Consider the following 72,089-nt stretch of genomic DNA (forward strand, 5'->3'; position numbering starts at 1 on the left):
GCAATGTGGAAATTTTAACGTTCATTCTAACACGCCAAGCGAATAACCTACATACATGTGGAGTAAAATTTTTCTCGGGTTATTCTGCAATAAACCACTCGCGTGCAATGACGTCATCCAATCCAGGTGCGTAGTACGGTCGTAAAATGTAGTTACCATTTTTCTTACACTGTTGATAACTAGTATGTCGTTTTAGAATGGAAATAACAACGTCCCAAGTATGATTTATCATAGAATTACCCTAGTTTTTCGTTCAAATGCCTACGACTTTTGTGATATATTCTTACGCATAAGAACTCAAAAACCCGGGTTATTCTACGATAAACAAAACTTGGGAACTAATTATTTCTTAAATTGACCTTAGTTTCAGACTAACACGTATTTTCGTGGAATTTGTAACGTTCAATAAAACTTATCTTTAGATTAACACGTATTTTCATGGAATTTCTAAAGTTTAATAGACCTTACCTTCAGATTAATACGTATTTTCATGGAATGTCTAACGTACAATAAACCTTACGTTCAGATTAACACGTATTTTCATGGAATGTCTAACGTACAAAAGACCTTACTTTCAGATTATCACGTATTTTCATGGAATGTCAAATGTTCATAAGCCTTACCTTCAGATTAACACGTATTTTCTTGTATCGTGTTAACGTTGCCACAGTGCCTTTACGGCCGCCATCAAAGCCATAGTTTCGGTATTGGTCAACTGAAATGTATCGTTTACAAGCAAAACTACCATAACTACTACAAATTACAAACTTTATTAGTATATGACTGCTTATTTTTTGTTGTTGTAGTCTTCTTTTATGTTTGTTCTTGGTTTACACTTTTTTTATGAATATGCTTTTTTCCCTGAGGCAAAACATTGTTTACTGACCTTGTTTTTAGACATCATTTTGTATTTACTATAACATTTTACTTTAATCCAGAATATTGTATTGAATTCTGTATTAATTATTGATAAACAGTGTATGACAGTTCTTTTAGAAAAGACTGATTTTCCAGAATGTTCTTTTAATTCTTGTTGTTACATAAAATGCCATGATAGTTTATTACAATAAATAAGTTGCTGTCTGATATTAGAACTTAGAACCTAAGAAGCTAGATTATAGATAATAGATATTGATAAATCTTTATTGTATTTCTTAATAGCAAATTATTACAAGTTTGAATATTAAATACTTTGAAGGATTAATTGAAGGATTATATTAAAAGTTTCTGGATATAAGAAGTTATCTTTGAAGAGAGGAATTATAAATTTTGGATGATACTTTTGAACTGTGTGAAACATCGTGGAATTTATTAATGACTGGATTTAAATTTGTTCTGTACAGGGTTTGGAATATTTTTCTATGAGATTTAAATTTACTGCTCTTTGTTAATTTTAAAGTTATTTGTAACTTTTTAGTAATACTTAAATTCGTAAATAAAATTTTGTTATTGTTAATAGTTGCTGATTTGTATTTGTGTTAGTTTTTTTTACTGTAACAAGAAATTATTACCGTAAACGTAATAACTTCCATACATGTTACTACTAGCCATTTTACACACCTACTTGCTTCGTTAGATTTTTCTGTATATGTTTCTTATTGCTCTATTAGCACTTCATTCAATGTTAATATTTCCTCTGTTAAATACTTCAATACATGCTTCTCCTTCCGCTATTAAAACTTCCATACATGTTAACGTCTGGCCGCGTCATACCAAAGACGTACAAAATGGTACTAGTAGCTTCCTCGCTTGGCGCTCAGCATTAAGAGGTTAGTACTAGGACTGGTTAGCCCGGTGTCAGTATAATGTGACTGGGTGGGGTATCATGTCATGTGTCTATGGCGTGATATTCCGGTGAGGCGGCAATGTAAAATTGTGCATTGTGCTCACTGCTACAAGTAGACACCGTCGTTCATATGACTGAAAAATTGTTGAGAAAGACGTTAAATCCGAACACACACACGCACGCACGCACGCACGCACGCACACACACACGTTAACGTTTGCTCTGTTATACACTTCCATACATGTTACCTCTTGCTCTATTAGCACTTACGACAAGAGTTGGACCAGTCATATTAATATCTGCTCCGATAGACATTTCTACACGTGAAGCACTTACTTTCAAAGATGTAACACACTTCAAAATATTTGACTTCTTTGTGTAATATATTTCGTTACAAAACACTAATTGATAACAGAATCGCACAAAATGTTACCTGATACGTATTCAGACGGTGACAATGTTGACATTCCTGAACAAAATATTTTGACTTTATGTCCTCCAAGAACATCAGGAAACAGCCAGTATTCTCCATCAGTGTAAGACGCGTTACACTCTTTTACATCAGAACAGTCTTTTATTACTAAACAGAAGATATTAAGGTAGTGGATTCGTAAAAACAATCGGAAAATTACGTATTCTCCGTAGACAACTTCGGCATTTTTCGTTTTTTCACGGAAAGTTATGGGCGCGTTAAGATACTTTAGATTCGGATAACGCTGAACTGCTGAGCGAAAATTCGAAATTACATGGCGTCGATGCGCCCTTGAAGTACACTACCTTAAGGAGAAAATACAAATCTGAAAAAATGTAATGATCTTTTCAGGTTCTAAAATTGTTACGTAATTTCAGTCAGTCTTTTACTTTTGTAGCACTCGGTATCATAACTGGGATATGGCTATCATCCTAGAATCAATATTACATTTTAACAAAGTTAGATTTAAACTCGTTTTTATTAAGACCAAAGTCTTAGTTTACAAAGAAGTTGGCATATAACACAAACTGGTACCTTTTTTGCAGTTGGCGCTTATATTCCATGTACCGTCTTCTTGACAGATACCAGTCTTTAGTCTCGACATGTCCCTGTATCCATTCTTACATTTGTACCGTACAGTGCTCCTTCTGGTATTGACATTTCCAAGAACCACGCCGTTGTTTATATCCATGCTTAAGCATTCTGAGTTCAAAACAAAAATGCTTTAAACGGAAATTTTCAAACAGTCTGTATAATAACCAAGCACTGCGTCTACATGTAAGTTAAGAAAATGTTTTTACAGTTTATTTCTATTACATTAAATTTGAAAATGCACATATATGTAATCTACAAACTTTTCAAAGGTTTGTGTATTTACATTTCACAATATACTATTTTGATATATACATTTTAAGGCAAATTCTGTTCAAGATGTAGACAGGTAATCAATAATAAAAAGAAAATAATCGAATAGAAATGTTATAAATGCAAAGTGTATATGCCACTGTGGGGAACAAAATGTCTTAATCATCACAGCAGGAAAACTGGAGCATGTTAAAAGCAGAAAAGCATTTTAACTAGGGTAGCCAACCAACGTGGCATTTTGGTATCGTATACATTGGAAATATCGCCCGATTCATGTAACTTTTTGATTTGAAATTTCGTGTTTACTTGATAGATTTTAACAAAATAATACAAGGCAGATACAAAAGGCAGTAAAATGGTTTCAAAGACTTCGTCAAAATTAAAATCGATGTTTCTACGTGGAGATGAGAAGAAAATGTTTACTCTATAAATCAAAATTCTGTTGTCTTTTTTCAGCGTTGTCATATGTCATCTCTTTTCTTTCATGTAATGCTGCCACTGTTGATAATATGACCAAAAAAATATTAATTTTTGTACTCTCGTTTTGTCGCATAGTGTCCCGTAGCTCGAGAACATTAAAGTTGGCACTGACATGACAAAAAATTGTCATTTTTTTTGTCCTTTTTCCGGTTATTATTGACAAAATAAGTGGCGTATAATTATTATACTATGAAAAAAAAAAACGTTTTTTTTCAGGAGAACAACATTTTTTATCTTCTGTCGGAAGTTATTCAATAAATGTGGATTCATATTATTTCATATTATTCTCTTCAAACTCAATATTGGCATGACATTAAGTAGCGGGATGTTTGCTTTGTTCAGATCTGCTATTTCTTCTCTTAATTCTAGTAAGACAATATGGGTTTTTTTTTCATATCATTGGGTTTTCAAAGTTGATATATAAAATTCTGCAGAATAATGCTTTGTGACAGACCTGTAATAAATTCGACGATTTTTGTTTTCTTCATTTACTCCGATCTATTTTGACTTAAAAAAATATGCAAGAATCATTTTGACTTTTTGAAATTGTAAATATATTAAAAATACTTTTTCATAAAGTAAAAAAACATACCAACAAATGTTCTAAAAAATTATCATTTTCGAGAAAATATAATTATTTTTTTCGTCTACAGTTAGGTAAATTCACAATTTAGTGATTTTGAAGCAAACAGATATTCAGCAATTTTATTTTTTTACATCTAATTAAAAAAGTGAAATTGATTTATTCTGCCATTCCAGCTAAAGTTATCAAGACTAAAAGGAATATTTGAAATAAGCAATTACAAATACGTTCTCTCAAAAATCTTTAGCTCAAAGTTAGAATTCGGGAAAATTATTTGTTTTCAACAGGGCAATCTACTGGGGGTATTCTAGATCAATTCTACTATTGTGATCAAATAAAAACATTTAAAAAAATGTTGAAGAAAGCTATAGCTATGAATAAACTATCCCCTTTATCAATGTTTTCACAACTTCCTCCTTGACAGTGTATCAAACAATCTAAAGGTACTGTTAATGAATTTGAATAAAATGTTTCTGCATATCTGAGACCCTTACATTAATATGAAGACATGTTTAAAACATTTGTGAAACGGTTATCTGAGAAAGAGAATATTGTATTTAATACAATGCCTTACACATTTTCTAACTTAAAAGATAAAACATGCTTCATGTTGGCAAGTTCTCTCAGGCACGAAGTACTACATAAATTGCAGCAAAACTTCGTGAAACTGTATAATGCACTAGAACTGTGTGCCCAGACCCTTAATCATTGGCCAGAATGTGATGATAGGTACAACTTTGTATTCTCTTAACTGAATTCATTATCTTGTAGTATAAAGAAATATGTTCAGTTTGACTTTTACCTATGGAATGATTTGTAAGAACTATCAGAAATAAAAATGGTTTTATATACTCCTGAGAAACATTCAAAAAGTTCATCGAATAAAACGTCTTAAAGTGTTATACGCCACTTTAACCATACGAATATAAATTGCTTTCTCAATTAAATATATTTACCATCATAACCTATAGTCTTTTTACAAAACTTTATATACATTTACATAATTCCATCTTACCTTTTAAAACGCAGACTTTAGAATTCATGTCACAATATTTCCCATGAGAACAAATCCCACACGGTGTCTAGAAGTGAAAGTGAAATTGTGAATGTTCAAGATCTGTAAAGCTATTTTCGGAAAAATATGTCTTCTGTTCTCTTTTCATCCACAAAAATAAAGTAATTTGTATGGTTTAACCTTTTCCCTGCTAAATTTCTATAAAGAAATGTTTGGCAATACCATTTATCATTCCAAGGGATGCTTACTAAAAAAATTAACTGACTGAATAGCGAACAATGCAGATCATGATCAGCCTGCACGGGTGGCACGGTTATTATGGTCTGCACTGGTCGAAAGGCAGAATCACTTGCCGCCAACAGGTTAAAGGTTTAACCGGGATCTTTATACAAAAACATGAAATGTAATTCAAGTATCTATAGATCCTTTTCTACAAAAGCTATCGGTTGCTAAGCTATTTCCCGGATGGTTTAATTTCAACGCGCATGCGATCTTTACGTGTTGCAAACGAACGCTCAACAATTAGAAAACCTACACAAAATTATCATCATATTGCGATTTTTTGCCAGTATAAGGGTGATTTCAATTTAACTTACTGTAGGCTTTGATGTAAGGCATGTATGTTATTAATCATATCTTACCTGAAAAGCCGGTTTTTTTACTTATACTTACACTTATACTACGATAATGACATATACTACAAAAATGACATGTATTTAGTTAATGGCATATACAACGATAATGACATATACTACAAAAATGACATGTATTTAGTTAATGGCATATACAACGATAATGACATATACTACAAAAATGACATGTATTTAGTTAATGGCATATACAACGATAATGACATATACTTGGATTTTAAACTATACTGAGGTAATAGCATATACTTAGAAAACAAAATATACAAAGATAATGAAGAAGTAAGGTATTAACATATACTAAGGTGATGGCGTATACAAAGATAATGACTAATACTAAAGTAATATACAGTGTCGTTTTGCTTCAGGAAATTTTGAAATGGAAACATGTATTTGTCCAATATAATCACTATGGTGTTCCATTAGGACCAACATCTGATCCCTGTGAACGCAAAGCAAAAAAGTACAACAGTACGAGGCGAAGCGAAGCCTTAAGGTGGTGAAACTACGATGGTGAAGCGTAACAGTATGACGGTGAAGCGCGGGAGCACAACGGCGAAGAGTGACAGTACGACGAACTGTCATTATCAAACTGTCGCTCTTTTTAACGTTGAAACAAATTCTTTTTTTATGATTCGCTTTTTGACAGGTGTAATTCAATCATAATAACTCATTGAGATCTAGTACTATAAACGTGTATTACGACTGAAGTAAAACCAAAAGTTCGTAGCTCAAATTAGCTTAAAGTTAATACATATGCGCATTCATTATCAAAATTTAAACAAAATTCCTCTACTTTTAAAAATGTTGTACTCGAAATACGGACAATTTTCCGGTAAAACTCTATCTTACGCTTTATGTAAGTCTGACATTTTAATATGTCATAATTTTAACGTAGCTCTTAGATCATTCACGAAATTTATATTGCTGGAACAGAGATCTTTAATTTTTTAACAATATATTAATTTCATACGTGTTCGCTTCAAACTAAAACCGGTATATGCTGAAAACCTTGGAGATACATTGAAAATGACGCCGAAAAATGACGTCCAAACGTGCCGCTTCTGGCCAAGTCTGGCAGCGGACCAAACAAATGTGGATTTGATTAGAGCCAATCTAAAAACGGGAATAAATGAAAAATATACTCAATCTTCCTCCCTTTTTATAGAAGCATTATAATTTATTTCAAAGGTCGCACTTCTCCTTAATTCAGTTTTTTTTTTTAATTTCTTTTTTTTCCAAAACTCTGTAACAAGCATAAAGAATGTCGTATAATAAATTAAGACTATATATGTACTACCTTTTCCGTCTTTATATCAGATTTTGCGATAAAGATGCAGTCGCCGTTACTAAGGTTCCCTCCGTGTCTTGTCGTAAATAGATCACAACTTTGCAACTTTCTTCTATAGCACAGGACTTCACAATGCGATCGTAACCCACACTCTCTCACACAGTTGGATAGTCCTGCTCCTAAAATCCGACGAAACATATCTTTTTCCGTCCGACATGTTGACATACGCGTTACATTAAATGAAATATTGACGTCTCTTTCTTTAGTATAAAAAGCAACATAACTTTTTTGAAACGTTATAAAAACTATCCAAAGTAAAGTCTCTTTCATTTTACCACTGATGCAGTTCCAAGCACAGCTGAAAAAACAATCAGTTGTTTAGAAACCTGCCGTTGTATTATAGGCTTAACGACGCAACGATATCCACTTCTGTTGCGCATGTCAGAAAAAAAGAATACGGCTATGACATACTCGGTAACAATTTGTATGCATTTCTGTTCTGAAATAAACTTCTGTCAGTATATAGTAGTACAGTGTGTGTAGCAGTTCCGAATCACCCAACAGAAAACGTTCAATATATCAATCAGAATTGTGTCCTTTGGGGTTTAGTGTTCATATGACAAGATGTAAAAATAAAAGGTATGATTTTATTTCTATGATTTCTAGTTTGGCCACGGGGTACATACTGATTTTCATAGAAAATTTGCAATTAAAGGTCAGTCAGAAGAAAAAAATGCAGAATTATGAAAAATATATAATAAACATTTCAAAACATAGTCATGACCGTTAATTTCAATCTGCAAAAAAAGAATTTTTGAAAATAAGAATGTCTTTAATTTTTATGAGGTCATTTCCAAACATAGTCATTCAAGTAGTTCAGAATCACTTTTTTCAACATTTATTTCCCTTGGAAGAACAACATGACACTCAACTCCTAAAAACTTTGTGAAATTATTGCTTTAACTAAGGGACGTTCTAGGGACAAAACATTTATTTTTATTCGCAACATGTGAAGAATAAAATTGAAGTGATCTGGAACTGCTCATGATTCATAACTGCTACATACACTGTAGTAGGTCCTTTAATACAATTTTCAGTTATTTTTATGATATATTCATTTTCTTCCTACGAAGCCAACTCAATATGGCCAACCAACGTAAGGACTGATTCGTTAAAAACACTGGAGCGGAATTTTTGTTTTAAACACATTCTCTTTCTATTGGAGCGAATTACCCATTGCATGAATAATATTGCGTACGTTTAAACCTTTGTAAAGTGGTAATAACTGCTTGTAGAAGAACATTATCACAGTTATTAATGGCCAATAACTTGATGTAAATCATCTCTCCTGTTTTGATAACGTTTCGGAGATGGGTAAATAGCAGCAAATATTTTATTTGTGCGAACTATAAACATTGGGGTAGCCTGTGGATATAGAGATGTTACACAATCAAGTATAAAATGAACATTCATTTGTTATTCTCTGAAGGAGACGTTTCAAAAATCAATCACCTGACTTATGAAATTTAGGTGCAATGATTTTTTTTTAAATACAAAAGTTAAATCGTCGACTAGTAATTCAACCGTGATATTTTTGCAGAAATATGTCAATTTCATTACCAGTTCATGTTTTTGTTCATATCGTTCCTTATATAGAGACCGATAATACTTTAACAGTATTATAAAGGAGAGGAAGCACTGAGCACAGAAAAGTATGGTCAGAGCCATGCATTGCAAAGTAGGCCCGCATTTAATAGAAAAGGATGATTTATCTTATATGAAACAAAAGCCGTTATATATACCGTATATTTGTAATTTGCCTGCACAGACTAAATTTTTAATATGACAATTTGTAAGAAATATGCGTGTTACAGTTGCCGAACTTATGACACGGTTGAATTAACGAACATTTTCCGATGCTAAATTTTCTTGAAGTTTCTTGGAAGCGGAATTGACAATTACGTTTGCAATATATTTTTGTTTCTTTTTTTTAATTATGAAATAATGTAAATGAAAACCGATTTGAGTGTATCAAAACTCATTTTTTTCTATACGTTTTGCTTCAGGTTTTGCTATACGCTTTATTCGTGTCTAATATGCTCTTGATATAAGAAAGAAGTCAGCCTCCACACCCCTCTCCCTAGCATATATATGACCTGTCAGGTGGGGGAAGAAATTGACCGGTCAGTTCTTTCCCCACTAGCCAGTATTGACCTGTCAGGTTAGAGAAGATATTTGCCAGACAGTTCTTTCCCCCCTAGCCAGTACTTGAACTGTCAGGTGGGTGTGGCGGTCGGGGGGGGGGGGGGGGGGGGCAGAAATTGACTAGCAAGTTCTTTCCTCCTAGCATATACTTGACCTATGAGGTGGGGGAAGAAATTACCAGTCAGTTCTTTCCCCCAAGCCAGCATTTGACCTATGAGGTGGGGGAACAAATTGACCAGTCAGTTCTTTCCCCCTAGCATATACTTGACCTGTCAGGTAGTGGAAGACATTTGCCGGTCAGTTCTTTACCCCAAGGCCAATACTTGACGTGTCAGGTAGGAAAAGAAATTGACCGGTTAGTACTTTCCCTACTAGCATGTACTTGACCTATCAAGTGGGGGAAGAAATTGGCTAGTCAGTTCTTTCCCCCAGCCAGTACTTGACCTGTCGGGTAGGGAGAAGAAATTGACCAGTCAGTTCTTCGCCTCCTAGCCAGTACCTGCTCTTTTAGGTGTGGGAAGAAAATGATCAGTCAGTCCCCCCCTCCCCCAACCGGCCTGTACTTGCTATGTTAGGTGGGGGAAGAAACTGACCGGCCAGTTCTTCCCCTCTACGCCCCTAGCCAGTCCTTGCTCTGTCAAGAGGGCGAAGAAATTGACCGGTCAGTTCTATCCCCCAAGCCAGTACTTGAAATGTCGGGTGGGGAAATGAAATTGACCATTCAGTTTTTTTCCCCTAGCCAGTACCCTGGCTAGGGGTGGAGGAAAGAACTGACCGGTCAATTTCTTCCCCAACCTAACAGAGCAAGTACTGGCTAGGGGAGAAAGAATAGACCAGTCAATTTCTTCCCACCACCTAACAGAGCAAGTACTCGCTGGGGAAGGGGGGGGGGGGGGGGGGGGGGGGACTGACTGGTCAATTTCATTTCCTTACTTAAAAACTGACTGGTCGTATTTTCCCCCTCTTGATAGTTCAAGGATTGGCTGGGGGCGGGAATTCATTTCCCCACCCGACAGGTCAAGTTCTGGCTAGAGTGGGGAAAGAACTGGCTGGTTAATTTCTTCCCCAACCTGACATGTCAAATACTGGCTGGCGGGGGGGGGGGGAATAACTGACAAGTCAATTTCTTCCCTCCACCTGACAGGTCAAGTATATGCTAGAGGAGAAGGAACTGACTGGTCAATTTCTTTCCCCACCTGACAGGTCAAGTATATGCTGGGGGGGGGGGGGGGGAAGAACTGACCGGTTAATTTCTTCTCCCCACCTAACATTTCAAGTACTGGCTAGAGGGAAGTAATTGACCGGTCAGTTTCTTCCCCCACTTTACAGAGCAAGGACTGGCTGTGGGGGAGAACTTACCGATCTGTTTCTTCCCCCACCTGACCGGTCAAGTCCTAGGGGGGTGGGGGGGGTGGGGGGGAAGAACTGTCTGGTCAATTTCTTCCCCATCCTGACAGAGTAAGTACTTGCTAGGGGGAAAGAACTAACCAGTCAATTTCTTTCCCCACCTGACAGGTCAAGTGTATGCTAGTGAGGGAAAGAACTGACACGTAAATTTCTTCTCCCTACCCGAAAGGTCAAGTACTGACTAGTGGGGAAAAAACGGACCAGTCAATTTCTTCCCCAACCTTACAGAGCAATTACTGGCTAGAGGGGAAAGGACTGACAAGTGTTCCCTTACCTGACAGGTCAAGTATATGTTTAAAGAACTGACCGGTCAATTTCTTCTCCCCACCAGACAGGTCAAGCTCTGGCTAGGAGCGAAAGAATTGACCAATCAATTTATTCCCTTACCTGACAGGTCAAGTACTGGCTGAACGGGAAAGAACTGAGTGGTCAAATTCATTTCCCCACCCGGCAGGTCAAGTACTGGCTAGGGGGGAAAGAACTGACTGGTCAATTTCTTCTTCACATCCGACAGGTCAAGTACTGGCTAGGCGGGAAGAACTGACCAGTCATTTTACTTCCCCCACCTTACTGGTCAAGTAATGGCTAGGGGGAAAGAACTGACCAGTCAATTTACTTCCCCAACCTTACTGGTCAAGTACTGGCTAGGTGGGAAAAGAACTGAGCAGTCAATTTACTTCCCCACCTCACTGGTCAAGTACTGGCTAGGGGGAAAGAACTGACCAGTCAATTTATTTCCCCCACCTTACTGTTCAAGTACTGGCTAGGTGGGAAAAGAACTGAGCAGCAGTAATTTCCTTACCTTAGAAGAAATTGAAACAGGAACAAGAGTGCCATGTGAAATGGTTTAATAAGATAAAAAGCTTAGTAAAACTTTCCTATCATTGATTTAAAAATTAGATTAAGATGGCGTCTTTTTCATTATATGCTTTAATTGTTACTTTTATGTTTTAGAACTTATAGACTCTTATGTTTCTATTAGGAATGTTTTCATTTTTGTTATATAAATTTGGATATAAATATACTTCAATTAAATCACTGTATTGTAATGTATTGTATTTTAATGTTTTGCAATGCGTTACCTTTTTTCTCGGAAGGTCTTCAGTTCTAAAAAAGTTACATTATGTGCATCTTACTGCACATAGCGTGTTTCTGGAGAATGTTTTATACAATTGTAAGCAATTTTCTATTACCAGACATTTAAATGTGTTAATTCAACGATTATGTCGCTTTAACATTTAAGTTTTTGCTTTAGAAATAAAGAAATCGGACTGATAAAATAGAAGTTCTTTTCTTCAGTCTTCTAGGGACTGATTTCCCTTTCAGTTAGAGATTTATGAAAGTAAAGGGAAGAAACTCCTATGTGCAGTCTGACTTATCTTAAAGAGATTGTCCTAATCCAGATAAGAAATGCCATATTTGGAAACTTATTGTATCGTACTAGTAACAGTGAGAGTCTGATATATTGGGTTAAAAGCCATAATTTCTTCCAATGTTTCTACACACCATCTATTAAAGCTGGTTTTACTGGGGGCATAATGCCACTTTAATATATATATGTTCTCATATCATTATATGTTAAAAATCAATCTTATTAATATGTTATGATTCGATCGCGTAGCCTAATACTAGAACGCCCGCATCCGGTCATGGAGGCTGTTAATTCACTCCGTGGCTAGCACCAAATGGTACTATTATAGAAGCGTCCTGTTTAGATGCTCAGCATTAAGAGGATAAGGACTGGTCAGTCCGGTGTCAGTATAATATGACTGTTGGTCATTGTGCTCATTGCATAATGTAAACGTCGATGTTTTTGTCTGAAAAAACGCTAAACGCGCACGCACGACTGCTAATCATACACTTTCAATGAGTATGTTCAAGTTTTTCTACACAACTTTGGGATTAACATCATGTAAAATGTATCAGTATACACAAATCAGTTTCTTTACCTTACCTTTTAGAATGCTCATTAATAGTTTACTTAAAAAAGCAAAATGAAATTCCAGTCTAAATATTTATATTTCATAACGTAGCATACAACACGTTGTCACACTGGTGCCAGACAAGAAAGAAAATGCCTCTGTACATGTTATACCCTATCCCTAGGTAATCTATAAGAACCATGGTCATGAAGGGTAAAATATACTAACCCGTTTCAATCGCGCATTTCATATCTAAAACACGAAGTTCGGTAAATGTGTATTATGGATATCAAACAAGTGGTAATTTATCTTCCATTGTGTACCGGTCACATTTCTTCAATGCATCTTATCTTAGAAAAACAACGCGTAGTTTATAGTTATTTCAACGTTACACAAAAAACTTGCTTGAACTTCCCTGGTGAAGTTCCGTTCTAGATTACAAAACCATTCTGATTGGCTGTTGTGAAAATGTATGTCAATCGTCAATACGTGTTCGCTAAAATGTGAAAATGCGACATAAATGTGCAAAATGAATAAATTAAACAGAACAGATGTAGACCAATGTACGATTTCAAATTAAAGATCATATACAAGATGAATTTCATTAATCATTTCGAGTTTTAGTGTAGAATTGTGATTAATATTTTTCTTTTTTTTTTAATTCTGTTTTTTGTTTGTTTACATTTCAAACATGTGCACACTGCCGTGACCTCTAGACCGGATGTTCATTAGGAAGTTCAAGAAAGTTATTTTTCTGTCGAAAGCATTGTCGAAAGCATAAAATATGTTAATGATCTCAGCAATATGGAATCATGAGACAATGTGACTGGTGCACGATGGAAGATAAATTATCACTTGTTCAATATATTAGGTACCAATTCACCGAACTGCGCTTTTAAGTTGAGAAATGTACGATTGAAACGGGTTAGTATATTTTCCCCTTCATGACCATGGTTCTTATAGAATACCTAGGGGATTTGTATAATATGTACAGAGGCATTTTCTTTCTGTTCTGGTGCCAGTGCGTTCACACTGCATTAAATACTATTTGAAAGTAATTTCGATAGCAATTTAAGCTGTTTTCATTTCTAAGTTTAAAAATCAATTTACAAATACAATAGTAACGAGAAGGGCACGTTTCAGTTTTAAAACAGTCAGTAATTTTATCTATCGATGGGTTTTCAGTTTTAGCTGTCGTTTATACGATTTTACAATAGTTTCAATAAATAAATAAAATAGTTTAAAAAATGTTAAACCAGCCGACCCTAGGGCTTTTTGTTTCATTTTTCACGACTCTGCGGGTATGATTACGAACAGATTTGATTAATTAAGTGTCTAAGCTTCAAAATGATACCACAAGAAAACATTCATTTTTTTTATAACTAGCAGGTGCTCTAATTTAAGCCCATGTTGCGCTTTTGTAAGCCCCCGTCATTTTGAAAATTTTCAAAACTATAAGCTTAACGTCTCCAGATTTGAACCTCCTTAAACTTGATCTTATACATCAACCGTATGCTTTTTTCTATTTCCTTTATCATAAACCACTCTAAAATGTATTTCAGCTACGGCTGATTTCAATAAAGGAATTGCCAAAGCGCTGTAGATGAAAACCAGATTCCACGGACGGTCTTAACTGACATACGAAAAATTGTTAAAAGATATCGTCAGTATCATAAACATGACTCACTGTTTCCCTTCAAATGCAGTAAGTAAGTAGCTGATTTAAGTTATTGTTGTATTTTGTTTTTAATAAATCAGAGTTTTTAAACAATGCACGCTTAATTGTTTAATATCAGTACTCGCGTCTTGGAAAGGACCTCGGTCAGATTCTGCTATTTGAAAGATAACATTAGATGGCAGTTTCATTAACACAGTTTAAAGCAATAAAAAAACAGGAATGTTTTTTTTTTAGTTTTATATATATATAAAAAAAAAAAAAAAAAAAAAAAAAAAAAAAAAAAAAAAAAAAAAGCCCTTCAATTTGATTTATTTATGCCTTTACGAAATAAGCTTTTGTTTTATAGTTTTCGTTTTGATATGTCAATATAAACTTGTAAGCGCGTTGGGGTCTGAACATTTAAATTTCGAAAGAAAAATAATTCAATTTCATATGATTAAACATTTCATGTCGCTCCTGGCTTTAAGGGCCTGTGGTCTATTACGTTTATATATTTTCAAAATCAAGTTGGCGTGTTGAGACATAGATTCACAATACACTAGATGTAACCATATTAATATTAGACATACATGTACACTAAATTTAAACTCGTCTTTTTCAAATATATTATATAAAATCCAAAGAGAAAATAATACGTTTCTCTAAATTATTCCGCTTTTCATTTTTCTGGAAGTTTTAGTAATTTCGGTGTATATCTGAAATCGAAAATAACAAAGGTTGGTAATGTATGTACTAAAGCCTTAATGATGTAATCAAGATAACACATAGCCTAAAATACCGCCAGTTACAAGTTTAAAGCAAAGGCGAATTGATACGTAACATGTAAATTTAAATATCAAGCTGCCGGCCGCAAGCGTTTAGTTTAGTTAAATGACCGGATGACTTACGAATGAGTTATGATAATATAGCCGAGGGAGGGAGTACATCCTCACATCAGGTCTGTACTGAACGTACGTATTGTGGGAACATAAAAGTACGTGTATTGCTATGTGACAGTTTAGCGACTGTTCCTGGCCAAATTTTAATCACAATTATATATTGCCGGGCAGTACTAACACATTCATTACTTGTTGATGAAAACATGGATAAAAATCAAACGCACAAATATGGAAAGTTCAAAACGAGTCTCTTCTATTTTGTATTTCTTTATCTCGGTGTAAATTATCTTCATACAAAACGAATAATAGTGTGTATTGAATGCTGTCTGAGGTGATCTCTTTATGGTGATTTGTACTACTTGATAATCATGGCTATTAAGCGATGCTAATTTAACATTTTTATAGATAACTAGATAGAGTTGTATTTGATATAAAACGCGTGTAGAATATTCCAGAATATTTGATACAATCAGTGGTCTTCAAGTTATAGGATTCATCTTCAATACGCTCTAAATGAAATGTTTACTCTAAAATTGCAGTGATGTCAACCCACGTCCAGTTTTATAGGCCCTTTGTTTTCTATTAGCAGTAGTATACATAGAATGCTACCAGCTAGTCTTGCTCATTTTCTTCCAGTGATCTTAAAGTACTTTTAATTGCATTGATAGAAATTGGTAATTCTAAAAACTTGAATGTGTAACAAAACTTGTTTAACGATCAAGACATTTGCTCAGTGTGTTTTAAAGGGCAAAAGCATTTCAAGAAATCTAGCAGGGGTGAAGAGGGGCGGGATGTGGCTGACCTACCAGTTTCTGTATGAAGGGCAGATATGAGATTATACTTTTTTAAAAATAGCACCATGATGGGCATATGATGCTTACTTTGACAGATTCATGAATGAATACTTTGATATCGTAACTCTCATATCCATATTAACATTCCCTATTCCCAAATGCTCATTTTCATTTTCTTATGCTATTTCATATCGTTCTGTAATATCGCTGACACAAAAGTCTTCTTGTAATCATCATCCAAACTGTGTCCCTAATTACACCCAAAGTCAACAATAACGAAAATTGTTACCCCTTTCTCATGTTACTTGATATTGTTTCCTTTTATCTTTCGTACACAAACCTACTGTCATACATCAATTCACTGCAACCATGACAGCTTTCAATCCAAACTATTTTTTCACTTTCGTGTTACTTCATTTTGTTTTGGTATAGCAATACATCTCCGAATGTCTTCAATCCATCTTCAGCCGCACCCTTACACCCTATACAAATCCACTTCTCTCAATACTTATGTTACTTCATATTTTGTCTTAGTATCTTTAAAACATACACCATCCCCTGTTCTCTTTTGTATATGTTGTCCGGGGCAAAACTTAAAAATCATTCAAGGTACGAACTTTTAACTTGGAATATAGGAAGGTGGTGATGAGATAATTTAAGGAGTGGATTTTCTTTGCTCTTAACTCTGAGCATACTTTAGCCTGCCACCACTCCCTAATCACCACCGCCTGAAAACATAAATAAGCGCACTGACACTACACAAATCCTACACCCCAACACCCACATTACATCCCCCTCCAAAACACACACTTTAAAGAATATTTTCTTTTAAATTTTACTTTGTTATATTGGTTCATATTGTTTCTTCCGATTTAAAACTTTGTTTGAGCTTATATTTTCCCGCTTTTAGGAGGTCTTGTTATTAGTTCATAAAATCTTCGATATAATTAAAAAATTCCTTATGCTTAGTTAGCAGAAGTCGATGGTACAATTTATCTTGATAGTTTTACTTCTTGATTACGTGTAAAATGATAAGCAAGATCATTTTTCTCAACAAATATAATATGCTTAAATGTACAGGTAAAGTTTTTTGTTTAATCGACGAAAGTCCCCATCTTGAATGAATGGAACAACTTATTTCCAGCCGAGCCTACGACTGGCGCCATATTTACATCCCAAGCATTCAGTCTAGGCCGATACTGCTTGAAACAGTACCAAATTAAGTATATCACCCAGCACTGAAACACTAGTCGGGATATCAGCCGCGACGGGACGCTGGCGTTGTAGTCCAATCTGCTAACCACTGCGCCACTGACTTGCTTCTTTACGACAACATTAATGTCACATTTAGACTATATGCATAATAAATGGAAATTGAAGAAGTACAGAAGTGACGAAAATGTCATTTATGTTTTTTGTAAAAGCCGTAAAAAAAGTTTTGTGATGTTACACAGAGTTTTTATAATGGAAAAACGCATTATGTTTGAGCAAAGTCATATATCATTTAAAATGTTTTGGAATAAGGTTAACTAATTAAATACGAGACTTCTAAAAAAACTGATGAACGTAAAATTGATGTTTCTCCATTTGAAAAGTATTTTTTCCACGGTTCATAATACATTTTCTGAAATAACTTTATTGAGGGCGATATGCATATAGATCAAACAGCTAACAGATAAACATTTTGATGATATAGTAATAAGTAGAACAATATTTTCCATGTCTAGAAATAATGCATCAGGATACAATTTAGTTAGTGCAGAATTTATGTAGATGCAAGTCGATTTGTAACATTATTTTGGGTTAGAATTTTCCACAAAATCTACCAACTGGAAGACAGAATATATCCAATTTCATGGACAAAGAGGATTATCAATCCAATTCACAGAAACGGGGACAAATCTGACCCTTCAAATTAGAAAAAGCTATACTACAACCCTGAAGTAGTATAAGGCGATTCCTTTATTAGAATGTGTTCACAGTTTAATCTGCTAGCTTATTCAATCGGACTCTTTTCATTATAGTTTCAATAGACTATATGAATAGTTATCTGACATTGTAAAAACTAAATACAGCAAGTACAATGCATACCGCTATTTTAATTCAGTATGTTATGGTTTGAAATATGCAGGAGTCATTTTTGAATAGATATTTGTATTGCTCTATCTGTTCATGTAAACTATTCATAAAATAAATCATGGACACAAAAAAAATAATTCAGTTATTCTGTGGTAGGTCTTTAACAGCGATGCATTTATGTTGTCCGATACTAGCATTTCAGCAAACATATTTGTTATGAAACAAGGCTGAAGTCGTTTCGTTATAAAAAAAAAACCTAGTAAACGGAAGTAACCGCACATGCCTTTAAGCAAGTCACTGTGTAGTTATTTTGTTTCTTACTAAAACCAAAAACATATGATTTATATTACAACGTAAGGTATTTGAAACCAAAACAAAGTATATGTATCATATATTTTATTACGAGGAAAGATATTTGAAGCCAAAACTTATGATTTGTATTACGAGATTTGATAACGGAAACTAAAAACACAGGTTTTTTTATATCACGAGGTAAGATAGGCAGAATCAAAACCAAATACAAAGGATTTATATCACGAGGTACGAAGCGGTAGCAAAGGACTTATATCAGGACATAAGATATCTGAAACCATAAACTTAAGCATTATGTCACGAGGTAAAATATTTGAAACCAAGAGCATAGATTTTATATCATAAAGGAATATATTTGAAAATAAAAGAGCTTAAGAGCTCCTCTAATGACTTTTAGTATACTTCCAGACTTTGAAAATTCATCAATTAGTTTACATAAGTAAGTGCATAAAGGAAATGATATAAATTCTATGTTTTCATCTGAAATTTAATGCTACATTCATAATTTCATTACATGGTAGTCAAGCGTTTATCAACTTTACGTCTGCATATTACATGATAACAGACAAATATTAGACCGTTGCAGTACCATATGTTGACAGTGCAAAGCATTAATTCAGTTCACTTTAATTTACATGTTTTTGCACACTTTAACTTCCCTTTTTACAAAACTGACAAATTATACAAAAACGTGTTTTTTTTTTTTATTATTATTATTTTCTAGCTCTTTGGCAAGCTAAATGTATTAAAAGGTCTACAAAATATCTTTTAGAGGCATGAATTTCGAGGGGTTAGAGCCAGGTCATAATTACATATAAATAAAAATACTTTTCACCGTCTGTCCATAACCCTTTGAATGTTATTTATCAGAACAACCCCTGTCTGCCATGATCTTTTACCTGATGAACTGAAAACATTGATTTTGTGTGGTGAAAAGGATTGTTCTCCTACGTTATTTTTTAGTTATCTTCCTTTTATCAAATATGATTTTGGTTTTGCAGTTTTAAACACTATCCGCATACTATAGACATGGTAGTGCCGGAAGTATGGATGACGCCAACACCTTTTAAAGAGTCGAGAATATGGAGATTTTTAAGCTGTGCCGTCTTACTTCTGATGTCCCTCTGCAGCAAACTTATCTTCGGTAAATCGAAAACAAAATGCTTTTTTCTGGATTTACACTGCGAGAGGTGTATTATGAAAATGTTCCGCGGGTCTGTCAGATTATGTCCTTGAAATGAGTGATATTTTAACTATTTTAGGTCTTAATAAACCTTGTGTGTACCGCAGAGAAGCTCTTTATAGATGTGTTGCCAAGCGACCAAAACGAAAGCCTCTGATAACTGTTAGCAATCATTACAGCATGATAGATGATTTTCTCCTGCCATGTAAGTATGAGTTTGTACATTAAAATACACATTAAATCTATCTTGTTCAATGTGATCCTCATTTTACACAAAAATTGACAAAACTACATTTAAAATCTTGGGAATACACCATTTTTAATTAATTTCAACCTTGAAAACATACAGGTGCACACAATTAGTTTTGATTTTTTATAGATATGTTACCATGGGAACAGATAAGAAATCGGCCATCAACACGTTGGGTTCCAGGAGCTAAGGACGTTTCTTGTCGTACCAAACAAACTGCATTGTTCTTTCAATTAGGTCGAGTGATTCCGGTTGTGCGGGGTGATGGCGTGTATCAACACGGAATGGACTTCTGTATCAGTAGGCTAAACAACGGGGACTGGGTGCACATGTACCCGGAGGGAATAGTGAACACTTCAAAGGATTTCATGAGACTTAAATGGGGCAAGTTAATATTTTGTGAAATAAAAATTCTCATAAATCTTTTGTTTTCAATCAATTAAGTATTTATCAAAGGATACATACCGAAGCTGTTTTAGATTTATTCTTACTTTCAGATAAGGGACTATTTTGTTGTATCTTATCTACAACCTTTGTCGTGTTTAACGCTAACAGATGCAATGTAGGTATTTGGCGGATGCGTTCTTTAAATGTGACCTTTTCTGTTGGATGTTTGTCTGATTTTTATAATAATATTTGTAAATCAAGGACAATATATTATTTATACATACTTTTATGTTATCCTCTTGACTATGTCATCATTATATTTAGACTGAATGAATATTTCAATATTTTCTAATTAATTCCAGGTGTAGGAAGACTTATTGCAGATAGCAATGTATCCCCTATTGTATTACCCTATTGGCATCTTGGGATGGAGAACATGTATCCAACAAAGAAACCGTATTATCCTAGAGTAGGAAAAGTAAATCTATATTGAATCTATATTGCTTTTAGAATAATATTACAATTTTATATCGCTTATTTCATAATTTGCAAATTTGAAGTTTGTGGCTAATGCGGAAAGTTAGTTTCTCGCTTGAACATTCAAAACCACAGTTTTCTCGAGGGTCAATTTGTATGTTCATTTTATATTTGTGAATATAACATTATTTGGTTTCCGTAATACATATACTTATTGTATCTTCTTTCAGAAAATAACAGTTGTTATAGGTGAACCTCTTGATTTTGAAGATCTCAGGCAGCTACGGGAACAAAGAAAGTCAGAGGTTGTATATGCATAATCTATTAATTAACGCTTAGCCTTACGTTTCGAGAAAAAAAATCAAACAACACAAAATCATAGAAAGTAAGAGTTGCTTCACATGATAATTAAACAGCATTTAAAACATGTATATTACTGTACGAAACAAGTGTCGGTATACTGATATAAACATCACATTCCGGAAAAGGACTGCATAAAGGAGCCAAACTTCCGGACAGTTAAACGCTTTTAAAAACTCACCATTTTCATAGAACTGGTACATATGTTCGTTTTGATGCATTTGCAGTAATGTACAAATGTTGAAATTTCACATAGCTAGGTGGAACGCAGTTTTCAGCAATTGTTTATTTTTATTTCTTTACAAATGGTATTCATTTTCAAAGGGGGGAAAGTTTTTCAGAATATTTTAAGTATCCGTCGTACGGGACAGTAAAGCAGAACATGTAATGGTCAGGTAAAATATTGGTAAAGATGTTGTTTTTTTTAGCAAATATTTCTGTGTTTTGATGATATGCTCCTAAACCTTAATATTTGTTATAATGAATAATCTTTTTTAATTGTTACGGATCTCGTGTTGTTTTTCAATAGCTTTCAATCGTTTCGCGTTGGTCAACTAAATTGTTCTGCCATTTTGATTGCTGTTCATTGTTTGGTGAACCGTTAAATGTGATTGTATACATGTAGTTCATTGATGCTAAACATTTTTATCAAGGAATAAGAAAAACTACTATCCATCTTTATATCTTAAAACTAGATAGAAGGGTTCTTTTTTCATGAATGTTGCACCATTTTGACTATTGGAAGAACTTTTAAACAACACGGGTAGTATGTAATTCCATACAGTTCATTGGAAATTTTTTATATGAAATAAGACAAGTATTTGTTTACTTATTTGATGTCGTTTTTCTTCTTAAAGGAAGAAGTAAGGAAGTGCATTACAGACAAAATTCAGAACGTTTTTGCATCGCTCAAGGCGGAGACAGAAATGAGACATAAAGAGCAGACAATGGACAAATGAAGCTCGCGAAGTGTTAAATGAATGTTCATAAGATCTGATCTTTGAACTGATGTCAATAATAAAGCTCCCCGAGCTTTAGAAGAAAACTATATGAACTAGAAACATGAAATGTGTGTATCAGCTTTAATAAACTTGTATACACATGCACTGATTCATCTCGGGTATTTATCTATTTGAACTATTTCCTGATAAAAGATTTATTTATTTGTAGGTCATACGGCGACTTTCCAGCTTTGATGGTGGAGGAAGACCCAAAGTGCCCCTCCGTGCATTATTTCATCACGAGCGGGCACCTGGGTAGAACCACTGACCTTCCGTAAGCCAGCTGGATGGCTCCTCACGTGAAGAATTTAATGCCAAGAGTGAGGCTCGAACCCACATCGATGAGGGGCAAGTGATTTGAAGTCATCGACATTAACCACTCGGCCATGGAGGCCCCCTCCTGATAAAAGAAGAGTTTGAATATTTAAACATCTGTGTATTGTTCATTCCAATATAAGCATTTAAAAGATCATGTGAGATTTCTGTGATTTCCAATGTTTGTGTATTGTTTGTAAATTGTCATGAGTTTTTCCTCACGTAATATATATTTATCAAATGACAATGGCGGGCTTGGAGTGGCATTTGGCACGACTGGACCTGTTTTTGCATTCTGACATACCCCTGAGCATTAATATTGGCTTAAGAGTAAAAAGAAACTTCAATACCGTTTAATAATTAGTTTATTATATAACTAGTTACCATAAAAATAACTATATTTTTTCAATCAATTAATTAAATGTCTTTATTTACGTTATTCTAACGACGATACGATGTAAAATAATGCTAAAATGACATTACACATCCTTAATGGCCAAAAAAGCGGTTATTGTCCCGCAATCTGCTATTGTACTTGCTTCCGGCTAGTGGTCTATGTTACAGGATTCTGTCGTATGCATTTTGTAAAATTTTATACTGAGGTAAACTTAAAGCTCTTCAGAAGTATGTGCAAAAGCTGAAGTATTTAAAGAATGCAAAAATAAAGAAAAAGCAAAACAAAAAATCCGACAGAAAAAATGCCAGATGACAGGTAATAAATTAGCTTATTTCCATGGGATTTAAGAACTACCTATCACAGAGGTACCCACCTCCCCACCCCCCCCAACCCTCCGCGACCCTCCCCCCCCCCCCCCCCACTCCGCCTTGTTCTGTCAGACACAATCAAAGAGGACATCGTAGTGTCCTTCACAATTCCACTATTCAATTCCAATCTGTTATAAATTACAACTATAAGTGTAGGCAATAATGTACTTCACTTTCTGATTACTGCAAATAATGTTGATTCCCCTAAAATATTCACTTGACTTATCTTAAAAAAGTAAACTTGCATGTATCTGAAGCAGCTAGGCACAAACCAATTTTGTTTCAATGGTTTTAGTGTACACTTTTGTACTCGATAACAGAACCAAAACTAGTTATATTCTGTTAATCAAGGGAGACGACGGTAAAAAGATAATTATAAAATCAAACACAAGTTATTTCTTTTCCCGTAGAATACGCACTGTTTCGTATAAACTGAAAGGTATACCTCCCGTAACATATTGTGAATATAACCAAAGCACAGAACTTCCACTGGAAAACATACACTTATATGATCTCGTTCAGTAAAAAACAATATCACGACAACAATATAATACATGTACTAGAAGTACTATCATCCATCAGAAACCTAAGTAAATAATATTTTTCCTTTATACATGTATATACCTGTAAATCTTATAGAGAAGCTAATATATAGCGCTAAGTCGCCCCCCCACCCCCACCCCCTGCTGTGACGGGAAACATACAACAAATGTTATCTACATCATATACATCATATTGCAATATATTACAACATTCAAAATATACAATGTACAGTAGTCTGATTTTGCTTCATAAAAACACATTTTTATACATCCCTTTAAAGATATATTTGTTTATTTAAAATAAGTTTCATAGTAATTTAAGGTAAATGTCATGTTTTCTCTATATCTCCAAAAATATTGCTTAAATGTTAAGAGTGGTCCAGTCGCTGCTTAACGTAGACTATTTACAATTCACATACCATCACATGATGCATGATTCATGCCAATTCGTAATTCCCGTGATCGAAATACAGGAACATATAAATTTATATTTATATATGTGTTCAAGTATCTGTAGCACATGTTCATGGTGTTTCTATATATAACCTAAGTGTAAAAGATCACCAGTCATATATTTCATATTCATTGTTTTTTTTGGGGGGGTGGGGGGCACAAATTTACTGGGTCATCTCCTTTGCCATGCAGTATTCATGTTAAAGTGAAAAAGCCCACATGTACACTCCAATTCGCACGTACAAATTAGACTAAATATCCTTAATTGAAATTTCACACGTTATCAATTAAATCAAAGTACAAAAATAACTGATGATGTCGCAATTCCATTAACAACCCGGTGTGTCCGATTAAATACATTCAGGGGTAGTTGCTTTGTCGTCTGCTACAACTGTAAAGAAAAAACATCGCGTTAAAATATAAGGCGAAAATTTATTTGTTTTATGAAAAGCATAATCTAAGAGTTAATCTAACACAAACCGGTTTGTTTTTCTATTACATGTAACGTCAAACGAAACCCACATTAAAGAGACAAATGTTTAGTTGATGAAGTCAAAGATGTACATAATAATCCTCGATTTCGAATATCTCAAACAGTGATATGCTGTTGAAGTATTATACTCTTGAATAAAATCGTAGTGCGTCGATTAGATGCGTATTATCATATCGCTCGGGCTGTGCCCTCTCCTTTGCATCTGAACTCCAAAGAATGATTTTAATCAACGACAAATCACTGTTTATAATATATTATTTCTCAAACAAAATTACTTGTACAACTTATTAATTAACACGTTCTTGTGTATTTCTTTTTTAAATAAACCATATTATTATACTATTATAAATGACAAAACAAAATTAATGCAAGTACAAAATTAAAATATTCGAAACCATTTTTGGTGTATTTAAAAAATCGTAACGGACATTTATTTTAAGAAATAAAGAGCATTTTTCTTAAAGCCATTCATGCACATTTATATGAATGTGACTGATTTTTCCTTATTAACCGGTCTGAAAGCCATAGATATATAGAAGTTATTGCATGTTTTCACGAATATTTCGTATTGTCACAGTGAAAACATATCAAATGTATTTCATACTCGTAAGAACTTAAAAATGGGCAAAAATCGGGCAATATGATATAAAAGAGATGTTTGACTAATTTAACAAAACAGGATGAAAATATGTTCCACTCGTTCAAAGAGTATCTTATGATATCATGTCCCACTCGTTAGAAATTTGACATCTGGCGCTGACTCGGTAAAACGATCTTTCGTTCTTATACTACAAACAAACAAATATGTTATATAGTTTTTAGTGATTTGAATTGTATATATAATGCATATAATTATAGCTTAAAGGCTGTGTATTTTAGGTCACTAGTTACAAACATTTTTGATTGGTCTAAAGCCATATGAACATCCGTTATATTTTTAAAAAACGATGACAAATACCTTTGTATTGTATAATTAATGCAATTTAAAACGTTGTGGTGATATCCCTTTAAGAACATGATTGTGGTATGCAACTTTATTTCGAAATACTTCGGGGGTATATTAATAAGTTAACGCAGCTGTACAATCAATAGCTCTGATCGTACATTTACAAATCTTACAATAAAACAACCTTTAGCTTTACTTACCATCTCGTTCATTATAATACACACGCAAGGGTCCGTCAGGAACACACCAGCCGCAGTGACCTCCGCATCTCGCAGAAATTATCGTGCTCTCCTCATTTCTCATGAAATCCGATATTCCCGCTTTATATCCAGTAGCTACCCAATTAACCTAATAAGGACATAACATGGTATAATAATGTTAATTATTAATAATTATAAAATCTAATTTAATGCCTTTATTTAAAACCTTTCTTAATGTTTCTTTAGAAGTATTAAATTCATCAATTTGCTAAATTCTTTTTTCACAACTTATTTATTGGCAATGCCTTCCGGGCGTGTCTTAGACAAGAGAATGGAACAAACACGCAAAATGAACAAATACAATGTAGTATGTCCAATAAATGACTATTTGTAAAATCAAAGTTTGTAGTTGTTCTATAAAAAGTGTTACGTACACAATTGTAAATGTTATATGTTTGTGCTTATGCATTAAATGTTATTAAAATGTATTATTCCGATATTGGTTATTGCAGCAAACCATATCGCTACTTCACTGATCAAATATCAAACCTTTTTCTATATTTTAGTCTGATACTGCACCTTCAGGAGTAATACATTTTGATACCGGATATAAAGGTATAGCCGTAGCCACTGTTGAGGTACTTGCTTCGGTCAATGTTTCTGCTCTAATGGTCTCGTTTTTTTTCTTTCTCAAAAACAACTTTAACAGTAAGTTTATGCAACGAAAAATCACCAGAATGCCTTATTTCTTGTTATATTCTAAATGTTTCTAATCAACCCTTACCGTCTGGATAGGGACACCCCAACCCAGGCTTACCGCTGTAAGTGCAAAGAGACGAAATGAATGCCCCTGGTTCTCAAATAACTCGAAAACAGCGCTAAACAATACCCTTTCTTATTTGCCTCGGTCAAATTTAATTCCTTGCTACAACTCCGAAAAGCCTAGATTTTACTTACTTCATGCAGAATTTCTAGATCCTTTTTCTGCAGGTTATATATCTCTAGACATTTTAAACGTTATGCAGATCTAGTGATGGATTTTTAGACAACAGCTATATCGATCTAATTGACACGTCTCTGTATTAAGAATAGTGTCAGATTTTATGTATTGTCTTAAACAAATATTATTTGAAATTCCACTTATGTATTATATTAAATTAGTCTTAACCTCACTCAAATTGCAATAATAGCACATGGAAAAGCCAGGCGGGACATATTAAAAGTACATTATGCATAATGAAAGATATAGCCAAGTATCAACTTTGTTGCCGTATTCGCAATGATACACCTAACGACCTCTGAGATTTTTTTTAATGAACTCGCTCGACTATGAGGTCCTGTTCGCAAAAGCGGAAAATTCTAGAGGTCGCAATTCTCGGGTATCTACTACCGTATTAATACTTCGTTTGATATATTTGCATTTCACGGCGTTTGAACATTCACTCTTTCAACAGCAACATTAGCAGACAAATTTTGTAGTTTCAGAGATAATTATTTTCAAAATGCGAACGATAAAACAAAATGAATGAAAGATTTTATTTGTTTAAATGTGTTTAGTTTAGCGCCGTTTTTCAACAGTATTTCCGATATGTAACAGAGGACTGTTAACTTAACCATTGTGCTCTGATTCTCAACCAGTGCTAACCTGTTCTCCTCAAGTAACTACCAACTTCTCTACATGAATCACATAGATATCAATCGATGACTGAAATAATAATCTTACCTTGCATTTATCTATACACATGTATGACACAAGTTAAAAAACAATAAAGACTTAGTACTAAGTCATTTCATTGTAATGCCAATGTCCATGGCAAATACTGACAGAAGAGTTCTTTCTTGTTTTTAAGTATGATATGTCATACGGTACAGTCTAAATTTCTAAATATTTCTAAATTTCAGCTTAAAGGCAAAGAAAATCTCCTATAAAAGTGACCCCCCCACCCTCCCCCCACCCCCACCCACACACCTAAAAGCCAGACATTTTAATCCCTAATAAACAGGATCCTGTCTGGTCCAGTCTGATAAGGGTCCATAAAAAACCTGTAGAGTTGACATGTAGTCCATGACAGAGGATCATAAATTTTACAGATGATTGGTTATTTCCAGTGCTATACACTTCACTAATACAAATCAGCTTTTTTCAGATTATACGCAAAATTATTTTAATTGATAATACACTAATTGCTAAATTGCTCATTCTTGTTGAGTAATGTCCTGACTAATTAAATTATAATTCTTACATCAAGACAATTCTCACCAGTTTAGAAAATTCTCACCTTAATTTAATGAAAATGAAATAATTATATAAAACTCAATAACAGAAACCACGATCATTTTTTTTCAGTTATTAATTAATTATGATCTTTTTATCTAAGAAACAAAATAAAAACAGAAAAATTGAATATTTCTGGATTTTATTAGAAATTAAAGAAGCCCTCAGTTACATTTTAAATAAATGAAAAAAAAATATCGACCTTCATAATAAAATCCAGCAATAAGCAGATATCATTGTTAAAAATACACATAAATTATTCATTATTTTTAAAAAGGTGCCTAAATGCATTTTCTTTTATTATTTTTTTTTTTAAATTGAGCAATAATGAGGTACAAATGTTTTAAAGCTTGATTAATTGAAAAATAAATATGCTGTTGTATTTTATCACTTTGTTTGTTTAGTCCCAATTTAATCAGGCTTTCTAAACCCGTTATAAAAGTGAAAACTGGTTGGCTATAAAGGTGAAAAATATCACATGCAATCTATATACTGCACAGTAGCTATACAGTAGCTTAATATGATAAACAGAAGCAAGTCTGTCAATCGTCCAGTCTTGTATATTGGCTCTTACCGCCAATGCGCAGACCATAGACCACATACCTTGCATATCAGAATCAGTGTCTTTAAACAGGGGATCTGAATTCATTTTATTTGTTTGAAAACATGATTTTATATTATACAATATAAATGTAACTGAAAACTTTGGCATTAAGATAAATTATTCCTGCAATAATCCAGTTACTCTTTGGGATTAAATACTTATCAACAGCTTTATAGGTAGGGTTATTTGCAAGAGCGGCTACATGGAAAATAAATTTTAATTACAGAAATTTTCTAAAAATCTAATATAACATGCTTCAAAATAATCAAATCAAGACTTACATATTATACTCCTTCTTAAATGTTGTATATAAGCAACAAACGTTATTTTTTTCATTATTTAGAATTTTAGGTACAAGTTCAAAATCAGAGGGCGAGGACGAATGATTTCAGACACAATGGCATTTATCAAATCGTCACATAGAATATATGGTTCGCCAGGAGATTGAAATATCGACCTTGCGATAGGTAGATCTGCGCTTTCCTAATAGAGCTAATAATTGCGGTTAAGAAGTTAACATATGACCTATCATGTGTCGGTGCAACGTTAAATCCAACAAAAAAAAACAAATAAGAAGTTAACAACTGTGTATAAAAATTTCAATATATAACTGCCTGAAGATATTTGTTGAATATTGAAAGCGCCTGCAGTGAATGATTAATATTGTATAAAAAAAACCTGAGAAATCTACCGCTGTTATTTCCTCGTAACTGAATGTTTTACATTTTATTCCTGCACAAGGATTTTACTGACTAAATATACATATAGATAGAGAGAATTTGTTCGAACAAATCAACAGCACAATATACCAGACCAATTACGACAAAGAACCTAGCAGCACAAACGAGCGTGCATAGTACACAACAAATCCACTAACTCAATAAGATTAGTTTCGATGCTTCTCTATGTACACATCCGAATTATACTACACATTCGTACTGGTTCATCATTTGTATATATACTCAAAGCTCTGTTATCATTGTTTCAGAAATCAGCAGTGACATTTTAGCCTTTTAAACTGATTTGGGCCGGAGAAAATATATATTCTCTCTACGAAAGCTTACCAGAACTGAAGATACAGCGATTTACAGTGAATATGTATATAAACCAATCATAGGGGTCAACATCAATGTTAGCAAAGGCATGCGTTTCAGATTCATAGCCGTATTTTCTATTTCAAACTAGCACCCGTATAGAACTTGTCACAAAATCTTTTACGCAGGAAATTGACCTTTCAAAGGAAAACCTAGGTCTTTTGTTCCGATGTACATTAGATTCTCTTCTTTGTTGTATTAAAAGTGAATATAGTAAAGTGCACATTAAAGCAGTATAAGACGTTTTATTGACCTACGCTCTTGTTAAACCACTGTTGGTATCTTCAAAGCAATAAACAAAATTCTGTTTCATAAATAATTTTCGCTTAATTAAACGATATTCCTTCCTCCACAAACCAAGAAATTTTGACATAATAGGGAACAGCCAATCATGTTTTCTGCAAAGGAAAGTTTTAAATTAATCTGCTATTTCAGACATGCATATTTTGTGAATGAATATCACCTCATCGTTAAATCTCAGTCCAGTTCCTACTGTAGATATGTTGAAATATCCTTGATATGGCTGACATCCGCCACGACATTTGCAGCCAGAAGCTCTTGCATAATGAAAGCTCGAAGAAGGCGGATCCGTAAATGTGGTATCCCTACAATCAATCTCCATTGTCTGAAGATATAGACAAAAAATATATAAAAAGAATAATTTCTAACTTTCGACATGAATAAACAGATAAATAAGAAGATAATAGGTAAGGGTAGATTTCTCGGAAGCACAGAGCACAAAAACACAGCCCCAGAGCCACGCATTAGCAGAGTAGGCCCACAACAAAAGGACCTGTAACGGAAAAATATATCAGATGGGTTGATTCAAAAATCCAACAAGTACATTTGATTTTTATGCAAAGTATATACAGAGGGGGAGGAAGGGGTAAGGGGTAAGAAGGGGGATGGGGGAGGAGGTTGGAGGGGAAAGGAGAACAAGGATGAATATGCAAAGGGAATGCTAGGTTCCTTAATCACAGTTACACTACAACGTAAACCACAATAGCGCAGACATTCATGTACCAAAGATAAACACACACAACCACACCCAACTAACTAACATAGATAAACAGAAAAGTAAGATACAACAACACTGTAGGGCACCGCTTTAGACACACAAGCACACAAACGCACACATAAGCAGGAAGAAACAATCGTGTACCGCCTTAGGATTCCGGCAGCCAAAATAAAGGGGGACACGAAAACTAACTCATAGTAAAGGGGGATGGGATGCCAAAACAAGAGAGCGCAAATGCAAGGGGAAAGGATGGGGACAATAGGGGGAGTGATGAGAAGGAGGAAGAAACGCTAACAACAAACAAGACAACATAAGCAACACTAAATACAAGACAGACAGAAAAACAGTTGAAAATAGGGGCATCGCCTTGGAACGGTCAGTAACTTATATAAAGAAAACTGGGGGTTTAAACGCGTTTAGGGCATGCCAACATCGCACTTACCCTATTTTCAGTAAGTTTGACAAGACAATGTTAATAAAATACCAACAATAAACGATACTACATACGCAATACAAAATACAATAACAGACAGTTAATAAATGCAAACATCAAACATGACTACATACGCAACACAAAATACAATACAGACAGTTAATAAATGCAAGCATCAAACATGACTACATACGCAACACAAAATACGAGACGGAAAAAACAAGGTGAAAATAGGGGCACCGCCTTGGAACGGTCAGTAACCTATATAAAGGTAACAGATCAACATGCATAATATATATATACTGCTTTTATTTTTAAAAAATGACTTAATACATATGCAAACTTTATTAGGTAATATTTTTTAAAGAAAAAAACGTGTATATATAGTCCCGGGCAGAACTGTTTCATACAACAGTCACGTTCGGCCCATTCTGTATTTTATCGGAAATCGGTGTTTCAGATACCGCTAATTCATTATTTTAACTCTGCTGAATTTAGGGGTGACTATTGAGGCGAATTTTGACTATTGCAATACTATTGATATTGCTTAAAAAATATTGCGATACTATTCTATTGCAGGTTACTATTGCGATACTATTGCAATAGTTATCGGCCATCATATTTTATACAGTAAAGCTACCAACTGGCATTGTTACACAGTGTATGAGACGACACTGTTTATAATTGCTGTTAACACACATTGAGATGTTTGTATAACTGAAACGGACAGAAATAATTCTAACATTAAATATTTCTTGCCTTCCTTGGCTTTGGAACAATAAGTAAAACAATAAACCTATGCAAGGTATACTCAAACGAATCGGCCATTTGTTGCGAATGTCAACATGTTTAATTACCCAAAGCATCGAAAAAGACGAAAATTAACGGATCGGATTAAGGTGTACCAGCACTAAATGAAGGGCCCTACCGAACAGTTTGCTGTATAATACAAGTAGCCTTCTTTCTCCATGTCCATAGTACATTTTCTCATCTAAAATTAACAGGTTAGTTAAATATATTTAATCAAAGTTTCTAAGAAACTAAATTTATTAATTATCTCCCAGACTTCTCAGCCCTTTATGGTAATTTAATTCCGTGAGGGTAATTATTGTAATGGAGACGTAAACATTTTCCGAGGCGCAAATGAAAGCTGGCTCTGTTTCTTGGTTTATAAATTATAAATTATTTCTATATTTACTAAAATTTCAAAACTATTGTTGAAGGAACTATCGGCGATTGTTATTGGATCGTGACTTTTCTATCGATGCATGCTATCGGGACACTTAGTATCGCAATGCATCGATAGTTCGATGTATCGTTACACCCCTACTGCTGATACTGTGCTAATACGAGTACGCGTTAATAAGTAGAAACTACTCAATTTAAGGCGTTTGCGCTAAAATTTAACTGCGCTAATATAAGTACACTTACGGTATACAAATTAAGAAATAATATATAGAAAATTGTGTTTTAACGTTTTTAATACACGAAAAGAGGTTATAGTTCGCGGAATAATTTCATGAGGGCGTAGCCCGAGAAAATTATTCTGCCGATGTATAACCGCTTTTGGGTGTATTACTTTAATTAAAACAGGATATTTCTGCCATTTATCTAAAACAGCAGTAAAAATATAGTAGCGCTCTTTCTTGGCCGCAACAAAGACATTGACGCCATCGCATGTTAACGTGACGTCATTTAATGTGTGTTTTAACAGAAATAAACATGTTATACAAATATATATAATAATAATAAATCAAGAAAAAGATCGAGTTAGTTTAAATAGCAACGGAGTATTTTGATAACTTCCCATGTAACCAGGATATATAGATTCAAAGCCGCTCGCCCTGACTATTGTCTGCATATCATAAATTGACCGAAATCTTAATATCAAATTATCAAGTCAGTGATATTCCAGTTAAAATTATAAAGCAGTATGGAAAGTCTAACGTTCAATAAACCTTACCTTCACATTGACACGTATTTTCATGTATCTTGTCAACATTTCGACAGTGTTAATTGCTCCGGCATCAAAGCCATAGTTATGGTCTTGGTCAACTGAAATGCATGGTTTACAAGCAGTTCCAAAATTACTGCTACAGACTAAAGTAATAAATTACAGTACTATAATCAATATCATTACACGACACCTTACTTGCTTGTTTGTTTTGGGTTTACACACTTCCTTACATGTTACTACTAGCCATGTTACACACCTTCTTGATCTGTCACACACTTCCTTTTATGCTCTGGTACATACTTCTATACATGTAACACTTAATTTCAAAGATATAGCACACACTTTCAAACATGAAACTACTTGCTGTTATATATATATATATCTATACAAGTAACTACTTGAGAGGAGAATCATACAAAATGTTACCTGATATGTATTCAGACGGCGACGATGTTGACATTCCTGAGCAGAATATTTTGACTTTATGCCCTTCAAGAACATCAGGAAATAACCAGTACTCTCCATCAGCGTAAGACGAGTTACACTCTTTTACTTCGGAACAGTCTTTTAATATCACTAAAAAGAAGACATTAAGGTAGTGGATTTTTGATGAAAATCAGAAAATTACGTATTCTCCATAGACCATTTCGGCATTTTCCATTTTTCACGAAAAGTTATATGCGCGTTGAGTTTACGTTCGGAGAATGCTGAATTGCTGAACGAAAATACGAAATTACATGGAAATTATGGTGCGTCATTGAGGTCCACTGCCTTCAGTAGAAATTAACAAATGTAATGATTATTACAGGTGTTAGAAGTGTAACGTAATTTCAATCAGTATGAAACTTTCGTAGCACTTGCTTTTAAAGGCAAAAGTAGAACCTACCGTTAGTTAACATCATTATTTTTGATGATTCTCTGCTATTTGATAAACATCGGTATATATATATTGAAATATTTTTCCCTTTACAAGTCCATTACCTACCTGAATGTTCCAAATGTATTCTGAGTAAGTACAACATAAACGCTTGCCAGTAAATAGAAAAAGTGCTGGTATTTAACAACAAATTCGAATTTGAAACTGATAAAATAGACAGCCTTGTCATTTTAATATGACCCGATTTATTTTCTTATAGAACGAAGAAGACTGTAACTATGTGTTATTTTGTAGCAAAAGATAATAGGTAAGGGTAGATTGTTCGGAAGCACAGAGCACCTAAAACACAGCTTCAGAGCCACGCATTTGCAAAGTAGGCCCACAACAAAAAAAAGCTGCAATGGAAAAATATTACAGACGGGTTGCTTCAAACATCTTACAAGTACATATTAATTTATGTGAAATATAGATAGAGGGGGAGGAAGTGGTAAAATTGTGGGTGGGGGGGGGGATGGGGGGAGGGGAGGAATTTGAAGGGGAAATAAGAACAAGGATGAATATACCAAGGGAATGCTACGTGCCTAAATAACAGTCACACTACAACGTAAACCACAAACGCACAGACACTCATGTGTACCAAACTCAAACACACAACCACACCCAACTAAATAACATTGAAAACAGTAGGGCACCGTCTTAGACACACAATCACACAAACGCACCATATAAGCAGGAAAAAACAATTGTGTACCACCTTAGGATTCCGTCAGCCTGAATAAAGGGGAACCACGAAAACTAACTCAAAGTAAAGGGGGATGGCAAAATGTAGCGCAAATGCAAGGGGAAAGGAGGGGGCAATAGGGGGAGTAAGGAGGAGGAAAGACGCATACAACAACAAGAAAACATACGCAACAGACAAAACAAGACAGACAGAAAACCAGTTGAAAACAGGGGCACCGCCTTGGAACGGTCAGTAGCCTATATAAAGGAAACTTGGGGGTTTAAACGCGTTTAGGGCATGTCAACCTCGCACTTACCCTACTTTCAACAAGTTAGACAAAACAATGTAAATAAAATCCCCGCTGAGAACGACTCTAACATTAGCGCAAAAATAACAAATTAATAAAGTAAAACATAAAATTAAGGTAAATCTAAGGTATAATTACACCAATGTACTCAACAACTTGTCTGAAGTCAGAGCATTAAGAGCCTAACTTTTGAAGGAGACGACTAAGAAAACTGCAAGACAAAAATCAACTCCCTCCGTCCATTGTATGTAGGATTTAGGAGAAAAGCATCATGGAGTCTTACACTTTATTAGTCACTTTTAATAAGTCAAAATTATTATGTCAAAGCGTCAAACAATAAAGTGGCACGCTGGAAAATAAAACCACACAAAACAGGCAATGTTATTTTACAGGATGTTGTCATGGATGTTTATTGTCATCCTTGATATCTTCTTAGGTTCGACATAATGTAGGTCTATCTCAAGCAATGATTTGCACTTCAATAAAATCATTGTCGTTTAGATGCGTATTGCTTATCGCTCAGTACTTCAACTAATATGCGGCTATCATGCATGAATAAAGGTTACAGTTTGACAAAGTATGAAAAAAAAATGTTTGTATTAATCAAGGTCTTAGTTTACAAAGAACTTGGCATAAAGCACAAACTGGTACCCTCTTTTTTGCAGTTGGCACTCATATTCCATGTACCATCCTCTTGACAGATACCAGTCTTTAGTCTTGACATGTCCCTGTATCCATTGTTACATTTGTACCGGACAGTGCTCCCTCTGGTATTAACATTTCCGAGAACCACACCATTGTTTATCTCCATTCTTGAGCATTCTGAGTTCAAAAAAAAATCTGTAAAAAATCCTTTGGAAGCATAGAATGCAACCAAGCAGAATAATAGCAGGCACGGTTTGATTGAGTCTGTTCATGAGAGGTAATGAAATGTGCAACACCTCTCAATCCCCTAGTACCGGCTTAAGCGGAACTCTATTACACATGTTTTGAATAACATACATGAATTAAACGGGAATTTTCAAAAATGCTTTCATAATGATTAGGCACTGCTTCTATGGTTAGGAAAATGTGTTTCACACCATGTTTCTATTAATTCGAAAATGCGCATATATGTATTTAACAAATAGTCGAAACTTTAGGGTGGCGCATAGGCTTTATGACATTTATTCAACCAAATTTTCAAAAGTTTGTATTTTTTTTGTTCACAACTTAAATAAATCTATACATTTTAGGGCAAATTCTATTAATTATGTTGACCGATAAGAGAAAACTGAATAGAAATGCTATAAATACAAAGAATATAGGTCACTGTGGGGAACAAAATGTCTTAATGATCATCATAGGATAATTAGGGCATTTTAAAAGCAGATAGGCATTATAACTAGGGCAGCCAACCCACGTGGCTTTTTGGTATCATATACATTGGAAAAATCGCTCGATTCATGTTACATTTTTGTTTGTAATTTTCTTGTTATTTGATAGTCTGAGATATTAACAAACTAAAAACCGCCGAAGACAGAAAAAAACAGTGCATTCCTCGGATAAAAACGTCTGCAACACTTCATCAATACTGTCTTCAAAAACTTCGCTTAATTCCAGTGTGTACGTTGCCTACACATTTGGTCCGTGAAGTGTTTGAGAAAAGTATCAAGGATTTTTAAAGTAGGTTGATTTACAGTGAAATTACTGCCGACAGATATTTAAAATTTTAAACCGTCTCCCAGTGATTTTTGTAGATTAATTTGAAATATAATATTATATTGCATACTTTAAGATAACTGGCTTGAAACTGTTCAAGCAAAACCAAATAACATTTGTTCTGATGTCTAAAATGTATACTTGTTGATATTTAAAGTGCCATAGATATATTGTTTCGTGTTTATAAAAGTATCACGTTAGTATTTGATTTTTGTTATTTGTGTTTTCATGTAATACAAAATGGGAACATTTACTTTTTATTCGTCCTTTGTGTCGCGACGGCTAAATTTTGAAGGCATGTGTATGACCGTTTTCGAAAAAAAAGAAGAAATACCGGTATGCAATAATTAATTTTCCTCCAACGTCACCATCAAGCATTATCTCCCTTCATTATCGATTGTCTTAAAGCAGTTACGTCTGATGGGATTGTTTCCGTTACATTAGCTAATGCTGTTTATCAGATTTTTGCATTGACTTTTTGAAATTGCTTTGAACAATATATTGAAATAAAGCTCGCATATTATCTCGTAGAAAGCAATATAACATTCTGCATATTGGTTTAGTTTGTTCTGGCCATTTTGGTTATAAATCCTGACACTTAAATGGACTGACCTCCAGATTGTTTGACAACAACAACAAAAATATTATCTGGAGATAAATGCTATATTTCTTAAGAAGGAGTTAAAACTTGATTACTGACAAACTATATTTTACGGAAACACACGAGAATTTGTTGTTTTTACGACGAAAATAGAAACGTATTTGTAAAGCTTTACTCCAGGTAAACTGTCTCGATTATGAATATCTATATTTTGAGTTCATAATTCATTAATTCCGCTATAGCGCTGTTGGTTACGACGACGGAAAAAATGTCATTATTGCTGCGGCGGGCCGGGGTTCGCTTCCCAACGTGGCCATCTTTTTTTCTTGATTTGGAATTTTTAAAGTATTTAAGAAACAAAAACTCATATTCTAATGTTCATAATATGACCAAACTTCAATTTGAAAGAACTATTATTTTTAGCTAAATCTGGAGGTCGGTGCCTTGAATAAAGCCAGAAAGAAATATTATTTCTGTAAAACATAAAACATTTTTGTGTATAATGTTGTTTCGAAACTTCAAATTCTATCATAAAAAGAACCGATTACTGTTTAATAATCGAGAATTTAAAGTAATCTTCCTTCAAGATATCAACGAGTCTCATATGAAGGTACATGTACTCCTCTTTTGTTTGAATGCTCTTGTCTGTATAACAGTGATTTAGTATGAAGGTTTGTCCTTTGAGAACATGATAAAAAAAAAATAAACTACACAGTACGATATCTGATTATATATATAAAATAGCAGTTTAATAAAGCACGCGTATTAGTAAGGTACGCACTCACATTTGACTGGTTACCAATTTTAACTTGATCCTTCATATTGTCAGATAGCTGTTTACTGCAAGGTTTTCCATAAAACAATCAACATTTATACATAGACGGAAAAAGGTACCTTTTTAATAAATGCATATTCTTTCTTATCAGCAATGTAATATGTGTATCATAAATACGAAAGACCCGTGGTGACATTTCAACTTCATTATTTCACGATTTCTGCTTCATGATTTCACGATTTCCACTTCATGAATTCACGAATTCACGATTTCTGCTTCCTGATTTCACGATTTCCACTTCATGAATTCACGATTTCTACTTCATGAATTCACGATTTCACGAAAAAACTTCACGATTTCTTGATTTCACGATTTCATGATTTCACGATTTCTTGATTTCACGATTTCCACTTCATGAATTCACGATTTCACGATTTCTGATTCCTGAATTCACGATTTCCACAAGTGTTGCTGTTGTTTTTTATATAGTGTTTTTTTCATATTTTGCTTTGTTTTGTTTTCAAGCTTGGATTTTCCTTGCTAAAATAGTCCGGTTTTGTTTTCCTGCTATGTACAGCTGTGAAATACATGTTGTATCTTTTGTTTGAATAATTGTACTTATTCCCCTCCTCCACTCATCAACTTTCATTGTTCGCCAAAATTGACAATAAAATAACAATCTTTACCAGAATCTGAGTCAATTTGACTTTTTTCTTCTATCGTCAAATGTTTTCAATAGTCCAAAAATATTTAACCTTCTGTACTAATGTAATTTATGTCGATTCGTGTTGTTCTCAAATCCTATGATTGTATTTCCTTAATGAATTGTATGTAATGAAATGTTGATTCATATTATTCCATATTATTCTCCTCAAACTCAATAAAATCATTTAATCAATTAATCATTAAATGAAATGAATTAATGAATTAACTTAATTAATTAATTAATTTAATTTAATTGATTTAATCGATTAAATTAATAATTTAATTTTCATTTCATTAAATCGCGAGATTTTTGCATTGTTCGGCTCTATTATTTAAGAAATAATTTATAGCAAAAGAGTGCTTTAGCACTATTTATGCACATTGAGTGGTTATACGTTGGGCGTAATAATTTCACGAGGGCGCAGCCCGAGTGAAATTATTTGAACGACGTATCACCACCCGAGTGTATAGTGTTAAAACACGCTTGTGCTATAAATTATTTCGATTCTAATATGCCCTTAATCTAAAACAGTAGATAAAATATAGATGCGCTCTTTCTTTGTCGTAATAAAAACGTTGACGTCACCGCACGTTAATGTGACGTCATTCTAGCGTAAGAGTGTTTTAACAGAGGCAAGCATATTAGAATTCTTCTCTAACTTCTAGTGAGACAAATATGATTTTTGTTCATATCATTCGATTGCATTTTCAAAGTTGATATATAGAATTCTGCAAACTAATACCTTGTAATAGAGCTGTAATAAATTGGACGATTTTTATTTTCTTGATTTACTGTGACATAAAAATGAATGCAAGAAAACTTTTGCCTTATTAAAATTGTAAACACATCAATAGTACTTTTCATAAAGTCAAAAATACCAACATATGTTCTAATAAGTTGTCATTTTTGGGAAAGCATAATTGATTGTTCCCCTAAAGTTAGGGAAATTTATAATTTAAGTGACTTTCACTAAATGCTCAATATAAGTGCCACTTTCGGAGCAAAAGTTGAAGCAAAAAGATATTCTGCAAAATTAATTATTTTACATAAAAATAAAAAGAGAAACTGATTTATTCAGTCATTACATAAAGTTATCAAAACTTAAAAGAAATATTGAAATAAACCATTATAAATACTTTCTCTCGAAAATCTATCGCTCAAAGTAAGTATTCGGGAAACAAATATTAATAAACGGGCTGTTTTCAAAAGGGCAACCTACTGAGGTATGCTAGATCAATTCTACTATTGTCTGGGGGTGCTAAAAAATCAGTAAAAAGATGTTGAACGGATAACCCATAGACTGGCATTAAAACTTTGTGACAGGGCTCTTTGAGGTAGAGAAATCTTTACATACTGCATTTAAACTATATGACACGTTTTCAGAGGCAGGGAAAACTTAATAGAATGCAGTAAATAAAATCTGGAAAGTAGATCCCTCGGAAGCACCGAGAACAATGCAAACAGTGAAAATTGCAGACTCGGTTTGATTGATAGAATGCAGTAAGAATTGTGTGCACAAACATCAGTTTGCCTTTTACCTATTAAATGATTTGCAAGAACTATCAAAAACGAAAAGGTTTATATACTACTGAGAAATAAAAAAAGAAATAAAAAAAAAACATTTAAAAAGTTCAGCGAATAATATGTCTCAAAGCGTTATACGCCACTTTAACCATATAAACTGCTTTCTCAAGAAAATATATTTATTAGGAATATTTAAAGTCTATTTACAAAACTTTGTATACTTGTAGATAATTTCATCTTACCTTTAAAAATGCAGACTTTAGAATTTATGTCACAATCTTTCCCATGAGGGCAAACCCCACACGGTGTCTGGAAGTGAAAGTGAAGTTGTGAATATTCAAGATCTGTAAAGCTATTTTCGCAAAGATATGTCTTCGGTTCTCTTTCTATTGTATATATCCAATCAAATTCAAGCAATTTGATTGGTTTAACCTTTACCCTGCTAAATTTCTATAATGACCTGGTCCATCATTCAATTTTGGCAATACTATTTATCATTCAAAGGAGTGTTCAGTGAAATGTTATAGACTGAATAGCGAACAGTGCAGACCATGATCAGCCTGCACTTCAGTGCAGTACATGCTGATGTCGGTATGCACTGGTCACTTGCAAAAAAGCATACTAAAGGTTTAACTGAGACCTTCATACAAACATATTAAATGTATTTCACGTATCTATTAAATCGATTATTAAATTTGTTTAACAGAGACATTCATACATTAATGAACCCTTTTTCCATCACATTTGTATTCATGCATGTATCAAAGCGTTACCCCAATGCTCAATGTCACAATGAATGGGTTGAAAATCTATACATACAAACATATCAGCCTTGACTCGTCATCCTTAAAGACGTATCCGGGAGTTACCAGTGCGTATTTTATTATCCATTCACTTTCATGCTACAAAAAGCTGTTACATTGTTTTAAAATGAAGATAACTTTTAAATAAGCAGAACATAGTGAATTGGTCATATTAAATATTTATAGATATAGTAAACAATTCGACTAATGAGCCAGATATGAGTTGCTAAATTTTATCAGATGAAAAAGTGAAATAACTTCAAATAGCGAACAGTGTTTTAAATAATTCATTAATTTTTATGATTTAAATCAATTGTCCAAGGTGGGAAGAATGAAAATGTTTTCAAGGGTAAAAGAACATGTACAGAATGTGTACTGAATATCAGAAAATTAAAAGGGAGTTTATTGAATAATATATATCTCGGAAACAAGCAAGGCGACCTGTAGGTTTTTTAACATCTTCTTATGATATATATGTTGATCTATTAATCTTTCAGTGAATAACATATCGGTTTTATAAAATAATTTGGAAAACTAGAGAAAAGCACATGTCTCCCACAACTACCTAATCATCTAAATAGTAAGTCAGTCAACTCAATTCAATTCAATTTTATTCAGTCTTTATATACTGTTCACTTAATCCACATGTCCATGCGCTTTCTTGACACCAAAAGGACGCTTATACTACTAGTAGTATTGGCGCCGGTGTAGGGGTAAAACTGCGCAAGAAATCTGAGTGATTTCGGTAAATCAAGGGCCATAATTCCGAAGTGCCTAGGCCGATTTGGCTAGTTATCGAACTTGGCCGAGCACTTACTGGCAGACACATGTCTTCGAAGTTTGGAGAAGATCGGATGAGAAATGTTCGATTTAGAGTGCGGACAAGCTTTGTGACAGACAGACAGACACACACACAGACACACACACAGACTGGAGTAAATCAGTATGTCTCCCACACCACTGTGTGGTGGGAGACATAAGTATTACTTGGCTTTTCTATTATAAAATACCGTACATAATTTTCTGAGTTTTGGTTCAATACCAAATTGTTATGTTCTAAAAATGATCAAAGTACAAGAGTTAGCATGGCAACCGATAGTTATGAATTTTGTTTTTATTTTATTATATCTTAAAGGAAAATTATCTGCAATACAACTTATTCCAGGAGAAGTCTTTAATGTTTAAACATCAATCTTTTCTCTAAAATGTGCAGGGATTATGACTGTTTATCAATATAATGGTTATACTACGACTGAAATAATGATAAAAACTACCATAATGGCGTATACTACGATAATGGCAAAGTTTACGATAAGGAAGAATACTAAGATAATGCTACATACTAAGATAATGACGTATATTACAATAATGACATATACTACAATAATGACATAAACTACAATATCGACATATACTAATATAATGAACTACACTGAGATAACGGCATATGCTAAGATAATGCTAAGTGATAGCGTATACTAAGGTAATGGCTTATACTAAAGTAAGGGCGTATACTAAGATAACGACGGATACTAAGATATACTAAAGTAATGACGTGCATTAAGGTAATGGCGTATACTAAGAAGATGGCTTTTACTAAGGTAATGGCGTATACTAAGATATTGGCGTAAACTTAGATAATGACGTTTACTAAGCTAATAGCATATACTTTGAATATGACTATAATTAAATATGTTTTCAGAAAAGACTATAAAAGTACTACCTTTTCAATCTTTATCTCAGATCTCGCAATAAAGATGCAGTCTCCGTTACTAAGTTTTCCTCCGTCGCTTGTTGTAAATAAATCACAAATTTGCAACTTTCTCCTATAGCACAAAGCTTCACAATGCGATCGTAAGCCACACTCTCTCACGCAGTTCGGAAGTCCTACTCCTAAAATTCGACGAAACATATCTTTTTCCGTCCGACATGTTGACATACGTGTGACGTTAAATGAAATATTAACGCCTCCTTCTTGAGTATTAAAAGCAACATAAATTTTTTGAAAAGTTATACAAACTATCAAAAATAAAGTCGATTTCATTTTACCGCTGATGCAGTTCCTGGCGCAGCTGAATAAACAGTCAGTTGTTTAGATAACTGTTTCTGTATTATATGCTTAACGACGAAACGATATTTATACTTGTTACGCATGTCACCAGAAAAAAGAACATGGTTCTTGACATAATCGGTTACAATATGTATACATTTCTATTCTAAAATAAACTTCTGTCAGTAAATAACAGTTTGCCTTGAATACGACTTCCATCTATTTCTATTAATTATTCATTTTTCCGCATGGCCAACTCTGGAGAATGTATTTATATATTCCTTTTCTATAGATGAGAAATAACTTTGCCCGGACAATATTGCATACGTTTAAACCGTTGAAAAGAGTGAAATATCATAAATTAAAAGTAGAAGAACACTATAACAATACAAAATGGTATATATTTTGGTTCCTAATAACGTTTAACATATTTATATTCAATTGTTGTATCTCTCCATCTTTGTAAAATGTCTGAAATAGGTAAATAGTAGCAAACAGTTTATTTTTGTGAATTAAAAACATTACGTTAGTCTATTGCTATACAACTGTTACACAATCAAGTCTTCCTCTTACTGTAAGCATGGTTAAGGAAAAATACCTGTACCCATAGTAACATAAACAAATTTCGTGCGATTACGTATCTTCCGACTGCGTTTTCGGAATCCTTCGGCCACAACAAAATATTGTTCATAACAACCGGAGAATGCTAAAATTACATACGGAGAATGCCGAAATCACTGACGGAGAAAGCCGAAATCTTACACGGAGAATGCCGAAATCACTGACGGAGAAAGCCGAAATCGTATACAGAGAATGCCGAAATCACTGACGGAGAAAGCCGTAATCGTATACGGAGAATGCCGAAATCACTGACGGAGAAAGCCGAAATCGTATACGGAGAATGCCGAAATCACTGACGGAGAAAGCCGAAGCCGTATACGGAGAATACGGAGACCACATACGGTTCAACTACCTTAAACATGTTTTGTTATTCTTTGAAGGAAACGTCTCGAAAGTCAGTAAAATGACTTACTTTATGCTATTAAACTGATGAAGTACTGTGTTTTATCAATGAGATATAATCCATACCACTCACTGCATATCATTCACCATATACATATCTTTTCCGATCTTCTTGTACATTGAGTATGAACTGTAAATTATTTTCTTAGATAAGGATGAAAATTGTAACCGCACTTTGTTTTTATAGTATATTTCTCGATTCAAATTATTTTACATTATCTGTATTTCATAACGTAATGCAGCATGAAGTAAAATAAAATGGAATTTTATGTCGTGTGCGTCTTTAACGACACAACACGTCTGACGTCATGTTCGTTTACGCGGGTCTGTTTCCCGCGCTAAGATTAGAATGTGTTGCAAAATGCATATCTCAACATAATTAAGCATACTAGTAACATAAAAAGAAAATGTGTTTGTTTTTCGTGACTATGGAATATATCTCACATTAAAGTTATTGAATATTTGAAATTTTCTCGCTTGTCAGTAAATCACTGTGTCTTTTCATTTAATGTTTTAATTGTTACCATGTTTTAGAATTTATAGATTCCCATATTTTTTTCAGAAATGTTTTCATTTTTGATTTTTTTTTTTGTTTTATATGAATTTGGATGTAAATATACTATGTCATTTTAACATTGTATTATTCTGTATTGTAATGCTGTCCCTTTTTTTCTGAATAGATATCAATCTTGCTTTAACAGATACATGTTTTTTTATCATTATAATGTTATTGATATTTTATGATTCGACCGCGTCGGTTGCCATGGCCGCCTAATACCAAAGACGTGAAAAAAATGTACTGTTAGTAGCGTCCTGGCTTGGTGGATAGTTCTAGGACTGGTTAGCCCGGTATCAGTATAATGTAACTGTTGGGTATTGTCCTCACTGCTAAAAGTAGACATCGTTGTTTATATGACTGAAAAAAATGTTTAGAACAAAACGCTAAACACGCACGCGCATGTACGCACGCGTACGCTCGTGGCACGCACGGCTAATCATACACATATTTCAATGACTCATTTCACGTTTTTCCAGCACTTTTGGGACTAACATGATGTGAAATGTATCAGTATTATTAAACAAATCAGTTTCTTTACCTTTAAAGCGAATAACCCACACATCGTGTTGTGAAAATTTATAAAATCAAATGTTTACCTATATTCACCTTTATGTTGCATATTTAATGTTCTAACATACTTTTCCGGTTTATATAAAAAAAAAAAACTGGCATCTTCAGCGAGCATCTTGCAAATATCAGGTGACAGTGAGAACATGATAATCAATAGAGAGGACAAGTATAGGTGTTGCGTAGTGTTATGGCGTTTTGAAAATATAACCAAACAAAACAACAATATGAAATGATATTCAGTACACTATTGTCCGTAAATCAATACTACAAGAAATAACAGTCAGATTTTGTGAAAAATGTTACGTAAATATTGTATGACTAAAAGCAATATCGATAACATAAAATCACACTGATTTTTTTTTAAAAAGTGGTCTGAGATGTTTTTTGAACTCGTGATAACGTGCATCGAAGTCAGACACCTTACCACCACGCCATCGTGTCGGTTATTTATATAGGTTATTTAAGTATTAAGGTAGAACGCGACACTTTGCGAACTTTTGAGTAGCGCCTTGAAATTTTGCATGTGTAAAGTTGACCATATTTCAAACAAGATGCAGTTTATTTTATACCAATAGAGCCAACCAGTTTTTGTACACGAGACGTCAAAGTTGACCACCAAAGCCCGTTTTTGACACTGACGTTGCCGCGTATCCTTGGCAACTGTTACGACTACTGCAACGGCACCAGCCAACAAATTTTCTTAAATTATACATTATTCGACGGGAATTAATTTTTCCTTTATGGTGATGTAAAAACCATTGTTTTACACCGACAAAAATTTGAAAAATGGAAAGAAAATCGCCGTTTTTGACTAAAAATTGACGTTCAGTTTCGCAGCATTTTTCGGCTTTAAATCAGCATATTACAAAATCCCTGAATTAAATTTTTGATTTTTTTCAATAAACGGTGTTTAAAATGTATACCGAGTCCAACAGACAAATAAAACTGGGGGGTCACCGACTTAGTTTTTTCGGTACATGTGATTTTATTTCCCCCACCCCCATGCGTAAAATGACGTCGCCGCGTATCCTTGGCAACACTGTTACGGGTACTGTGACGACACCAGCAAAAAAATTTTCTTAAATTATACATTATTCGACGAGAATTAATTTTTCCTTAATGCTGATGTAAAAATCATTTCTTTTGCGTCTACAAATATTTGAAAAAATGGAAAGAAAATCGTCGTTTTGTCTAAAAATGGACGTTCAGTTTCGCTGCATTTTTCGGATTTAAAGCGACATATTAAAAATTCCCTGAATTAAATTTTTGATTTTTTTCAATAAACGGTTTTCAAAATGTATACAGAGTCCAAGAGACAAATAAAATTGGGGGGTCACCGACTCAAGTTTTTCGGTACATGTGATTTTATTTCCCCACCCCCATGCGTAAACTTTGTACCGTAATTCGACGTCTGCAAATACGTTCGAGACATCATAATTCGGTCATTGTATTTAGCTTATCAGGTGCACCATTTAGTGTTTTACTGGTCCTCAGAGACCTTTATACAAAACAACAACAAACATTTCGTTCTATGGCAAGGCACTTATAATGTGGATACAAAGATGAAAGGTATATTAATACGTAACATCTAAGTACATTAATATATAATGTATAATATATAACTAGAAAAGGTATTAAGAGCTGTCCAAAGTGTTTTGTATCTTTTTGCGTCAAGTGGACAAAAAATGCTATAATCAACTCAACTTGTCTAGCTAAGTAGCTGTGAATGGACAGTGTCAAAGTGTGATTTTATAGACTTGATTATGGCCGTTCTGTTTGTAACTCTCGGTTTCCCGTTGACTTTTTCTGAAAGCAACAATTTTATTCCATTTTCGGGATCACGTAAGCATGCCGTGTTTAAATGGTCGTAAGAAAGTCCACTTTCAGAGATCTTTTTTGCCATAGAACATGTAATAACTCTTTTCATTTTTAAATATTTTTTCTCAATTTCAGCAGCACAAGCACGTGACCGACACCTATTCAAGAAATAGTTTACTGCTTCTGCTGCAGTCAAAACATAGCTTTCCATTTCTTTGAACGCTATGCTCCGGTCTTTGATAATATCCTGTAAAGCTTTTGCATCATGTAATGCGTCGTGAGCTTCGAATGTAACACCAAATGTCTGTTCATACAGATTAGTTAGTTTGTATGACTTCATCCTTGGTTTCTGTTTTCTAAGGAGAGGTAGTGTGTCAATAAATCCATAGACATTTTCACAGAAGAGATTAAAGCAATTTGTTTCTGTGACATACTTCAATAGGAATTTCATATCGAAAACCTTTCCGTTGTGGGCCGCTAAAATAACTTTCCCTTCACTTAAGGAATTCAGCCATGCTAAAAATTCGGACAATGCCATTGATACATCACAGGATTCAACTTCCTGGTTATGTTGAAAGAGGTACTTCTTTCCTTTCACTATGCGGACCTCAAGACCGTTAACAGCAGTTGCTTTTACATGTATATCGCCTTTAGGTAGAACGAACTTAGTGAAGTGCGAATCGCCGCAGACTGCCGAAAGCTGGACAATTTCTGCATGATCGCCTACATTCGACGTTTCCAAATCGTAATATACAATAGGGCATTCAGGATGACATTGTTCATACTTCACCGCAGGCTCGGGAAGCGGAAGTCGTATCCAAAACTTCAAGTTCATCAAAAGCACAGCATGACTGGTACGAGACGCCTTCTTTAATTTCGGACACAGCTGATTTTAATAATCTTTGCTTTTTTAATTCAAACCTCCGGCGTTTCGCTTCTCGATTTTGTTTGTACATTTTCTGTTTGTCTCTTATTCTGTCTTGGACAACTATATGCTTTTCTGTCTCTTTATTTGGAGAAAGGTTGCAATTTTTAGTAACATCATTAAGGTACGACAGGCCGTCGTTAAACTGCAAAACGGCAGCAGACACCCGAAAATCAAAACTCTCACTATGACTGTAATTTCGGACTTTTGGTGTCTTGCTCCAAGCAACATGATTTAGAGCTTCATTTGTTTGTGAAGATGCAGTTGTCATCAATTTCTGCGCATTGGTTATATACGGTGCTAGAAGATTTTCTAAGGACAATTTCAAATCAGTATCATGTAAATCACAAGATATGTTTCTATGATGGGTAGCGTCTCCGGCCATGAATTTGCACCATGTACCGCATTTTCCGTGGTTACCATACATGTGTGGTAGAATAGCCTGCAGAGCAGCTCTCATATCGTATTCTGATTTGTTGGCGTTTTGTTTTACTGCATAGGAAAAATTTTTAATGAAACTATCACGCACAGACGGCGTCAAAGCTTTATGTGACTTTTTTAAAATTTCCAGCTTACTTCTTATTCCCCTTTTTATGTGATGTATGTCTGAATACTTAACTAAGTCCGGATTCACGTATGTTCGAACATGCTGTATAGAACTTGAGTCCTCGTCACCTACGACAGCCGAATACCTTATGCCGTTTTTATGACTTAGATTCTCTGTGTAGCTGTACTGCAATATCTGGCTCCATAGCTTTTGCGCTTTTGCACCAGTTCTTTCTACAATCATGCTGCCGTTTCTCACGTCCGGTGCGTTCATAAAAAGAGCACGTTGCACAGTTCTTGATCCTTGTTGAAAAGTTTAGACATTTTTTGGAACGAATTCCGACGACATGACCCCAACCTGAAATATATCATGTTATTATAGTTCATATAAATGCCCAACGATACAATGCCATAGTAGATATTACTTGCTTTTTCCTTGAACATTTTTATCACAGATTGTTAACGTAATTGTTGCGTGAGGGTGATATAAAACATGCCACATGTGCGTAAACGGTGAGCAATTCGTTCATCGGCAAATATATCAGTCAGAAGATTTGGTAACTCTTACATATTATTGATATAAAGTGCCTGTTGATCTAAAACACAGTTTCTGATGTGTTCATGTTTTAATTATTTATTTTAATATTTTTATATAATAAACGGAATACAGCATTCATTAGAGGGTGATATGAAAAATGATCACCCCTCGAAACATAAATCATGCACAAGGACGACTTTTTCAGTTTGTCATTTTTGTAAATTTTCTCATTTGACAGTGTTGGACCCCTTCATCTTTTGTCTGCCAAAACTATTATACTTCATGAAAAGGGAAATTACCTGACAAGCTATTCATTCCGCGGCCGCGTTTCGACCATGCAGCATCTTGGCTAACAGTCACATTCACCAAGCTGTCTGCAGAAGCAGGGATGCATTCTGAAATGTAGGTCGGCCTGATAAGACGTAGTATCAGCATATATTCAAAGAGAGGGGGTGGGAGGCATCTGTTATAACAGTGTTAGAGTATTATGGCAGTGCCACTTAAGAAAACGTAGTGATAACCCTTTAACTATATACAGTACAACCTCACCAGAGCGGTACTCTCTTAAGGAAAAACATCTCTATAATAACATCATCAAAATTTCCCTAATCTGAAATTATACTATCAAATTACCTCTCCAAAACAACAACCTCTACATAACAGTCAATATTTGTATCACCCAAAGGGTGTTGCTCTACAGAGGTTGCACTGTACCTATATAAATTCTGTAAAAAATCGGCTTGTATTTCACAAATATGAACAGGCAGAAAAAAATCCATATTGTACCTTTTAAATTCCGTATTGTACCTTCCGTATTGAATCTGTCGGACTACTTTCATTAACACAAAACGATAGAGGTACATAATAAAAGGGTTATTATAACAGTAGCTCAATCTGGGATGCTGTATTCAGCTTGAATTGATTTTGCGAGGTCGGATCATACACGGCGCTTGCGCGCCTCGTGAGATCCGATCTGGCAAAATCAATTCGAGCTGAATACAGCATCCCAGATTGAGCTACTGTTATAATAACCCTATTTTATTCCTGTCTATCTGGAGTGTCCGACGCGATTGACCTATATTTATGTGTGTATAATATTATGATGCATATTCTTATAGACCAGAAACTGTAAATTTTAGAGTCTAATAAAATATTCTTCTTCTTCTATAAAAAAAATTTGCTCGCAGCAATTTCAGTAACATTTGCGATCTTGTATTGATCAGCATGCACGTGCCTGTATTCTCGCTGTTGGTGTTTGTACTTTTGTTTCTGCCGTAACTGCAGTTTCATAATTAATAGAAATTATATTTTCATAATCCGCACGAACACTTATAGCAGAGAAATGTTTTTGATTTAAAAAGAAAATACCTGTGATCCGATTTTTTGCCGTTGACATATTTCCCTTCTCACATATTATCGCTGGCGTACTCATGTCTTCAGAAGATTCTTCCTCTGAAAAAAATGTATTGTATAAACACATTTCGCATGATAGTTTAATTATATATGTAAATTCGAGAATCAGTGTAACTATTACATTGTTTGTATTTTTTAGAAAAACATCCAAAGTAATGAAACACAGCATAAAGAAGGTTTATATGCTTTAGACATTTCCGACATTACTCTTAATTACCGGGGTATTTTTTGAACATGTTATCACCTGCCATAGAAGTGCTGTTAGCGACAGAATACAATTACGTCTACATAAAAAATCTGCTTGTCTCCCTGGATTATTTTGCATGAAAAAAAAACAAGTATAAACTCGTTGATATTAGTATTAAAGAAATAATGTAGAAAAATACATATGGAAATATGTTTGCTTTCAAAATATTATTATTGTATTAAAGCGACTTAAAGTAAAAAATAAATACACATGCAGACCCAATATAGATGCAAATTTTACGTTCCCGTGTAAGTGATTATTCTGTTAGAACACTATATAAGCCTGACAATTTTTCGACTATAGTAGTGAAGTAAAATCTAAAATTCTATTCAGTCTTCAGCCGATTTTTTGGTAAGAACCGTTATAAAATATACAGGTCACCGAGTTTATTATTGAAACACCGGTGTTTTATTAGCTGAGATTTTTTATTTCTGACTACGATATATATGTTGTATAGAATTTTTGTTTCGGACTGATTTTTTACTGAGATATTCTCATAATTATTTTTCCGAGATGATAAGCCTAGCTCTAGCCATGACTAACATTCTGCATTTGTTAAAAGATACGTAATGCCTAAATACCATCTGCAGCTTCAAGAATATCCATGGCCTCTTCGAAAGTGATTTGTTCCTCTTGCTCATCGACTGCATCTGTAGTGCTGCACTGCTTCTGGAAAATCTCCTTCTCTAGTTTACTTGCTGTGGTACACGAATCTTTTGCTGTTCTTTCTATAACTGGCCCAGCTAGTCTTTCACTTTTTTCATTGTTTTGTGATGAATTCCAGGAATACCCAAGGTGTTTAGAAAGCCATTAACGTGTGTTGCACCTATGCCCGTGTGTATCATACCTATACACGGAAGAGAAATATGACAAATCACAGATATCAGCCCAGGTCCGAGGTTATAAAAATTTTCTTAGTACTCAATGAGAAAAAATCTTCATAAAATCGGCATGCAAAACAATTTGTAAAGACAACTTGTGGCGAAGACAAGATGGCACCGTCTTTTAAGTAGTTTTTTTTTATGGACTTCAACAATAAGCATACACGTTCGTATGTCAGGAATGCAGTTGCTGTCGTTTACAGAGATCTAAGTATACGACCGATTCTGTATGCCACATTTTAGGTGACCGTTCTCCATGAAGTCACACCAAGAACAATTTCATTGTATAATTTTCGCACTAATTTGTAATAATCATTCGTGCATTAACCGCGTGTAGAATCTATTATGTACTTGAAATTAAATAGAAAAATGTGACTTTTGCGGACTTTGTAAAATGATTACTTGCTTCTATAGTGTATTACGTAGAACTAGCATAAGGATTGTAACTTTCTTACACATTTAAAGCAAACACATATTTTTTTAAATTATACTCACCAATAGCTGATTTTACATTTACTGCATATGGTCCTTTCGTAGTATCCGGCATTTTATGTCGCCTTGACGATGCTACTTTAGTTTCTGATGAACAAACTTTTCATTTGAATACAAAGACAGAACAGAGTCCATATTTACGTTCTTTTATGATGTCTTTAAACTGAAACGCACTTCCACAATTGTAGCATCCTTCGTCGAACTTATTACTGAAGTGACGGATATCGATTATTCGTCTGCCAGGCAACTCCTTGTAAGGACTTTTCAATGATTTATTCCGGATACTAGTCATGTTCTCACCCTTCTTTCGTGTTGACACTTTTAAGAATCTCCCATTACCACTATGCCTAGCTGTGCATTTTGTGATATTCTTTGCATCTCCGGACGCCATGTTGTTTGTGCAACGGAAAACATTTCCAAATGACGTCATTGAACGTCAGAAGGGCGTTTAGATGCCGTTTAGCGGCATTTTAAGACAGGACGGCCGTTTTACAGACAAACAAAATTAACGAAATCATGTTTTTGGTCCAAAGGGGTGGGGGAAATAAAATCACATGTACGGAAAAAACTTGAGTCGGTGACCCCCCAATTTATATTGTCTCTTGGACTCTATTACATTTTAGAAAACCGTTTATTGAAAAAAATCAAAATTTAATTCAGGGATTTTTTAATATGTCGCTTTAAATCCGAAAAATGCTGCGAAAACTGAACGTCCATTTTTAGACAAAAACGACGATTTTCTTTCCATTTTTCAAATATTTGTAGGCGCAAAACAATGATTTTTATATCAGCATAAAGGAAAAATTAATTTTCGTCGAATAGTGTAGAATTTAAGAAAATTTGTTGACTGCTATCATTGCAGTACCCGTAACAGTTGCCAAGGATACGCGGCAACGTCAGTTTCAAAAATGGGCTTTGGTGGTCAACTTTGACGTCTCGTGTACAAAAACTGATTGGCTCTATTGGTATAAAATAAACTGCATCTTGTTTGAAATATGGTCAACTTTACACATGCAAAATTTCAAGACGCTACTCGAAAGTTCGCAAAGTGTCGCGTTCTACCTTAAAGATATTTTCAGGATACAGATATTGCGTAAACTATAGTGGCATATTTCTGCCAACCACATATCCACTTATTTATCTCGAAAATTTTCGTAACAATATCACTTATTCAGTTATTATATGGCTAGTGACAAAACTGCGTATTAGCCACTTAAGTATCTTAACAGGAAAAAAACTGTTGGTGGCCACTACTGCCACATATTCACTTACGTTAACGAGGTATCTTGATTTTTGTCAATTAGTCAGTTATGATTTACACTCATTCATTTCATATACGAGGACGAAAAGTGTAACCGTTATCACCAATTTGGGTACGAATATTAACTGGATATCAAGAACATTTTCACAGCAATCACTTATCTATGTGAATATGTGGATGGCAGAAGTGGGCACTAACAGTCGGTTTTGTGCTGTTAACATAATTATCTGGATAACATTATAACACGAAATATTGCCACTTGCCAAATAATAATTGGAAATGATACATTTTCTGAGAAAACTGTTTACATAAATAAGTGGATATGTGGTTGGCAGAAATATGCCACCGTTGTAAACTAACGAAAATCCCCGAAAATATTGGCGAAGATTAATGAGTGCCAGGTCTATACTTGAAGACAATACGTTTATTATGCAGTCAATGATTTCTCGTTGACTGAGCGATTACGGTATTCGCAGTATAATATTTCGTTGGGAGTTCGATTCCCAGACCCGTTAAAATTTTGTTTTTAAAACTGTTTTTTCTTCCATACGATTCAACAAAAACAAAACGAGTTAGTTAATCTACTTCTTAAACTTGTTCACTAACGTATACATATATCACTACTGACACATGGTTGTGTTTATCCGCCTTTAATATAGTCTGTTTTACAAGCTTTCCTGTGATATTTTTTAAATCCGTACGGGTTAGTTTTATAAATTTTATAACAATCTTACTCTTCACTTTATTAAAGCATTGCCCTGTCATAATTTCAGTATCGACTGAGTTAAAGATACTACCGGTTGTAAACGAAAATAAAAAACAAAACAATGAATTCGAAACCAGACAAGAACAAACTTGCACAAAGTATATAATGCAAAAAAAAAATATGTTGGTCGAATGCTTCAGTGTCATGTCGTATATGTAAAATAGTAGCGGCATTTGCCTTTCGGTGATAAATTATTTTTAAAATCACTACATACAGTATTTGGGAATTTAACCATTGTTAATTTATAAGCTTAATTTATTTACAAAGACAATAGTAACGAACATGACATCTTTCATTTTTGAAGCAGTCAAACATTTTATCTATTGACAGCTTTTCAGTTTTAGCTGTCATTCGTACGATATTACAATAGTTTAAATAAATAAACAAGTTTAAGATACAGACAAAGCTTTAAACAGGCAAATATTGTATTTCTATTTTCTACTGAATAATTCATCCATTTAACTATAAGGTGATCAGACATGTTTGCATGAAAGCAAATATAAAGTCCTTTTGTTTTCCATATACTCTGTGATGAGTTTTACTCAGAGAAAAATGGTCACGTGACCACATTATAAATTCTAAATCACAAATTTGTATGGTTAGTGATCAGTGAACCGAACCACTCGGCCAGCTCGTAGTTCATTGGCATAGTTTGATCAGCTGTTATTGCATAGCATAGAGAGAAACATGAAGTGTTTCTGCACATGCGCATGACCGACCGTTCTTTAGTAGCTACTATAATAGAGTATACTGCTTTCTATTGTCTGGACTGAAATAGTAGTTATATAAATATGGCGGCGTCCATACAAACTCCCCTATCACATTCTTTTTATAAAAATCATTCGACAATTGATAAAGTCATATCGCTGTCAAGACACACTCCTCCGCGGTCCATGTGTTCCAAATATCTTTTAACAGCAAGTAAACACATATATTCAAACCAAAACACTGAAAATGCTGTAAATCTACTGCCCGTCAACATGTTCTAGCCTTTATCCTCCATTTTGAAAGAAGATGAACCACGGTCATCCACTAATTTAAATATAGCTTAAAACAATTTCGTCATATTACCTTAAATAAAAGAATGGACATGTGAGACAAATTAATAGGGAAATGCCCTTTTCCAGCCAGTCCTTCATTTGACTAATTTTAAAAGCTGGAGAGATTTTTAAAGGAAAAACATAATACAGATGCATTTCATTTGCTACATTTCTATTGGTGTAGGAGCGATCTCAATGTTTAACATTCTTCCTTATCCACATCACACCAAATCCCTGTCAGTATATATAAATGGTGTCTCAACTTGGTAAATTGTCTGTGCGTGCCTGCGTCCGTCCGGCTTTGTTTGTCCGAACCATAACTTTGACATGCATGGAGCAATCTTGTTTATATTTGGTATGAATGTTAACCGTAATGAGAAGACGTGTCATGCGCAAACCTCAGGTTCCTATCTTAAAGGTCAATGTCACACAGGTCAAAAGTCAAATTCTAAAATGACTTTGTCAGGAGCATTTCTTCTTCATGCATGGAGGGATTTTGATGTAACTTGGCACAATTGTTCACCATCACGAGACAGAGTGTCTTGCGCAAGAGCCAGGTCCATAGGTCTAAGGCCAAGGTCACACTTAGAGATCAAAGGATACGAGAATGACAATTTTGTCCGGAGCACTTCTTCGTCATGCATGGAGGAATTTTGATATAACTTAGCACAAATGTTCAACACCATGAGACGGAGTGTCATGCGCAAGTATCAAGGTCGCACTTAGAAGTCAAATGCCAGGTACAAGAATGACTCTGTCTGGAGCATTTCTTTTTGATGCATAGAGGGATTTGATGTGACTTGGCACAATTGTTCATCATCATGAGACGGAGTGTCATGCGCAAGATCCTAGAATTACTTCCTTTTGTTGTTACTATAAATAGCTTTTATTTGTAACTTTTTTATTACTGATCGTAGGGAAAAATCAAGACCGCTTTTTCTGTAGTTCAACATGCATGTTACATCCAATTTTCAGGCGTTTTTTTACCTATTTCTACTAGTGCGGATTTTTAGTGGACTTTCTGATTTTTTTATTATTTATTTTTTTAAGATTTACGTTCATTTGTTGTTACTTTAAATAACTTATATTGTAACTTTTTGCAATCTCTTTTTACTTGGCATACATGTTTGCCTCAATGAGATAAGGAGTGTCATGTACAACTCTCTCTGTCCTTTTGACAGCTTGCGGGCTCGACATGTTGCCCATGGGCATCTAGTATTTACACAACGACACAATTATGTATCACATGGCGACTTACCAGCAAATGATGGTACTGAAAGTTTCCGGGTGACTTCAAGCACGAGTGGGCACATGACTATAAATAAACTGTGTATGCTTGTTTTGGGTTTAACGCCTTTTTTTCAACAGTATTGCAGTCATGTAACGGCGGGCAATTAACCTAACCAGTGTTCCTGAATTCTGTACCAGTACAAACCTGTTCTCCGCTACTAACTGTCAACTTCCCTACATAGATTATCAGCGGTTGAGGACGAATGATTTCAGACACAATGTCTTTTATCTAATCATCACGGAGAACATACGCCCCGCCAGGGGATCGAACTCGCGACCACGCGATCCGTAGACCAACGCTCTCCCTACCGAGCTAAGCGGGCGGGCTTATAATTAAACAAGCAGGAATAAGAAAACATTTATTTTCGTTCTGAAAACAAAAAATGTAGAATTGACCATGAAGATAAAAGATGATTGTTTTAATTTATTTTATAACACTTCATTATTCGTCGGTTGAAAGTGACAAAGAACATGTTTTTAGTGCCTCGGATTTATATTTGAAATATAGAATTAGATAATACATTCTAACATACATTATAGGGGATGTATTTAAAGCATAAATTTTCAAAATTTAACCGAAACGAGGTAAACATTATTTATATTTGTAAAGTTTAAAGTATTTGATGTTAACTTTTATATATTTTAAAATATCTGAATCATTTCATTACCTTTTTCATTTCTGAATTTGTTTGTTTGTTTGTTTTGGGTTTAACGCCGTTTTTCAACAGTATTTCAGTCATATAACGGCGGGAAGTTAACCTAACCAGTGTTCCTGGATTCTGTACCAGTACAAACCTGTTCTCCGCAAGTAACTGCCAACTTCCCCACATGAATTATCAGAGGTGGAGGACTAATGATTTCAGACACAATGTCGTTTATCAAATAGTCACGGAGAACATACGCCCCGCCCCAGGATCGAACTCGCGACCCCGCGATCCGTAGACCAACGCTCTTACCTACTGGGCTAAGCGGCTTTATGTATGTTTGTATCTGTTTGTTACCATAGTGTTTACTATAGAATAAATGACTGCATGTCATTTATTCGGATAATATTTCTCATGACATCTTTCTACCGTACTTCTGTAATATGTAATCCTGTTTTATCAATGAACACCTCTTGTACCGTATGCCACAGTTTTTACTGTAAATAATAGAGTTGACAGTCAGCATGCCGTTATTAATTATTAATAATTGAAAGTTTCGACATCAGTATATAAACAAATACAAACTGGCCAGGGGTAATATGTACTTTTAATGGCAAGAGTTAAATGTCTAGTACTTTGTCGTGGCTTTTGTTATTCTTTAATTTATTTTTATGCAAACACTTGAAGTAATACGTGATATAAAAATACTTTGCAAGTAAGACAAGTTCAATCAAGGCATGAAAATTGCATTATGTATTTACCGTGTGTGCACATGTTTCACACGAAAAAAAAAACATTTATAATTGGCATTGGTAGAATTCGAATAGACTTGGGATCATGCAGTTCATGTTTATACCTATGTAATGGAATAGCGCTTAAGCCGATGCTAGGGACCGTGAGAGTTGTTGTACTTTTCAAAACTTCTCATGAACAGACTCAATTATACTTAGTCTGCTACTGTGTTTGCTTGGTTGCATTCTGTTCTTCTGTTCTTTCAAAGGACCTTCTTACATATTGTATAAGTAAAAATCATTAAGCTGAACGATGCCATTATAGTGATCTTTTGTCTAACATAAATTTAACTATGAAGGACAAATACATTCACATGCCGTTTATCTAGAGTTCATCTAGATATTTAGATAAAGAAAATAATCTTACATGGAAGGAGATACATTTGTATCTCATGAAATAGATCTAATTCAGACATTAAAAATATTTGAAAAATAATGATGTTTTCATTGAAAGATTGACAATGGATAACTTTATTAATCAATAATCAGAGTTTTACACCTTGTTTATGAAATAGAAGACTTATCTTTTAAATTTCAAATAAACATTGCGGTCTTTTAAAAATGATTCGTTAATATTATAAATGAATCTGACTGTAATTAAATCTTCAGTGTGTCGGGTTACACATAAAATAAAACTGCCTTTTAATTTCTTCTTTTTATTCAAGGAAATAGCAACATCATGTTTTGCGAACGACAGCTGATAGGGGTTATTTGTGATCGAGCGCAAAGAAAACAATTGGCTTTCTCGCGCAATGGGTGATACAAGTTAAGAAAATTGGAAAGGTGACCGTTTATTTCTTTCATTTTTAATTTTGCTATAATTGCTTAGTTAAATGTCAAATGCTAAGCTAGATAGCTTGCTCACCATACATCTTAATATCCGGATATTTCACCTGTATACAAGTACCATTTCACTTTTTTGCAACAGGCATTTGTTGATAAATGTGGGCACTGTACATTTAATCATACATATTTGAATTTCACGCTTTATGAAATAGATTAACAACTAGAAATTACTTCCGACCTTTTGAAGTACTTTACGCGTGCAAATGATCAAAAATCGGCTAAGTGCAACCTGTGTGAGACTACCCTTGTTTATTCTGGAGGAACTTCTAACCTCCGAAATAATCTCGGTGGAAAACAACCTTCCAATTACAGTGGAAATTCGGACAATTAAAAACAAACATCTCTGTCAGCGTTTGTTTCAACACCGAAAAGAGTGTCATCGTCTGAAATAGAGAAAATAACTCAGTCGAGAGCAAATATGGTTGTTGTGCATTATATGCCACTAAGTGTCGTTAAAGGAGAGGGATTTTAAGTCTGATGTGTATTACGTGCCCTTAAGTACATGTAATACTATTCGTTCTCGGATTGTTAATCGATATGATAGAGAGAAGGACTTGCCAAAATTATCTCTCGCAAGTTCTGCTCAACCCGGGGCTAGAGGGCGTGGACGGTAGCATACATTTCCACTACCGTCCATGAACAGGCTCAATCAAACCGAGCCTGCAACATTTTCGTTTTTGTTGTGTTGAGCGACCTGTGGAGTTTCCACTTTTTTCTATTCTGTTGCTATAACAAGTGACACGTGGGCATCGAATGCAAAAGAAAGCTACATTTTTGTCACAAAACACCATATTGATAATGAGTGGCGCATGAGGAGCAATGTCCTGCTTAACCATGTCATGGCAGACAGATATACGGGGAGAACTTGGTACATAAACTTCAAGAATGCATTTCTGAATTCGGCCTCTGGGGGAAGTTGAAACATGTGTACATGATAACATGGATTGTGCTAGACGCATATGTGATGAATGTAGCGGTTGCTTTGGATATACTTTGCAAATGTGTATAAACCGGCGCTAGAACTACAGCTGCTTCAAAAACGGTGGTTAAATTTATGAAACTTGTCGGCCACTTTAAACATTTAGCAACACTAACAGCCGAGATGAGGAGACGCCAAGTTACACTGGGTGCTCCCGAACACGAGCTTCAACAGGACGTTGTTACCTAGTTGAAATCCACCTACTACATGTGACAACGTGTATCTGAGCAAAAGCGCGTGTTAACGGACATTATGCTGGACACTAGCATCAGAAGCAAAAATGGTAGACTAAGTGCACTTCTGCTGAAGGATAAGAATGGAAAAATATCAGTGGTCTCTGTGATGTGTTACGTATTCTCACGGACGTTACAACTTACATGCTCTCTGATCAGTATGTGTCTGGCTCAGACAGATCGTGTTTGGATTAATAAACGGCTGTCTCAAACTCACAGGTGATGTTAGTGGACTAATCGCGAAGGTGAGGGTCAACATACGGGAAGAGTACATCAGGCGTTTTACGCCTGGCTCTTTGGACATTATTTAACTGTGCCTATGTTGGTGTCACTTCTTGATTCTAAGTATAAACGTATCGAAATGGAGGAATCTTAGCATACGCTAACACCTTTATAACTTTAAGAATGTTATTTTTTAGATACAATGTATCTGCTATTTAGAGTTTCAAGCGGATCATGTTATTACCCTAATTATAATAGTGTTTACATAACATGTTAGATCAATGCTATATTGGCAAACAACAACTATTGGCTTCACTTCCTAAAACCGGACGGAAAATGCCGAAATCGGAGAAACCGGACGACGGAAAATGCCGAGTTCAGAGAAAGCGGACGGAAAATGTCGAGTATCAATACGGGTCACTACCTTAAATGTCTGCTTTTTAAGTAGCTCAAATACATATGGTTTTGTCAATAGTCATATTAGATGTGCGTCCACTTTAACTTGGGAAATTTGAAAGGAAGCGTAAGACCTGCACACACGAGGCATTTTGCCGTGTACTAGTATCATCTTTCAAAATAACTACCTGTTTCACAGGTAAGACGTGACATATTGTCTAATATATAACGATGTGATGACATTGGACCCTTGTATTAATAGACTATAATACTGCTAAAACATTCAGTCAGTTTCATAGTGGAGGGAAGAATAAATAAATTATGGGATAATTTGAATTTTTAAATAAGCTTTAATGTCATTCTACTGTTACAGTAAGTTATTTAAAAGTTGTTAGTACCTTTTCTCAATTTTACTTTTTACCGAAACTTTCCAGAGACTAGTTCACACATTTTATGTATTTTTTCCCTCAAAGATCAATAAAAAATGCGAAAGTGATCAATGTTACAATCTTATTGATACATGATATGTACAAGATACCCTAAAAAATTGCTTGTAAATGGATTGTCAAAGGGAGTATAAAATTACAACACTTTTGAAATAATTGAGAAGATCAACTTTTACCAAAATAGAACACTTATATATGACAGTTTCATATCGATGGCCAGTCTCACAACGGTGGCTGATTTCTACAACGATGGCCAAATTTGATACACAAAGAAGACCAATTTATAGTTTCCACAACGACAGCTGATTCCACAACGACGGCCGATTCATATTAATATGAAGAAGTACCCATAACGGAGGCCGATCCATTATTCCTAAATCGTTTGCGAAAATGATGTCATTCATAACCAAATACAGTGACGTCATGAAATACTGATATAGGAGACGTTGGTCGGTCTGACCTGGTGAGTAATAGGTTCATCATAGCACAGTTAAAGATTTCTATCACAAACCAGCCACCGTTGTGGAAATAAGTCTAGAACTAGGCCGTCGTTGCGAAATCGGCCATTATTATGGAAATCGGCCTCCTTTGTGGGACCAGCCAATGATATGAAACTTTCATATATATGATCACACTATATCATTTTCTAATGTCGTATATACGTTCTATACAAAACTTGGTTGAAATGAACAAGTTGAAAAAAGTCACCATATCTAAATTCAAGTGTGTGTCGTGGCAGATCATGTTTCTTCATTTAGAAAGCCAGATTTCTTTTAACTTCTCAAAACATTTAATGCTGTCTTTGATTATGTATAATCACAAACCAGGATTGTATAATTCACAATTTACCTCCGGTAAGAAGTTCTAAGGAAGTTTCACAATTGCAGATCTATCAACATAATTAAGTTATATTTGTATTGTGTACTATTGCAAAATTGTTACTCTCCCGCAAGAATAATAACGTCAAAAATATCATTCTTATGGAACTTAGTGCTAGTGTTATACCTGCTGATTTTTCAATGCAGAAGACACGTTAAAGTTATATATTGTATAGTATGTATTTTATCTCATTATGTCATTGTGACAGGAAAGGCCGTACCGGCGACAGTAACCATCAGAACAAATCAACACCCTTTACAATATTTACAAATTTATTTACAAAAGATGATTATTAACAATGAATAGATATGAAAAGAAAAAAAAAACTGAATATATTAAATCATGATCGTAGATTGATTTGAAAAACTGCGATAAACAAGCAGAAATCAATGGTAAAATTAACTCTGGCCACAGAAAATAAGTTATAAATTTTTATTTTATAAATAATGCTAGTCTTGATTGCCTATTTTTTCGTTTGTCACACATTTTCGCGACCACAATTTCCGATTAATGCAAATGAATTGTTGATTTTTAATCAAATTGCCAGATGCAAAATACAATGATTTGTGTATCTTGTTTGATTAATAAAGTCCTTTTATTGAAATATAATTCCAGGTTCCCCCCCCCCCCCTCCCCCACCCATTCTCCCCCAGTCAGCTGAGAAGTGGCCTATACTCATCAAAGATGCACCCTACTATTTTGGCAAAATAATAATAATAATGTTTTTATCTTTTTTTTTCAAAATTTAGACCCAGAAATGCACCAGAGGCCACCATTCCATACCTATATTTCATGACTTTCCCCCTGACCCCCTCTCATCAAGAGGGTACTAACCCCTCCATTACCTCAAAATTTTGGACCTAAAAATGCAACAGAAGCCATGATTTCATGCCTGTATTTCAAAAAATTTCCAGGGGGAGAGCCCCCTAACCCCCTACTTCCAATAAATGTTTTAACAATTAAATAACGAAAAACACTATAAAAATGATAAATTGTTGCAACATGCGCAGTACGTTGGAGAATACACATCCCTCCCCTCCCCCTTAAATGCGTCACTGACATCGGTATTTTGTGTCGAAAAAAAATTAGGGCCAGTGGAAACCCTGTATATGCATGTCTAAATAATATATTGTGACAGGGAAGGCAATTGACTAGTTTATTATTTCTCCCCTAGGGTGAAAGTTCGTCTACATACCGAAACAACAGACTAGATGGTTTTTCATCCTAGTATACATAACTGAATAATAGCTGAGGAAGAAACTGACTAGTTGGTTCGTTCCCTCCTTGTCTGTACGTATCTACATACTTGAATAATAGATGGGCTGACGAGTTGGTCCCCCCTCCCAAGTTAACCGAATTACAGTTGAAACTGACTGATTCTGGCCCCAACTTTCCAACCCCTAGTACATAACTGTACCTGGATAATAGACAGTAATGTGGGAAACTGACTGGCTGGCTCCTTTCCTCTAGTACGCATGCATTTCGAACGAATAATTCAAAAGTGAATCAGAAAGAAAACAAATAAAGGATGAATGCTACTGCTCATAACACATTATTCATTACTTATCCAACGATCGTTCGTACACCTGTCGTGATTTTGAGACAAATTGGTCAGTGTTTAACAAGTACTTCCTCATTGAAAGATAAAACCATAAGTAGTCATTTATCTATTTACCATGCATAAAATAAACATAATTATGTAAGGACATCATGATATCTTTGTTATTAAAGTTACGTACTTGTGGAAAATATTATTGAATTAACAAATTTTAGAACTGTACAAGCTATACCGAGTCAAAAAGTATTTTTCATATTGTAAACACTGACCTTGTTTAATTCATAAGGATGGCTTCAAAGCCTACAAATAGCATCCAAAGATAAATGGCTGGTATAAATGCATGCGTCTGGGCCTATATTTGACACTGGCTATTAAAAATATCGACCAGACATTCCGAATTAATTGCACTTTAAGAAATATGTCTATAACCTTAAACGGAAAGTTCGCTTTAAAAAACAAAGAAAAATATCAAACAGGGAATGCCACGCACCAAAAACGTAGCCTCCTCAAAACGAAACCCCCAGCACGCAGACGCGTGCACCACACACACACACACACACACACACAAAGCCAACACATAAGGACAAAACGAACAACACACACGCACACAAAGCCAACACATAAGACGAAACGAACAAACAAAGGAACACAGTGGGGCACCGCCTTGGAACGGTCAGTGGCAAAAACACCACTGGGGAGCTTAAACCGGTTTATGGTGCACCTAACCTCACTCTAACCCCCACCATGTTCGACAGACATGGGACAGTGTAAATAAAAGTAATCCCCTCCAGGTGAATCTCTTACACACGTAATGGAAACAAAAAGGCATGGCATGTAAAACACAAAAATGCTCGTGTATAAATATATAAAAAACAAACCTTAAGAACCAAAAACGTATGTACTCAATGCCTTTTCAGAAGACAGAGCAACAAGAGAAACACCCTTAAGGGCCCGACGAAACAAGCCAGAAGACAAATATCAAAACAGTTCAGTCCTGGTAGGATTTAAAAACTGCTTATCATAAATAATCTAACATTTAAATACATACATGTAAAAAAACAAATCGCCTTGTCAAAATGTTAGAATAGTAAAAGGTTAATGTTACCATGGGCAAATAAGGTATTTCAGCCTATTTTCATTCACTTTATCAGAAACAAAGTCTTTTATGTTTGCTTTCTTTTTGGACCGAACAGAGAAGGTTTTAGCGAGAACAAAACTTCATCTCAAATCTGTTAAGATGTAAAAAGGTCTGAGCTATGTGGAAAACAATAACTATCAAATATCATTATTACCAAAAAAAAGGTGTCTTCTTTAAGTCTACTGTTAATAAAATTCAAAAATGTTTACATTCTATTTTCTATTTAACAACGTTTATCTGAATTATTCATCAAATTTCAAAGAACTCAAAAGACATTTCTGCGACAATGTGGGTATTTTGCTTTAAATACATAGATAAATGATCCAGTATGGATACATTCCGAAAAACTTACTTATTAAGCAAACAAACAAGAAACAATTACTGACAAATCAAATTGCATAAACAATGGTTGGTGGGCGGGTCACACTGAACCTTACCTAAACAACATTTATTGATATACCAAATTGCATAACAATCGGGGGATCGCACTAAACCTTACTAAAACAACAAAGATGGCGACACTTCACGAAAAGGTGAACTTTACCTAATTATTGTGTTTATACAGTTTATGATAAAGGCTATATATACGTGAATATTTTGAGAAAAGTACTATGTAGGAAAATGCACTGAACCGTATCCTACATTTTTATTTATATTTCCTCTCGATTCGAATCTTTTGACCAGCATTTTGGGAAAATTTCAACAGATCTTACTTATCAACAAAAACTGGTACATGTTCCAAAAAGTGTGTAGCACCTTCACATGTAGGTAATGTTCTCAAACATGTTTTAAAAAAGCTAAATAATTAGGTAAAAGTCTCCCTTTCGTTAAGTGCCGCCATGTTTGTTTTTAAGGTAAGGTTCAGTCCCTCCCTTGATAAATGAACAGTCGATATAATTACTCTTCAGTCTGCAAGATATGTGTTGTCTCCCGATCCGCGTCATCGCTGCCGATCTGATGTTGATAGTCCTGTCTCGATCCACATATTTTCGCACACAAGTACCAACAAACTGAAGAAACAGATACTACAATGGTCGTAATTCCAAGAGAAAGGAACATGAAAAATGAAGTCCCATAGTTGTATTGTCGATGATCTGACACAAATTCTACTGTAGTCAGGCAGCAAATAAGGCTCAGGATACCTTGAAAGAAAAATATACTTCATCTTTCTTTATCTTAGTAATAGTAAATGGCGGATAAATCTGTAAAAATATAACATTGGAAGCACGGAATGCAATTAAGCAGATTGATAGCATAGTTGGTTTGATTGATTCTGTTCATGAGAGGAAATGAAATGTGCAACACCTCTCACACCACCTAACCCCGGCTTAAGTGGAACTCTTTTACACATCTATTGAATTGACTCAATGATCCCAGAGGACAAGAAAATATAGCCACGCTGAATTCAAGTTTCCTAACTTATGTAAGTTTGGATGGCATATCTGAAACAGCACGAAACTGAACGTATACTTGGTGTTAACTCTATGTATGCTTGATGGCGTTTCCTAGCAAGGCAAGATTTAATAAACCTTGTCAAGTTTTGAACCACAAACAATGGAGGATATGTAGCATAGAATCATCAGTTTCACAGACTAGTCATGAGGGTAGTACCTCATTTTTTAACTGGAAATAATTGTTTTGTGTGAATGCAATAGAGAAAAGTTGCAATTCTTTGAAATCATCTTTTTTGGAAGATCTCTGATAGTAAAATGTTGATATAACTATTTGAAGTTCATAGAACGGATTTTCATTTCTTTTTATTTCTTATATTGATGATTATATAATGTAAAGTTTGTCACACTTTTGAGACATCATATATGCGAATATGGTATCTATGATTTTCTGGGATATTCTATCAATAGCGTGTTAAAATTATTTAAAATGTTCGGATTATTTTGAGGTTTTCGAGAATTTTCCTTTTTGTTGGTGTTACAGGAATGTTCTGGAACCTTCTACGATGTTTTTAATAAAAAGCTGTCTGGGAACAGTGCAGACCCATGTTAAGATCATATAGATTTTTTTCTTTGCATTTCTTATTAACAGAATTTGATACACATGACATTTTGGGTCCAAATTTCACGAAGTGTCATTCGAAAAAATCTCGATTAAAAGAAACGTCACATGAATTGGTGGAATCCAACACATGGTAGCGCCAATTAAAGACTATTTGTTCCAAAATACTATTTCTTTTGCGTTCGATGAATGAAGAAAGAAGCCTGAAATGTTACAGACATATATAAAACATTCCTTGTATTTTCATTTCCTTTGCTTTCAAGAAATAGAATCTCTCCACAGGTAAAGATCAAACAATATCGAAAAAATAAGGGTCGTGTGCTAATTGTTTTCTTTTTTCTTTCTTTTTTTGTGCTAATTGAATTTTGAAAAATATGGACCTCACGCAATATTTCATAATGAGAGTCTGTGGGAAAATCATTACTTTCATAACATTTTCGCGAATATTTTGTTTTTCTACAAAGCAGACTTTGATGAAACTTCCTAGAGTCGTAAATAAAGAAATGCACTATAATTTGATAGAATGTACTTTGCCATGCGCTTATTTTTTAAAGAGATTAGACCATGTTTAAAGGGAACTGGACATTTCACGCCAATTTCAAGACAATATTTTGAAATAGTTAACACGCGATGTTTTCTTTTACCATATTTTGACGTTAGAAATAATGCAACAGTGCCATTGTAATAGCTTTACCCAAAGGTTGTGATTAATTCATATATTAATTTTCATTTCGGTAGGCCGATTCCGGTTTATCAAACGTGAAGAATTTGTGAGAATTTGAAATATTCTAAATCGCTTATTATGTATTATATATCTGTGTTTCAGGGCCTCAGACATTTCGTCTGGTAGATGAGGAAATGATATTGGTAAGAGAGCAGTTTCGGTTGCAAACATGTTGCATCATCATTTTTACAGTATATATAAACGATTATCGATTGTAAAATGAATTCTTTTGAAAACAAAAACAAGAACAAAAATAACGTGAAGTTTTATGCCCACGAAATTAAATGATTTTACAGTAAAAACATGATCTACTGTTAGACATTTCGTACTTGTTTCAAATGTATCTCATAGTAGAAATAAACATGTCATAATAACAGACAGCTACACTTCGATCATACAATTGTTTAAATACGTTTTCTGTTTTCAAGGTATGTTCAAGGTCAGCATCTTACGTTAGAATTTCTCCTAAACATGCAAAGTTTCATTCGCATCTTTGGTCGTGGAAAGACAAATGGAGGAACCTATCTGCAGGGACTATGGAGACTATGGAAAAAGTGGCTACCGATCTTTCGTTAGCATGCTAGATGGCTTCCTCACATGAATAATTCAACGCTTGAACCTACATCGGTTAGAGGAAAATGATTCCAAGTCAACGAAACTAACCACACAACCACGCAGGCTCTTTATAATTATGTAGGTGAGAAATTACGCTCCTCCCTTACCTACACCCCCATTCTCCCCTCGCTTCCCCCGGAAAACGTACACTTTCAAAATAGCAAGCAATAGCATATGTGATAATATACTTCTCATGGAAATTCATTTACTGAGAAAGGTAAACATATAATTGCATAATGTTCGGGAAGGGTACCAGTAGTAATAATTCTTGCAGTGTTGCATAAGATTTAGATTTATAAATATAAAATCTGTAAAAAGATCCTTTGAAAGCAAAGTATGCAACCAAGAAGAATAATAGCAGACTCGGTTTGATTGATGTTCATGAGAGGTAATAAAATGTGCAACACCTCTCACGCCCCCTAGCACCGGCTTAAGCGGAACACTATTACACATATGTTGAATGGACTCCATGATCCCAAAAGACCAGAAAATATTACAACACTGAATCCAAGTACGGGGAGACTTTTTACAGCCTATTTTGCTGTTTTTGCATGTTGTTCCATGCATACGATGTTTTCATCCAAATAATTCATTTGCTAATCCGAGAAAGCTTAGGCAAAGCAAGTTTTATTCGAGAAATAGATAACGCCTTTTAATGTACAAACATAGTAACTATATAAATTCTGTAGAATCTAGTAAATAGACGCATATTCGATTATCAGCGCATATCAAAAGTAAAGCTCTCATGGTTTTACGGTTATTTCATGTTGGAAAATAAGCGCATGTCTCAAAAGTAGGCGCATATCCAATTACTGGTAAACAAACAACAAATCAGACAAAAAGGCGTTATTAACGGTATGAGTAGGTAATAATTATTTATTATGAATACAGGTAACAAGTGTTTTTAACTTCGGTAGCCGACGGGTGTAAAAAGACTTTAACGTCTATTTTCTGGTAAAACGTTAATTGTTTACCATGATAATATTTTTTAACAGAAAACAGAAAATGTTCTCAGTAAATGAAAATAAAAGTTTAGATACAAGAAAAGATGTATGCGTTTCAATACAGTTTGCCATTCTTATGAAAATCTTTGAAAACAATGTGGATAAAATGTCTTTGAAAAGCAAGTCCTATTTAATGGAAAATAAATTAAAAATTGTTCACTTTTACAAAAGATGTTGAAATCAGCTACGCATAGGCAATGGGTATAATTATGTATACATAAGCTACGCAATAAAAGGAAGTAGTTCACAAAGCATGTCTATGTCCGTGTTGTAATACAATTGAACTGTCAATTTTCCAAAACAAGGCGCCTACGCGATAAGCGCATATCAAATATAAGCACATAGTCATTGCTTAAGTGTAATACCAAAAATTAAGCACATAAAAGTGTCAATAAATTTATTAAAAGCGATTACGCTTATTTAACAGACTTTTAAATATTTTACAAATATTTCAAAAGTTGCCAATGCTGTTTTTCGTTAATGTCCATCACATACAGGTTCCTGTTCCATGAGTGATAGTGTTGTGCGCGTTTGACGGCATACAGCATCGTTATTCGTCGAAATTCTTATCTTTGCGTTAAAGGAATAAAAGAAATAAAAAGATAAAGTGGCCCTGTTCTATCTACTGGTCTAAGACTTCGAGGTTTCTTTCTAAAGTACCTTATTGTGTTTCTTTGCAACATTGAAACTATTTCTGAAATTTCCTGTGGGATTGAGGGCTATGGATTAAGTAAATTTTAGTAAGAGCATGGTAATGATGTATAATTTCAGCTAGTGACTAAGCATCCTGATTCGTTAAAGTTTCACAGACTGTATAGCCAAAACACTTACTGTAGTTATTTGTTGTTACAGAGAATACATTCAATGTATTAATATTAGAATTGATATACTACTGAAGCTGCAATTAAGTGCAACATCAATGTGAAGCTATGTGACTGCTTACCGTGAAAAAGGCTCAGTGCTGGAATAAAACTCACGTAAAAGCCACATGACGTTAGATCAAAATTGCCCATACATGAGCGGACACACACTCCGATGCCAAAGATACTGAGTATGAACTCTAAGGAACAAACTGTGGCCCCAAGACCACAAAGTCCTGCATCTAAGTGATCTTCTGAAAATATAACGCAAATATGTATTTCGCCTGTTCAAATAGCATTGCACAGTAAGGTGAGGCACAAAATGAATTGCTCTTTATAATACAGGGAAAGTTTGGTTAAAATCACTTATATCGATATGACCTATGTACAAAAAGTGATTAACAAAATGTTCTTCATGTAAAATTATGTACCTTTAGGGTTAATGTCTTTCATCCATAATACTGATCCTCTTGTTTTATAGGTGCACTTTGAAACAGGTGCAACTGAGTTGTGAATTGTATTGTAAAAAAATGAGCTTGATAATTTTCTACAGCTTGCAAGAAATTTTTGAAAAAGGATCGTAGGGAAAAATTATAGCTATATAATATCCGGACAAAAACTATTGCATCTTTTTTCAAATTACCAGCAATTATACCACATCCAAACAGCTCCCAATCGTAAGTTGCCCATTCATCTATAAAAAACACCAACGACTGGACAACTAATGACGTTGATAAAAGACATGCGGTACATGTAGAAACACACATCAAACGCCAATTTACTGTTCTGCAGCTGCAACACCTTCTAATGTTGTCTCGTAAATCTTCACAGAGAGTTCTAACCAGATAGTCATTCATTCTAATCTGTGTTAAGAAAAAGAAACATTAACACACAGTTTAAGTTAAGAATGTACAGGAATGCATATAACATCAATGGAATCAGTTCTTGTCTTCAATACATTTGTATATAACAAAACACCATTCATGTGTAAAATCTTAAATATGTTTGCAGTTAATTGAAACTCAATTGCATTTACCTTTATAGTACAGATAACTACCTTTTCAAAGATTATAAAACAATCATTTTGTTTATTTTTATTAGAAAAGTCTTTGACCGTTCCAAAACGGCTATTATTGACAATTTTTCCTTGTTAATACACTGAAATGTTTGAAATGAGTGTATTATCACATAGTAATTTTATATATTCCTACTTAAATACATTTGAAAACATCTTCAGATTAAGATAAAATTACATCTATTATCTAATGTAATCATATTGACTGCGCTAACTTACTTATTTTACACACGTAATATTTTGAAACAAAATCACCACAATGCAGAGCGATATACACCCGAAGATATGCCTTTTGACACCTGTGGCCTTGGCATTGAAGCAAGCCGTTCGAAACATGCACTCTGCACGACGTGTCGATATGTTGAACATTTGTGCCAAGTTTCTTTAAATTTCAGATTTTTTTTCAAGCAGTTACAGAGCAGACAAGAAACACATTCAAATGACCTTTGACCCCTAAGTTAGACTTTGCGACGTTGAAGCGAGCCATCCAAAATATGCGCTGTGGACGTCGCCACGATGTTGTGAACATTTGTGCCAGGTTTCTCTGAAATCCTTAAGATGTTCAAAAGTTACAGAGCGGACACGAAATTGCTGAAGGACCGCCACACACACACACACACGCATGGTCGGACGGACACCGGCGTCATAACTTAATACGTCATTGTAATACTGCATGTAATAATTTGTACCACTATTTTCTAAGAGCAAAAAATTCATAAGGTAAATGCTGAAATTGTGTTATATCTTCCACAGTGGTATATTTTAACAGTATTATTGACTCTCAAGTAATATCATTTAACGTAGGATATTAACTGTTTGGTTATAATTGCTTTAAATAGATTGAATATTCAACTTCAGACCTCGATCAAAGTAGCCAAGCTGTAACTGTATGGCAAGCGGCGAATATCTTCATTTTACGATGTCTACAATTAGTCTTTCGAAACACTAACAGTGTTTGCTGTATTTTCCATGATCATACAAAGCATAATAGGCAAGGGTAGATTTCTCGGAAGCACAGAGCACCAAAAACCACAGCCTTAGAGCCACACAACTGCAAAGTAGGCCG

At 34.4% G+C, this 72,089-nt stretch overlaps 4 protein-coding genes across 4 annotated transcripts; 2 read left to right on the forward strand and 2 right to left on the reverse strand.

Moving 5' to 3' along the window:
- The first annotated feature begins 18,888 nt into the window (after nucleotides 1–18,888).
- On the forward strand, nucleotides 18,889–20,289 carry LOC123543044 (tafazzin-like). The gene is made up of 3 exons (XM_045329105.2): nucleotides 18,889–19,557; nucleotides 19,676–19,801; nucleotides 19,976–20,289. Exons 1-3 carry the CDS (start codon nucleotides 19,443–19,445, stop codon nucleotides 20,287–20,289), a joined length of 555 nt encoding a protein of 184 aa, XP_045185040.2. The 5' UTR covers nucleotides 18,889–19,442.
- A 311-nt stretch (nucleotides 20,290–20,600) lies between these two features.
- On the forward strand, nucleotides 20,601–22,093 carry LOC123543045 (tafazzin-like). The gene is made up of 3 exons (XM_045329106.2): nucleotides 20,601–20,711; nucleotides 20,941–21,015; nucleotides 21,928–22,093. Exons 1-3 carry the CDS (start codon nucleotides 20,661–20,663, stop codon nucleotides 22,027–22,029), a joined length of 228 nt encoding a protein of 75 aa, XP_045185041.2. The 5' UTR covers nucleotides 20,601–20,660; the 3' UTR covers nucleotides 22,030–22,093.
- Nucleotides 22,094–30,176: 8,083 nt separating this feature from the next.
- On the reverse strand, nucleotides 30,177–43,235 carry LOC123542999 (uncharacterized). Its single transcript, XM_053532052.1, has 6 exons — nucleotides 42,905–43,235; nucleotides 40,621–40,687; nucleotides 35,723–35,893; nucleotides 33,593–33,742; nucleotides 33,173–33,264; nucleotides 30,177–30,383 (listed from the first exon to the last, which is right to left on the reverse strand). The coding sequence occupies exons 1-6, from the start codon at nucleotides 43,223–43,225 to the stop codon at nucleotides 30,177–30,179; spliced, it is 1,008 nt and encodes a 335-aa protein (XP_053388027.1). The 5' UTR covers nucleotides 43,226–43,235.
- Nucleotides 43,236–47,091: 3,856 nt separating this feature from the next.
- LOC128551281 (uncharacterized) lies at nucleotides 47,092–47,739 on the reverse strand. Its single transcript, XM_053532053.1, has one exon. The coding sequence runs from the start codon at nucleotides 47,737–47,739 to the stop codon at nucleotides 47,092–47,094; it is 648 nt and encodes a 215-aa protein (XP_053388028.1).
- Between the last annotated feature and the right edge of the window lie 24,350 nt (nucleotides 47,740–72,089).

This window comes from Mercenaria mercenaria, chromosome 19 (assembly GCF_021730395.1).
Source record: "Mercenaria mercenaria strain notata chromosome 19, MADL_Memer_1, whole genome shotgun sequence".
Lineage (NCBI taxonomy): Eukaryota > Metazoa > Mollusca > Bivalvia > Venerida > Veneridae > Mercenaria > Mercenaria mercenaria.

Excerpts from the sequence above, each read along its gene's own strand:
- LOC123543044 (XM_045329105.2), top strand. The coding sequence starts at position 19,443 with ATGGTAGTGCCGGAAGTATGGATGACGCCAACACCTTTTAAAGAGTCG. Across the intron at positions 19,558-19,675 it reads CTGCAGCAAACTTATCTTCG|GTCTTAATAAACCTTGTGTG; the intron begins GTAAATCGAAAA and ends TAACTATTTTAG. Across the intron at positions 19,802-19,975 it reads AGATGATTTTCTCCTGCCAT|ATATGTTACCATGGGAACAG; the intron begins GTAAGTATGAGT and ends GATTTTTTATAG.
- LOC123543045 (XM_045329106.2), top strand. The coding sequence starts at position 20,661 with ATGGAGAACATGTATCCAACAAAGAAACCGTATTATCCTAGAGTAGGA. Across the intron at positions 20,712-20,940 it reads ATTATCCTAGAGTAGGAAAA|AAAATAACAGTTGTTATAGG; the intron begins GTAAATCTATAT and ends ATCTTCTTTCAG. Across the intron at positions 21,016-21,927 it reads GGGAACAAAGAAAGTCAGAG|GAAGAAGTAAGGAAGTGCAT; the intron begins GTTGTATATGCA and ends TTCTTCTTAAAG.
- LOC123542999 (XM_053532052.1), bottom strand. The coding sequence starts at position 43,225 with ATGAAATCGACTTTATTTTTGATAGTTTGTATAACTTTTCAAAAAATT. Across the intron at positions 40,688-42,904 it reads CTGAGATAAAGATTGAAAAG|ACACCGTGTGGGGTTTGCCC; the intron begins GTAGTACTTTTA and ends TTTCACTTCCAG. Across the intron at positions 33,743-35,722 it reads TGCCAACTGCAAAAAAGAGG|TGATATTAAAAGACTGTTCC; the intron begins GTACCAGTTTGT and ends TCTTCTTTTTAG.
- LOC128551281 (XM_053532053.1), bottom strand. The coding sequence starts at position 47,739 with ATGGCATTGTCCGAATTTTTAGCATGGCTGAATTCCTTAAGTGAAGGG.